General features: G+C 35.4%; 5 protein-coding genes across 6 annotated transcripts; 1 reads left to right on the top strand and 4 right to left on the bottom strand.

Moving 5' to 3' along the window:
• Window positions 1-88: 88 nt before the first annotated feature.
• LOC132283954 (uncharacterized acetyltransferase At3g50280-like) lies at window positions 89-1,574 on the bottom strand. The gene has a single exon (XM_059786006.1). The coding sequence runs from the start codon at window positions 1,519-1,521 to the stop codon at window positions 166-168; it is 1,356 nt and encodes a 451-aa protein (XP_059641989.1). The 5' UTR covers window positions 1,522-1,574; the 3' UTR covers window positions 89-165.
• A 19,465-nt stretch (window positions 1,575-21,039) lies between these two features.
• On the bottom strand, window positions 21,040-22,759 carry LOC132283368 (uncharacterized acetyltransferase At3g50280-like). Its single transcript, XM_059785308.1, has one exon. The coding sequence runs from the start codon at window positions 22,724-22,726 to the stop codon at window positions 21,383-21,385; it is 1,344 nt and encodes a 447-aa protein (XP_059641291.1). The 5' UTR covers window positions 22,727-22,759; the 3' UTR covers window positions 21,040-21,382.
• Window positions 22,760-25,453: 2,694 nt separating this feature from the next.
• On the bottom strand, window positions 25,454-26,941 carry LOC132287187 (uncharacterized acetyltransferase At3g50280-like). Its single transcript, XM_059789720.1, has one exon. It carries the CDS (start codon window positions 26,939-26,941, stop codon window positions 25,535-25,537), a length of 1,407 nt encoding a protein of 468 aa, XP_059645703.1. The 3' UTR covers window positions 25,454-25,534.
• Window positions 26,942-32,683: 5,742 nt separating this feature from the next.
• LOC132283219 (protein IN CHLOROPLAST ATPASE BIOGENESIS, chloroplastic-like) lies at window positions 32,684-37,930 on the top strand. The gene is made up of 11 exons (XM_059785145.1): window positions 32,684-32,841; window positions 33,278-33,361; window positions 36,173-36,247; window positions 36,346-36,388; window positions 36,464-36,521; window positions 36,646-36,813; window positions 36,891-36,953; window positions 37,042-37,136; window positions 37,231-37,312; window positions 37,427-37,537; window positions 37,644-37,930. Exons 1-11 carry the CDS (start codon window positions 32,718-32,720, stop codon window positions 37,782-37,784), a joined length of 1,044 nt encoding a protein of 347 aa, XP_059641128.1. The 5' UTR covers window positions 32,684-32,717; the 3' UTR covers window positions 37,785-37,930.
• Window positions 37,931-41,754: 3,824 nt separating this feature from the next.
• On the bottom strand, window positions 41,755-45,115 carry LOC132283910 (floral homeotic protein APETALA 2-like). Of its 2 annotated transcripts, none has more exons than XM_059785947.1 (10): window positions 44,121-45,115; window positions 43,925-43,950; window positions 43,756-43,786; window positions 43,554-43,641; window positions 43,183-43,328; window positions 43,045-43,089; window positions 42,788-42,879; window positions 42,462-42,634; window positions 42,177-42,365; window positions 41,755-42,053 (listed from the first exon to the last, which is right to left on the bottom strand). In XM_059785947.1, exons 1-10 carry the CDS (start codon window positions 44,624-44,626, stop codon window positions 41,874-41,876), a joined length of 1,476 nt encoding a protein of 491 aa, XP_059641930.1. In that variant the 5' UTR covers window positions 44,627-45,115; the 3' UTR covers window positions 41,755-41,873. The 2 variants fall into 2 exon arrangements, with proteins under 2 accessions (XP_059641930.1, XP_059641931.1); XM_059785948.1 differs by having other exon boundaries at window positions 41,755-42,047.
• Between the last annotated feature and the right edge of the window lie 26,974 nt (window positions 45,116-72,089).

Raw genomic sequence — 72,089 nt, 5'->3', positions numbered from 1 at the left:
CCAATTAAGTAGACCTTATATAAGAAGAAAGTAATTGGTGCGCTCCAATCCCCTTTTCCTTACATACAAGAACTAAACTCATTCGATATCACAAAAAAATTCCATATTAATAATTAACAAAGCTAAGCAATTCATAATATATATGTTTATATATATAAAAATATATCACACGGTGATAACCTCCATAAACTCTGCATCATCCTCCATGGCATGCAATGTCTCGGGCAACAAGCAAATTTCAACATCAATGCTCCCTTCTTCTGGCCCCTGAAAAAATGTTAGCTTACCATCACACTTGTTAGCCTCACCACTTCGTACCGCCACCGGTTTTCCCCAACCAAAGTCATTACCGTACATGTTGAACCGAGGGGAACTGCTCGTGATCAAAGCGTTGGTTGTCACGGAACCCCATGTCGGCAGCCTAGGGTTTTTTACCCAACACTTCAAGAAGTTCCTTATTTCATCACCTGTTTGCGAGGCAATTAACTTGTTCATTTGCCAAGCAGCCCAACCTTGTCCTTGCTCGAGTAGCTCACTGGCTTTGGTGGTCACGGTCTCAAAGTACACCCCGTTTCCAAAATACTCTTGTGGCAGTGGTGGGTGCAACCTCGGCCTAACACCAATCGCCACCCTAAAATTTGTCTCTTCATCAGCATGGACAACGGTACTTGTACAACGTATTATTGATCGCCATAGAAAAGCCATAAGTGCCTGAAGAGAGGAGATCCGGGTTGTGTACTTCATTTCGGCATTAGCTTTTTCCTTGAGTCCTGTAATTTTTTCTTTGGTAAAATGAAATACCCTTTCTTGAAGTTTTGGAAGAATACTATAGAACCCTTCATTGAGTTGTTTGTCAAACAAAGGAACACGAATGGGACAATCAATATCATTGGGAAACCAACGTTCAAGAAAAGGAGGCCGTGTTATTTTGTCAAAACCACCGGAAATTTCCGACCATGAATTGAAGAAATGCCAAAAAGATGAGCCATCCGCGACTGCGTGATTCACGGTGGAACCGATAAAGAATCCATCGGCGAGTTCAGTCACTTGCACTGCAAGTAAGGGTTTGGAGACGCCTTCGTGGTTTTGAACTCCATTTAAGGGGAAAAAGGAGTGCACAAAGCGAGGCACGTACACAGGCTCAAGGATGTTGGCCACTGCAATACTTGGAGCCACGGCATAAATGAACTGTGCTCCGACATCATTACAGTTTATGAAGAAGGAGGTGGTGTTATCGGCTTTTTCGATGATGCCGAGGCGGCCAGCAAGGGGAGGGAAGAAGTCTAGAGTGCGAGAGAGGGAGGTTTTGAGGTGATCGATGAGAGTAGTAGTACTAGTGTTTGCTACTAATTCTTTTTCTTGTGGAAGTGATGGTTTGAGGAAGAGAAGTCCCTTCTGAATAGGGCCAACTAAAAGTAGCCGGACATCCCATGGAGTTAACTCAATACGTAAACTATCGGTTGAAGATTTACAGTGACGTCCCGCCGGTTGGACCATAGTGGTGAAGCAAATTTCTGCCATATCACTACCTCGATCTCTCTCACTATTATTGTTGATGTATAAGAGAAATACTATACACTTGCATGACTTATAGTGATCTGCTGTTGGTAACGTTCATTCTCCTCCATTCAACTAGCCGGGCCCACTTTATTCCTCACACATAAGTCTGACATACCAAACCCGCAAAACCTCTTTAAGAATCCATCGTCCAGCTATAACTTGGCCCCGCGTATATCACAATCCCATTGTGGCTATGACAATAGTCACAAGGAAAATGATAGGGATGGACCGGATGGTAATTTTCTAATAGATGTGATTTTGTCACTTAAATCTCTTTAACTATCTTATTTGTATTAATATCTTAAGTGTATAAAACATATTCTCTTTTTTAATCCGCATGATAAAATTTAAGGGTAAAAAATGTTGGTTGAATGTCGTGGAAAAAGAATGTTGGGTTTTCTGTTCTTGCCATCAACATCAACATCAACATCAACGTAGGTAGTTTTTTTTATTTTTTTTATTTTTTTTTATTTTTTTATTTTGGGTACTCACACACACATGTTTTCACTAAAGCTTGAACCCCTGACATTCCTTTGAAAAATAAAGACCTGATACCACTAAGCCATTGGCCCGTTGGTCACCATCATTGTAAGTTTACACATGTATATACATATTTTTATATATGGACATTCTCCGTCTCCATGATTTTACTGGGGCTAATTTCGAAACCCTAATTTGATCCACTTTTACTCAGTTTAAGTTCAAGATTTATTACTTCGATTTGAATATTATACAGAGTTTAATTTTGAATTAGTATGGTCCAATTTGACTCTAAAACTTTATTGTGAATAATCTTATCACAGAGCGAGAGAAAGAGAGGTCGAGTAAATTTTCAAGGAGAGAAAATGAATAAAATTTAAGTAAATTTTTATAGAGAGAGAGTGATTTTCAAACCCAATTTTAGATAGAGAAAATAAAGAAATTTTAGGGAAGAGAAGGGAGAGAGAAAATGAAGGGTTTTGGATTGAAGATAAGGTTGAATGTTGAGGGTATATATGTCTTTATATTTATTGAATGAATTTTCTTTTTTTGAAAATTGTTTAAGTAGATCGTGTGTCAAAGACACATCAAATTCGTTGCCAGTTCGGTGATTTTTGTTCGGTTTCCCTATTACTACTCTAGTCACAATTAGGGGTTGATAAACCGGCGTGTTGGGTTGGGTTTATACAGGGTCGGGTTTGAGCAGGGTTGAATATGGTTGAATGTGGGTCAACCCGCTTGTAACGGGTTAAATATAGGTTGGGTGAAAATGGGTTGGGTCAACCCGTCATGGCCCGCTAACCCGTTTTAGGGAAGAAAAAAATGTTATTATTTTGGATAATCTCATTATTATAGTTTTTTATTTTAGATGGATAAAAGCTTGTAACAATATGTATGGATAATTGTAAATCCTCTTTTATTTTGAAAATTCTTTAAATTTATATTATTTTCTTTTGTGACTAGACATCCATGAAGGTAAGATATTATATATATATATAACCTAGACCAGATTGTTCCTACTCAGGTGCCAACTCTGTGACTTTATTTTCTTTTGCAACATTGGTCGGGGACTGAAGCCGTTCCCCTGATGAGGCCAAGGCAGGCTGAAACCAGTCATTTCTCTAACGAGTACAAAGTGATTTGATCCTGTTCCGGGTCAAGTGCCACTTCAGAGCATATCATGGCGCACATCAACACTTTGTAGACGATGCCCTTCATTATTTATATTTTGGTATCAGAGCCAAACAACGATTAGTCAACGCCCATTTCAGCTGTGAAAATAGTGAGTTTTATGGTTGCTGACAAATGTGGAGTCATGCTATCCTCGAATCGGAGAATTCCTTGTCCAATTCCATGTTTGTTCGTAAGACGTCTGTGCGTGGTTGTGTCTTCCCCTTCCCGTGAGTCCGGATCAAAACAGTAAGTCCTAGATCAAAACAGTAAGTCCCGAGGGAGGGCCTGAGCGGTGCGGCATGAGCGGATGATCGCAGGGTCAGGGGTTTGTGTTCGATCATTGCGCATAAGGGTGCAGCAATTACGGAGTGCTACAAAGATTTGGCAGTATCCGAGGAGAGAACCAGATAGCACCATGAGGCAACCGAATAGATGAGTGTTTCATAAATGCTGATGTCAGGCGTGACGGTTGTTCGTGTCACATTCATCTTTATGATGACAGAGCAATAATGAAGGTGTCGACAAAAGTGAAAAAACATCTTTTGTTTTTGCTTTTGCTTTTTGCTGTCGGTGGAGAAAAGGACAAACAGTTTCTCACGCCGTGTCCTGTCGCCCCCTATAAAGTGGATGCTCTATTCCTTCAGCGTTTTGCAGAGAGAGTGAGTTTGGGTCCAGGGAAAAATTTTGAGGCGGAAGAGTATGGGATAGGGGAACCTAGACCAGACTGTTCCTACTCAGGTGCCAGCCTTATGACTTTCTTTTCTTCTGCAACACTGGACGGGGATTGGAGCCGTTCCCCTGATGAGGCCAAGGCAGGCCGAAACCAGTCATTTCTCCAACGAGTACAAAGTTATTTGACCCTGTTCCGGGTCAGGCGCCACTTTAGAGCATATCATGGCGCACATCAACACTTTGTAGACAATGTCCTTCATTATTTGTAATATAAAATCATCTGTTAAGCTTTTTATAGAATAAATAATTAAATGAATAAATCTGGTTGTCGTATTTTGAAATACAGATGTAAACATAGGTTTCTTTTGAACCGTAGTATTACATACACGAGGAAACCATGATGTAGAGAGAATCTTAGAGAGAGAAATAGTGGGAGAGAGAGAGAGAATTTGGGATCGTATGAGAGAATTTTAGAAAGGAAGAGATAAATTTGAGTTAAATAGAGGTTGTGAAATAGGCGACTCACAATATCTAGCAATTGAAAAATCTAGATTATATATATATATATATATATATATATATATATATATATAGGGGTAAGTGCAAAAAACATCCCTCAATTAATATAATACCTATTTTACCCTTTTACTCTTCCAAAAATGCCCCTACCAAACCTTACTTCTTATTCTTTTTTTCTTCTTCGGCTCGAGTTGATTTGATTATCTCAGAGGTCACGATTGCGGGGGTGTTACTACCCAGAATCAATCACTAATCAAACTTGAGTTCCAGGCTGATCCAAAGCAAAGAAGGATCTGGGCCTAGCGTAATCAAAACAGGGCCCAGTATTCGTTCTGCCCGTGGGTTCACTGGAAAGAATGGAAGCTTATGTTCAAAGCTTTAGAAAGATGGATTCTTGTTTTGCAGAGGTGGGTCCAAGACGTCTAAACAAACTCTTGCCGTACGTGCCCAGTTAGCAGCTCCGGTGACAACGTGCCCACTCTGGTTAATAGATCGCTAAAGTTTTTGAGCTCACACCGAACTAAAGTACATTAGACCGAATTAAAGAAAAGAACGCCAGACTGAAACACACCGGTCTAAAACTGAGGGAAGCTCGTCTGACTGAGACACATTGATCTGAATAGAAGCTCACTGAAACTTAAACAAGGCTTGAAACTCTGTTATTGGTTTTGGGTCACTGGCACACAACAGTGTTCCGAGCACACAGCTGTCCACAATTCACCACCGAGCCCCCTCGAGCTCGTCGCCGCTTCCATTTGCAGTCGAGCTTCTTTTTCACGGCCGAGCCATCCCGCTGAGCTCACTGCTGCCTTTTTTTTTTTGTATTCACTCACACAACCTTCTTAAGGATTTGTTTGCACCTAAAAGAAGTCGAACTTTAGACCTAATGCTTTCTGAGACACAGTGTCATGTGACTTAACTTGATCCAAACAAAAATGGCTAGTTGTCAGAGAAGGTAAGAAATGCAGAGAGCGACGTCCGGTACTAACATGGAATGGGGTTATTATTATTTTTTTATATAAAAAATTAAGGGTAAAATGTACCGGCGCCCCCTCAGGTTTGTCTTTATTAAATGTTATTTGTTTTTCAATGATTCACGTACTTTTACTATTAAACCCTTTCCTTTATTTACACTAAAATGTGAAATGTCAATTTTGTCCTTATTTTGGCCATTTGTTTTTCTTGTATAAATTTCTCTCTCTACAATTCAAACACACTATTTCATCGTCAATCAACAACCCAATAAACCACCATCCGGCTTCATCAAGGCCACTCATCGGAACTACAACAACGACAAGAAGGGGGAAGAGGGTGAGATTAAGGATGGGTTCTTTAGGGTTTTATTGATTTGGATTCGTAGGAGATGGGTTTGCGGGTTATTCTAATTAGGATTCTTTAGCTTGCACAATTTATAAATTTTATAAATTTTGAATTAATTTGCAAAATTAGGATTCCTTAGCTCGCAGAATTTGTAAATTAATTTAAGAAACTATGCTAAATTAATTTACAATTTATAATTATGCATCAATTCCTCATCTTAAAACGGCCAGTCTTTGAAGCTCGCCCAAGTCATTCTGTGAAGACTTTGTTGAATATGTACTAGATGGTAAATAGAAGATGATTTCGAGATTAGATTGGGGGATGAGATTAAGGAACAGTTGATTAGATATTCAACGAGATATAGAATCTATACTTTTAAGAGTATATAATAAATGTTCAACGAATTAAGAATAAAATTGTACTTTCAACATGGAAGGTAGTTTGACATTTTATTCTTTTAAATTCTTTTAATATGTCCATAAGGATCGACTAAGGAAAAGAGGTGCCACCTCACACAATTTAGCGTAAACAAAGGAAAGCAAGGGCTTGGTGGTTTTTAACTCCATTTAATAAATCAGAATTATTTAATAATTTTTTATTGATGAGCGTACAAAGTGAGGTTCCTGCACAGGCTCAATGACGTTGGACACAGATATATTAGGAGCCACCGCATAAATGAACTGTGCCCCGACATGGTTGCAGTGAATGGAGAAGGAGGTGGTGTTATGGGGGTCTCACCGCCGGCTAGTGGGGGAAGAAGTCTAGGGTGCAGTTATTGTCACATTAATTTAGCTTCAGCAACAAACCTAGCAGTTATTGTCAACAATTAATATGAGCGACCCTGGTCTCCTGAAAAACTGTGGACGCAGTTAAGTTACTAGGTGTGGGTGGGGTCAAGAACCGACACATCATTAATTCTTCATTGACCATTTAAAAGTTTAGAAAGATAAAGATGTTAGAAAGTGCTTAAGCACTCTCCCTTGCGTATCACTTGTGGGAAGAAATCAAGAAACTCAAAGCCTATTTGCTCCCAAAACCTTCACCGACTGACAATATTATGGGGTAGAATGAGAAATTGTTTCGTAATTCTGGTACCATGTAATAATTTAAAGGGATACAATAGATATGTTTTGTTAGCAAAATAGATATATCACTCAATCGGATTCTGATTTAAATTTAATCTGGTTAGTCAAATTAAATAAAAAATTTGATAATATGATTACTATTCAAATCCAATAACTAATTAGCTTAACAAATCGAATTTGAATTATGCTGATTTGATTCGATTCGAATAAAATTATATATATATATATATATCAAAACTCCTATCAGATTTGTATTAAAGGTAACAAAATAATAATGATAATATTATATGTATAATAATGTGGTGTTCTTTCCCACGTACTAATAATTTTTTTAATATACATACAAATAATATCATAATATTTATTCATTAACAAAGAGCAAATAATTTTTTTTTATTTTATTTTATTTATATTTTGTTTTCTATCATTTTTTTTCCTAACTATTGTTTTTAATTCTCTTTTGACATTAATTTCTGTTCTTTTTTTTTTTATATTAAAAATTATATTTTTATCAAATCGGATCGAATATTCATTTATTAACAAATCGTATATAAAACTTTCAAAAAATTTGTAAATTATCAAATTAAATTGAGTAAAAAATTTATCGGATTCAAATGAAATCATGTCACATTCGGTTCAAATTCGATCCGATAACACATTTATATTAAAACATCTGTGAGTACTTACGCATAATTATAATAATAATAATTATTTTTTTTGACCTAACAAATAGTGAAAAGAATGAGGTGAGACATCAGCTGGAGTACTCACGTACGACATATCAACCCATCGAAGATCAATCATACAGCTATAACCCGGCCCCACATAGATCGCAATGTTAAGAAAATATCCACCAAATTAAATACTCCGTATAGCCATGTGAACAACGAGGTTGCTCATGCAGTTATTAATTGAAGGTACCTATAACCATTTTTAAAATTGAAGATTACTAGTGTTTTGGGAAGGAAAAAAGAAAAAAAAAAGAATAGAGGCATTGATAAGAAAAAAGAAAAGGAAAAAACTTTGGTCAATTTGAAGTAATGAGGATTAAGGAAAGTTTGGATCATACGATGAATTTCTTTATTTATGACTTGTGATTTAGAGGCTGAAGTCTGAACCTCCAAATGTGGGGTTTGTAAGAAGGCCAGAACAATTTTTCTATGTTTTTTTCTTTTTTTTTTTTTTTGGAAGTGATCAAAATCATAAAGAGTGATGGTGGAAAGCATTCTAAATTTTCATATTTGTGTGTATACGTCATATGTACATACCGGTGGGAGAAAGTGGTATTTGAAAGATGAAAAAGTATCACGGATACTTTACTAATGCTTAATTACAGCATATGTTTTGATAAAATATTGACCATTTGAAAGTTTGAAAGGATAAAAATATTAGAAAGAAGGTGTTTAAGCTCTCCTTTGCTACGCGAACTCCTTAGTAACCCAACGGTTGGATTGCTCCCCGTTGTCCTTGGGAACCAGGTTTCGAGCCTTCTTACCTTCAGCTTCTAATCTAAAAACATTCATATGGTCTGAAACCTCAAGACTATTTGCTCACAAGACCTGCATTGACTATATTCTGGGGCAGAACACATGACTTGTATGGTGCATGTTCTTCCTTTGGGACTCCTGATTTACATTTTGTTTGTTCCCTACAATCCACTCACCAGGAAAAAGGAAGAAGAAAAGTTTGGTTTATTATCATAAGAAAAATGATTTAGAGCTTGAAAATCAAACAATTTCGGCTGATTTATGTGAGTTTAAGTTGACGTTATTATATGCCATTAGACACAAAATTACCACATGTCCAATGAGGGCCGATGCCACTCACTGAATTTTTTTCATTATATTCTAATATTTTCATTAAAATTTTAAAATCACTCCCCTAATTTATTATAATATTTCATTGCACCCCCACTAAAGTTTTATTTATAGGTCACGAAAAAAAAGTTAATAGATATACTCTCTCTTACCATGTCAATGGTAGACTCACGTTCACTCAAATTCTGCATGTATATATTTTAATAATTTACACAAATACTCCTATAAAATTATAAAAATATCCTTGGTCTTAAAATCCAACACAGAGACAAAAAAAAAAAAAGAAGAGGGAAGAAATAAGTTTATGCAACTTAGTAACTAGGTTAGTCTAATAGTTTGTATTTCTTATTTCTAATATATTTTTTTAATCAAAGAAAACATAGAAGCACATTTAATTATATATAATTAAGAGAAAGTATATTTAATGGTATAAAAAATGTTGTATTTTAAAGATGAATATTCGAATACAATTATAAATGTATTGAATAATAATATTATCGATCAATATTTATATTTATTATCTTGGTTCAAAATATTTTTAATCTTATTATTATTCAATGACTCCCACTAAACAAAATTTATTTCTTGCATGACGATTTTTCAGTACTAATATGATCAGAAATCATCATTTTTTTTTTTCATGAGAAAGAGTATCAAATTGGCTTCATCTTGGTTTCCACTAATAAAACTGACTGAAAAAGGAGTCTCATCCCCCGAACCGCGGTGGCAAAGTTTGACACAATTCACCAAGATAACTGGAACGCGACACGAGTTAAACGAGTTTGTGTTAAACTTAAAAGGTTCAATTCAACATGATTAACCCGTTTAGTTAATAGTGTTTGGATTGAGAAGTTTAACCCGCAAAACCCGTTTAACTATACATGTCATAAACAAATTTCTACTTAAGTTCCAAAATAACTATCCAAACTTATATTTTATAATTTATTTTTTTGTAAATTAGAGATTATTTATAATTTAGCTTCAGCAACAAACCTAGCAGTTATTGTCAACAATTAATATGAGCGACCCTAGTCTCCTGAAAAACTGTGGACGCAGTTAAGTTACTAGGTGTGGGTGGGGTCAAGAACCGACACATCATTAATTCTTCATTGACCATTTAAAAGTTTAGAAAGATAAAGATGTTAGAAAGTGCTTAAGCACTCTCCCTTGCGTATCACTTGTGGGAAGAAATCAAGAAACTCAAAGCCTATTTGCTCCCAAAACCTTCACCGACTGACAATATTATGGGGTAGAATGAGAAATTGTTTCGTAATTCTGGTACCATGTAATAATTTAAAGGGATACAATAGATATGTTTTGTTAGCAAAATAGATATATCACTCAATCGGATTCTGATTTAAATTTAATCTGGTTAGTCAAATTAAATAAAAAATTTGATAATATGATTACTATTCAAATCCAATAACTAATTAGCTTAACAAATCGAATTTGAATTATGCTGATTTGATTCGATTCGAATAAAATTATATATATATATATATATATATCAAAACTCCTATCAGATTTGTATTAAAGGTAACAAAATAATAATGATAATATTATATGTATAATAATGTGGTGTTCTTTCCCACGTACTAATAATTTTTTTAATATACATACAAATAATATCATAATATTTATTCATTAACAAAGAGCAAATAATTTTTTTTTATTTTATTTTATTTATATTTTGTTTTCTATCATTTTTTTTCCTAACTATTGTTTTTAATTCTCTTTTGACATTAATTTCTGTTCTTTTTTTTTTATATTAAAAATTATATTTTTATCAAATCGGATCGAATATTCATTTATTAACAAATCGTATATAAAACTTTCAAAAAATTTGTGAATTATCAAATTAAATTGAGTAAAAAATTTATCGGATTCAAATGAAATCATGTCACATTCGGTTCAAATTCGATCCGATAACACATTTATATTAAAACATCTGTGAGTACTTACGCATAATTATAATAATAATAATTATTTTTTTTGACCTAACAAATAGTGAAAAGAATGAGGTGAGACATCAGCTGGAGTACTCACGTACGACATATCAACCCATCGAAGATCAATCATACAGCTATAACCCGGCCCCACATAGATCGCAATGTTAAGAAAATATCCACCAAATTAAATACTCCGTATAGCCATGTGAACAACGAGGTTGCTCATGCAGTTATTAATTGAAGGTACCTATAACCATTTTTAAAATTGAAGATTACTAGTGTTTTGGGAAGGAAAAAAGAAAAAAAAAAGAATAGAGGCATTGATAAGAAAAAAGAAAAGGAAAAAACTTTGGTCAATTTGAAGAATGAGGATTAAGGAAAGTTTGGATCATACGATGAATTTCTTTATTTATGACTTGTGATTTAGAGGCTGAAGTCTGAACCTCCAAATGTGGGGTTTGTAAGAAGGCCAGAACAATTTTTCTATGTTTTTTTCTTTTTTTTTTTTTTTGGAAGTGATCAAAATCATAAAGAGTGATGGTGGAAAGCATTCTAAATTTTCATATTTGTGTGTATACGTCATATGTACATACCGGTGGGAGAAAGTGGTATTTGAAAGATGAAAAAGTATCACGGATACTTTACTAATGCTTAATTACAGCATATGTTTTGATAAAATATTGACCATTTGAAAGTTTGAAAGGATAAAAATATTAGAAAGAAGGTGTTTAAGCTCTCATTTGCTACGCGAACTCCTTAGTAACCCAACGGTTGGATTGCTCCCCGTTGTCCTCGGGAACCAGGTTTCGAGCCTTCTTACCTTCAGCTTCTAATCTAAAAACATTCATATGGTCTGAAACCTCAAGACTATTTGCTCACAAGACCTGCATTGACTATATTCTGGGGCAGAACACATGACTTGTATGGTGCATGTTCTTCCTTTGGGACTCCTGATTTACATTTTGTTTGTTCCCTACAATCCACTCACCAGGAAAAAGGAAGAAGAAAAGTTTGGTTTATTATCATAAGAAAAATGATTTAGAGCTTGAAAATCAAACAATTTCGGCTGATTTATGTGAGTTTAAGTTGACGTTATTATATGCCATTAGACACAAAATTACCACATGTCCAATGAGGGCCGATGCCACTCACTGAATTTTTTTCATTATATTCTAATATTTTCATTAAAATTTTAAAATCACTCCCCTAATTTATTATAATATTTCATTGCACCCCCACTAAAGTTTTATTTATAGGTCACGAAAAAAAAGTTAATAGATATACTCTCTCTTACCATGTCAATGGTAGACTCACGTTCACTCAAATTCTGCATGTATATATTTTAATAATTTACACAAATACTCCTATAAAATTATAAAAATATCCTTGGTCTTAAAATCCAACACAGAGACAAAAAAAAAAAAGAAGAGGGAAGAAATAAGTTTATGCAACTTAGTAACTAGGTTAGTCTAATAGTTTGTATTTCTTATTTCTAATATATTTTTTTAATCAAAGAAAACATAGAAGCACATTTAATTATATATAATTAAGAGAAAGTATATTTAATGGTATAAAAAATGTTGTATTTTAAAGATGAATATTCGAATACAATTATAAATGTATTGAATAATAATATTATCGATCAATATTTATATTTATTATCTTGGTTCAAAATATTTTTAATCTTATTATTATTCAATGACTCCCACTAAACAAAATTTATTTCTTGCATGACGATTTTTCAGTACTAATATGATCAGAAATCATCATTTTTTTTTTTCATGAGAAAGAGTATCAAATTGGCTTCATCTTGGTTTCCACTAATAAAACTGACTGAAAAAGGAGTCTCATCCCCCGAACCGCGGTGGCAAAGTTTGACACAATTCACCAAGATAACTGGAACGCGACACGAGTTAAACGAGTTTGTGTTAAACTTAAAAGGTTCAATTCAACATGATTAACCCGTTTAGTTAATAGTGTTTGGATTGAGAAGTTTAACCCGCAAAACCCGTTTAACTATACATGTCATAAACAAATTTCTACTTAAGTTCCAAAATAACTATCCAAACTTATATTTTATAATTTATTTTTTTGTAAATTAGAGATTATTTATAATTTAGCTTCAGCAACAAACCTAGCAGTTATTGTCAACAATTAATATGAGCGACCCTAGTCTCCTGAAAAACTGTGGACGCAGTTAAGTTACTAGGTGTGGGTGGGGTCAAGAACCGACACATCATTAATTCTTCATTGACCATTTAAAAGTTTAGAAAGATAAAGATGTTAGAAAGTGCTTAAGCACTCTCCCTTGCGTATCACTTGTGGGAAGAAATCAAGAAACTCAAAGCCTATTTGCTCCCAAAACCTTCACCGACTGACAATATTATGGGGTAGAATGAGAAATTGTTTCGTAATTCTGGTACCATGTAATAATTTAAAGGGATACAATAGATATGTTTTGTTAGCAAAATAGATATATCACTCAATCGGATTCTGATTTAAATTTAATCTGGTTAGTCAAATTAAATAAAAAATTTGATAATATGATTACTATTCAAATCCAATAACTAATTAGCTTAACAAATCGAATTTGAATTATGCTGATTTGATTCGATTCGAATAAAATTATATATATATATATATATATATCAAAACTCCTATCAGATTTGTATTAAAGGTAACAAAATAATAATGATAATATTATATGTATAATAATGTGGTGTTCTTTCCCACGTACTAATAATTTTTTTAATATACATACAAATAATATCATAATATTTATTCATTAACAAAGAGCAAATAATTTTTTTTTATTTTATTTTATTTATATTTTGTTTTCTATCATTTTTTTTCCTAACTATTGTTTTTAATTCTCTTTTGACATTAATTTCTGTTCTTTTTTTTTTATATTAAAAATTATATTTTTATCAAATCGGATCGAATATTCATTTATTAACAAATCGTATATAAAACTTTCAAAAAATTTGTGAATTATCAAATTAAATTGAGTAAAAAATTTATCGGATTCAAATGAAATCATGTCACATTCGGTTCAAATTCGATCCGATAACACATTTATATTAAAACATCTGTGAGTACTTACGCATAATTATAATAATAATAATTATTTTTTTTGACCTAACAAATAGTGAAAAGAATGAGGTGAGACATCAGCTGGAGTACTCACGTACGACATATCAACCCATCGAAGATCAATCATACAGCTATAACCCGGCCCCACATAGATCGCAATGTTAAGAAAATATCCACCAAATTAAATACTCCGTATAGCCATGTGAACAACGAGGTTGCTCATGCAGTTATTAATTGAAGGTACCTATAACCATTTTTAAAATTGAAGATTACTAGTGTTTTGGGAAGGAAAAAAGAAAAAAAAAAGAATAGAGGCATTGATAAGAAAAAAGAAAAGGAAAAAACTTTGGTCAATTTGAAGAATGAGGATTAAGGAAAGTTTGGATCATACGATGAATTTCTTTATTTATGACTTGTGATTTAGAGGCTGAAGTCTGAACCTCCAAATGTGGGGTTTGTAAGAAGGCCAGAACAATTTTTCTATGTTTTTTTCTTTTTTTTTTTTTTTGGAAGTGATCAAAATCATAAAGAGTGATGGTGGAAAGCATTCTAAATTTTCATATTTGTGTGTATACGTCATATGTACATACCGGTGGGAGAAAGTGGTATTTGAAAGATGAAAAAGTATCACGGATACTTTACTAATGCTTAATTACAGCATATGTTTTGATAAAATATTGACCATTTGAAAGTTTGAAAGGATAAAAATATTAGAAAGAAGGTGTTTAAGCTCTCATTTGCTACGCGAACTCCTTAGTAACCCAACGGTTGGATTGCTCCCCGTTGTCCTCGGGAACCAGGTTTCGAGCCTTCTTACCTTCAGCTTCTAATCTAAAAACATTCATATGGTCTGAAACCTCAAGACTATTTGCTCACAAGACCTGCATTGACTATATTCTGGGGCAGAACACATGACTTGTATGGTGCATGTTCTTCCTTTGGGACTCCTGATTTACATTTTGTTTGTTCCCTACAATCCACTCACCAGGAAAAAGGAAGAAGAAAAGTTTGGTTTATTATCATAAGAAAAATGATTTAGAGCTTGAAAATCAAACAATTTCGGCTGATTTATGTGAGTTTAAGTTGACGTTATTATATGCCATTAGACACAAAATTACCACATGTCCAATGAGGGCCGATGCCACTCACTGAATTTTTTTCATTATATTCTAATATTTTCATTAAAATTTTAAAATCACTCCCCTAATTTATTATAATATTTCATTGCACCCCCACTAAAGTTTTATTTATAGGTCACGAAAAAAAAGTTAATAGATATACTCTCTCTTACCATGTCAATGGTAGACTCACGTTCACTCAAATTCTGCATGTATATATTTTAATAATTTACACAAATACTCCTATAAAATTATAAAAATATCCTTGGTCTTAAAATCCAACACAGAGACAAAAAAAAAAAAAGAAGAGGGAAGAAATAAGTTTATGCAACTTAGTAACTAGGTTAGTCTAATAGTTTGTATTTCTTATTTCTAATATATTTTTTTAATCAAAGAAAACATAGAAGCACATTTAATTATATATAATTAAGAGAAAGTATATTTAATGGTATAAAAAATGTTGTATTTTAAAGATGAATATTCGAATACAATTATAAATGTATTGAATAATAATATTATCGATCAATATTTATATTTATTATCTTGGTTCAAAATATTTTTAATCTTATTATTATTCAATGACTCCCACTAAACAAAATTTATTTCTTGCATGACGATTTTTCAGTATTAATATGATCAGAAATCATCATTTTTTTTTTTCATGAGAAAGAGTATCAAATTGGCTTCATCTTGGTTTCCACTAATAAAACTGACTGAAAAAGGAGTCTCATCCCCCGAACCGCGGTGGCAAAGTTTGACACAATTCACCAAGATAACTGGAACGCGACACGAGTTAAACGAGTTTGTGTTAAACTTAAAAGGTTCAATTCAACATGATTAACCCGTTTAGTTAATAGTGTTTGGATTGAGGAGTTTAACCCGCAAAACCCGTTTAACTATACATGTCATAAACAAATTTCTACTTAAGTTCCAAAATAACTATCCAAACTTATATTTTATAATTTATTTTTTTGTAAATTAGAGATTATTTAGTAATTTGGTTGGATTGAAACATATATTTTTTTAATATTTAATGTCTGGTCGAGTATTATTAATAATTTAAATAATAAAATATTTAATTTTATTAAACAGGTCATTAAACGGATTATAATTTAACCCGTTTAATAAACAGATCGGGTTAGTGTTGAGAGTTCCTGATACAATTATTAAATGGGTCGTGTTTGGGTTGAACTGTTTAGTAAAATACTCTTAAATCGACACGACACAATTACAACCCATAAACACAAATTGCCACCCCTACCTAAACCCTACATTGTTGGTCTTCCAAAATCTTCCTACCCCTACAATTTCAGTATAGTTGCCGCTGCCCTTACAAGTTCTACCTAGTCAAAGACGTCCTCCCACACCCCAAAAACTGTATGCCATCACCCTTTGTTGACATAAACTTAGTTGGGTCCGACCATCGTTACTTTTACTAAGCAACTTTATTAATTTCTTGATATTTCTTTGAAACGGATTGGTCCACATATAACATATCAAGCCCATCGAAAAGTCAAGGCCCAAGGGATAGGTATAAAAATATGGAGTTTTGGTGGCCCAAAATAGTGATTTGGCTAGTCCATTGTTGTCGCCAAAATTTGGGCGAGGAATTCTGAATCGCGGAGCCATCCACGAGCCCATATATATTTTTGCACACCTACTGACATATTGGCCAAAAAATTGTTTTTAAAATTATTTTTTCTAACAAAATGAAATTTATTTAAAAAAATTTGTCTATGTTTTCACTTCTATAAATAAATATATCAAATGACAGTGGATATTGTATTGTTTGGCGGTTACAAATATACGGGTTAGAAAAAGGTTAAAAAATTTATAGAACGAAAATGCATCTTTGAAGCACATGGATAATTAATATTTAGAGAGTCCAACACACTTTTAGAAAATGCTGACGTGAATTTGCTGGATTGCCAAAAATTTGACAATACCATTGGATATATTCTTACGAGCTTCTTGCGAGGCAGCCCCCTAGAGTTAAAAAATTTCAAAGTCATGTAATTCTGTAGAAAAAAAACAAAAAAATCTGTTAATTTTATCCAAACCATCCACGCTATTTTATATTTTTGTGTATTTAAATATTACTCTTATGCACAGAGTTATCACTCTTGTGTACACAAGTACTGTACAAATATCATTTTTGTGAGTGGAGGTACTATTTCATAAAAAAAAAAAAAAAAAGCCACCTGCTTACACAAAAATGGATCAGTGTAAATATTAAATTATGCTTTGTAAAGTAAGGAATTGCCATATCCCTTAGCACTCCACTGTAAATATTAAATCGTGTGTGTGTGTGTGTATATATATATATATTGCTTTATTTTTTGAAAAAAAAAATTAAAAAAAATAAATAAATTTCATCAGCACCAATTATTGTTTGTCCCATCTTTCTTCTCAACTTGAAACGGATAGGTCCGCTTATCAAGCCCATTGGAACACATGAATCATACAGCAATTATTACTCCGCCCCCACAAAGATCCTCACAATCCCATCGTGACTATGACAATATCCAGCAATTTAAATATATTTTTGAGTGTGATAACTTGATAACACATCTAAAATTGTTAGAGAGAAAGATCTATAGAGAGCTATTTATTTATTTAATCTATTTTTTTCCAAGGATATTACATAATAAAAAGTTAAAGAGATAATTTTAAAAATTAAAAAAAAAAAAAAATTAGACGGGCATTATATAGAATTTTTCCTAGCCTAGAGACTTTAGGGAGAAAATTTCGCATCATTTATATTTTGAAGTGACTAGGTATTGAAGGTAAAGCCCTCATCCCTGGAACCCAAGTCCTTTATGGTTCAGGGTTCTCGCGGTGCAAATCTAGTGACACAAAAAAATCATGTCAATCTGTTTTATTAATATTACATTAAGCTCATTGCTTTATTAGGGGGCAAAAATGGATGAAATTTCACCATTATTATAGTGAAATTCACCATTTAAAATAATGTGATGAGATTGTTTTGAAAAAAGTGTACTAAAGCCAATGTCGATTCCCATCAATACTGCTCCGGCCGCTTTTAAAAAAAGTGAGCTCCAGCAGTTCATTTCGGCATTAGCCTTTGCTTTGAGTACTGCAATTTTTTCTTTAGTAACATGAAATGCCCATTATTGAGTTGTTTGTCACACAAAGGAATAGGAATGGGACAATCAATATCATTAGAAAACTAATCTAATTAAAAAACACCATTCAATAGCATTGGTATCACTTAAATGTAAAACCTTCGTTCTACTAATTGAATGATATATCAATGATATAACCCATAATCGATTCATTCAAAATACACTCTCACGATGAATCTATCACGTATTAGTAGTCACAGTAATAATGACGGAACATATATTATTGCTCTTTTATATTAAGTAATATGATGTCGTACTTTTGACTAATACACGTGCGAATTAGTCAAGTGTATCACACCATGCATCATTGCTCTTTTTTTTTATTATTATTATTGAAAAATTATATCTACTGTTTCACTTTAAACCCACCACATGGGAGTAGTCGCATGGATATCTCATTGCTATATAAATATATATTTTTTTTGAGCAATTATATATCTATGTTTTACTTTTGCATGTGTCATTGCCTTCATATATAAAGCAATTAATTATGGGCAATGTCCTACCTTGAACTTATCACATGTGAATAGTCATGACATTAATGTCGCGACATATATTATTTTTCTTTATATATCAAGTAATTAAACGTGATGTTTCACGGTGGACTACTCACCACATGTGAGTAAACGCAGCTGTTGCCATCGGCATGTATGATTGCCCCTTGTATGTAGACTAATTGTGTCATGTCCCACCCTGATGCGTGCGTATGGCCCTCAATTATTTCGAAGGGTCCCTCTCAACCCCAAATTATTGCCCTAAATTATTATACGTGCTTTTAGCATTTGAAAGTTTGATTGGTTTATCTAAAGTCATTCCTAATTGTTTATAACATTAATTGTAACCAACAAGACAAACATTAATTTGCAAACATCGGGCTTTTTGTTTATATACATGGACAGGAGCTGGGATCTTCTGTGGTATTGCACTTGTGAAGCCTTTATACGTTTCGAATATGTATGCAAGAATACGTTAATACTTGTGTTGTACCACATTCAATGAATCCCGATCTTCGTACTCATGAAAGTTAGGATCTATAAGATGCAGGCACGGACCCAGTATTCCCTGATTTTTTATTTTTTTATTTTTTTTAAAATATTATCATCGCCCTCCTTAAAATTATTTAAAAATTTCATTATTGCCTCTTTACATGAGTTTCTAGTTCCGTATCGATCCCAGCTTGGCCAAGAGCTAGAAGAAAGTCATGAGACCAAGTTAGGCAGATTTTATTTATTTATATAATAAATAATACTGTTTCATAAATTTTAAAAGCAAAAAGGAAAAATTATTGGTCATCAACAGAAAATGAAATTGTTAGAGACCCCAGGGAAGCTTTCTGGCCAAATACATGCCCAACAGCAATAGTAGTGGGAACCTTTAGGTCCCTCTTGTCTATGCATACAACTACTCCTTTGTCTGTCATGTTTCCATTATATTTGCTTAGGACAATTTAATATTGGTTAGGATACTGTACTTTGTTTTGCCCTTAATGCTCAAACATTCTCTCCATCTATAATATGGATCGGACATTATATATATATATATATATATATATATATATATATATAGCATTAACTGAAGATAACAAACGGAAAGCCAAATAAAACCAAATAGGATAACCAATTCAACAGGTAACCAAAAGATCTAAGTACAAGAGGAGGAAATAAACACAAAGAAACACCAATAGGATAACCAATTCTTTTGGTTACGACTTTTCCTCGTGCAGGAGAAATAAACACAAAGAAACACGAGGAGGAAATAAGAGAGGAACTGATTGCTATGAAGTCTCAATCTCTCAACTACTTAATATTAAAACATAAAATTTTCATTCTACCATTCTGTTTTATATAAATAAGAGATTAACTGATTGCTCTGAAGTCTCAATCACATATCACTTTCTTAGTTTAAAAACACAATTTTCATTTAACTACTCCTTTTGTTGTATAGTTATGATTGATTGAGATTTGAGACAATGAAAAGATCTTTCTTTTTTTTTATTTTTTTTGTTTTTACTTTTTTAAGGATGAGAGTGGTGTATATTGAATGTAGTTGTCAAAGGTACATAAAGGCTTATTTTTCTCACCTCAATAATTATGTTTGCTTTTTTTTATTTATGAGAATGATGTATATTGAAAGTGATTGCAAAAGGTACTTAAAGGGCTTATTTTTCTCACCTCAATAATTATTTTTGCTTTTTTTCTGGATGAAAGTGATGCTGTTTTGTCGCATTTCTTGTAAAATGCCAGTAAAAGATTGCCACAATCAGTGGCATTTTCAAGAACAAATTAATTACATTGACTTCCCCGGATTAATAAACACTAAATAATTTAAATGGTCAGTGTAATTTTTTAATTTTTTAATAATATCATTAATTAAAAGGGTGGTGCACACCATGCTTTTTTTGTTTGGAGGGACGGATTGAGAAGGAAAGAAAGGGAGGAGAGACGGGGAAAAGCTTGCTTTGTTTGCTTATAAAAAAGGGAGGAAGGAAGCATATATCCCTCCTTAGAGCGCATGCTTTTCAATTTTTTGTTATTTTTCACCCAAAATCTAGAGCAACGAAAAAATGTGCATTTAGCCTATAAATTTGTAATATCTACTTTAAACTTCATTTAATTACAAAATGAATTATTTTAACCTTTATCAATTGGACTTCTCATTATTTGGTTCGTTGTTTTATATTATCTACTTGGAATTGCTGCAGATTATTTTTTTCTCTTACCTTTAGAATGTTTCTACAAAACATACAAAACATGATGTATCAAATCCAAGATCTGCATCCACCCTATTTGACCCATTCCTTGATCAGTAAACGCATTTTAGCTAGAACTTATAGATAATTAATCACCTTAATTCATGAAGGTCCATCGGTAAAAGTATATAAAACTATCTCTTTTCCTTCCTCCCAATCAAATAGAAAAAGATGGCCACTCCATCATCCTTTCTACTATTGCTTTCATTCAAACAAATAAAAAGTAAAAGAAGATATTTTTGGTTTCCTTCCTAGCATAAATCATTAATATTACTATTTTGGAGCAATAGCATAAAAATAGTGCAACTACAAACACATTTTTTACTGCAGGTTTCTGTAGGTTTGTGCTCCTAGTGAATTTTTTTTTTTCCGGAATGAATGATTTTATTCAATAAAGAATGCATAATAAGGTACGTACAAAAAGAAGCAGAGGCAGACAATGACTGACCAGCCTTGGGCATACCCAAGGCAAGAACAACAGAGAACACAGACTCTGGAAACCTCCAAAGATATTATTGAGGTGAGAAAAACACCCAAACAACTTAGATAATCTCACAGAAGAACCCTTGGAATGATAAAAAAAACCATTAATTCAACCCCTCTAAGAAATATCCCACCCGAAGTTTATAATCTTCAGATTGTTCCAAATGTAATTAATAAAATAATATCAATGATACAACCAATCGGGGTGTCTGCAATTTTCACATGGTGACAAACTCCATGAACTCAGCATCATTCTCCATGGCACGCAATGTCTCAGGCAACAAGCAAACTTCAGTATCAATGCTCCCTTCTTCCGCCCCCTGAAAAAATGTGACATACCTACAAGCCTTGTTCGCCTCGCCACTTCTCATGGCCACCGGTTTTCCCCACCCGAAGTCATTTCCATACACATCAAACCGAGGTGAGCTGCTTGGGAGCAGGGCGTTGCTTGTCATGGAAGCTATTGTCAGCAACTTAGGGTTTTTCACCCAACACTTCAAGTAGTTCCTTATTTCATCATCGTTTTGCGAGGCAATTAACTTGTTCATCTGCAAAGCAACCCAACCTTGTCCGTGCTCGAGCAGCTCGCTGACTTTGGTGGTCACGGGCTCAAAGTACACCGCGTTCCCGAAATACCCTTTCGGCAATGGTGGCTGCAACCTCGGCCTCACACCAATTGCCAAATTAAACTGTGTCTCTTGCTCAGCACTGGCAATATTTTTTCTACAACGTATTATTGATCGCCATATGTGAGCCATAAGCGCTTGAAGAGAGGAGATACGAGTAGTTTTCATTTCGGCATTCGCTTTTGCTTTGAGTCCCGCAATGTTTTCTTTGGTAAAATTAAATACCCTTTCTTGAAGTTGTGGCGGGAAACTAATGGACCCGCCATTGAGTTGGTTGTCACACAAAGGAATACGGGTGGGACAATCAATATCATTAGGGAAATTACCGAAAAAAACAGGAGGCTTCGATATCTTGTCGAAACCGCGGGAAATTTCCGACCATGAATTGAAGAAATGCCAAAAAGATGTGCCATCAACCACCGCGTGATTGATGGAGCACCCAATAAAGTATCCATTGGCGAGCTCAGTAACTTGCACCCCAAGTAAGGGCTTGGTGACGCCTTCGCGATTTTGAACTCCATTTAATGGAAAAAATGTGTGCACGAAGCGAGGCACGTACACGGGCTCAAGGATGTCGGCCACTGTAACAGTGGGAGCCACGGCATAAATGAACTCTGCCCCGGCATTGTTGCAGTGTAGGAAGAAGGAGGTGGTGTTATCGGAGTTTTTGACGGTGGCGAGACGGCCGGCAAGGGGAGTGAAGAAATCTAGGGTTTGAGAGAGGGAGGATTTGAGGTGATCAATGACGGTGGCACTGTCTGATAGGAATTGCTTCTCTTGTGAGTGTGTTGGTTTGAGGAAGAGAAGACCCTTTTGGATTGGGCCGAATAAAAGTAGCTGGAGATCCCATGGAGTTAATTCATTAGAAATGGTATCAGTTGATTCGGGATCATAACTCGCCGGTCGGACACTGGTCGAGAATCGAATCTCGGCCATTTTACTCTCTCTATCTTTCCAACTCTAGTGGAATATTCGTGCATATATAGAGAGAGAGCAATTATAAGACATGTCCCACTTTGATGGCATTGTATGGCTGTGAATTAATTAATGCGTGCCCTACTCACATGTGACTCATGTGTGCAAACGCAAAAGTCGCTGTCGAAGAACGTATTATTGCCTCTACATTATATAGAGAGTGATTATATATATCTTGTCGCACTTTGATGGCAGGGTATGGCTCCCAATTAACACTTCATTTAGATTGTTTGGCTTCCATGAAATCAAAACTCCATCAATTTTTTTTTTTTTTAATTAACACTAGCTGAATAGATTTAGTGATTAAGCCTTTTGCAATTTTATCACGGCAGTGAGCAAGATAAATTTTTTTCAACTAACATTGCAGAAACAAGGCAGAAATAAAATTTCACTAATCAAAATTCAAACACTGAATTTGTTATTATTTTAAAATATATATAACAAAAAGTTCAAAAATATAAAATATGAACATCAAGGTCATAAAATTACACTGAAAAAAAAGAAGAAGAAGAAGAAGAAGAAGAGAGAGAGAGAGAGACCGAGAAATATGTTATTGCACATGCATAATATTATGAGTGCAAGAATTTAAAATTTTAAAAAGAAAAAGAAAATAAGAGAGGGAAAAAAAAAAAAAAAATGAAAGACCTTTGGAGAGGTGGGGTTTTTATTGAAGAAAGTGAATGCAATATTTTTTTAAGGGATCAACGAAACTCGAATAAGCAAAAAAGTAAAAGGGAAAAGACATAAAGAGTTGGAGAGATTTTTAAAAAGTGAAAATTTTATAGGGATGTTTTAAATTTTTAAAGAATTACATACTAAATAAATAAATATAGTTTGTGTGTGTGTGTATTGCAGAGTTATATTGGGCTTAAGGAATAACTTTAGAAAAGTAGAGAATATTAAGAAGGGGACCCCGGGCCCAATGAAGCACCTTCCTTAGCGGGGAGTGGATATGTTTATCATGGTCCCAGATTCCCAGCACTTCCAATAGTAAAGGGTCAAGTAGTTTGATAGGCGTCAGTGGGGTCCATGTCATAACTCACCACAAAATTATTGTTCTTATCACCATTGGGCTAAGGTGTAATTCCCGCCATTCACTTTTCTTTCATTTATACTCGTAACGCTTTTATTGTCACTCCAACACGACTCATCCCTCTTCGATCGTCATACCCGATCATTGTCACTGAATCACGACCACAATCCCTCTAGCCTGTCAAGTGCTTATCATCTGACCCAGTGCCGGTCATATATGCTTCATTCATTTTCTATCCATATAAGATGATGCCCTTCTAACACTTGGGGCACTTGGGAAGTACGGGCACGTTTTTTATATGTTTGCCATTCTGATAAGGCCCAAGCCCACTCTCTATATAAGCTTTGTTTATCACTACTTAAAAAAAGATAGGCCGAAGCTCTCCCATAGTCTGTCCCACTCTCTTTATAAGCTTTGTTTTTCTTGTACAAATAATTCCTGGTACTGTGTTGGGTTCTAGAAAGCCTGGTGAGGCTAGGATTCCACTTAATTTGAGAATATGTTTGGTTGGTTTTGATTATGAGGTATGCTCTTGTGTCGGTCGAATATTAGTTTGCCACGTCATGATTCTTTTATTTTTGTATTGTGTTATTCGGTAAATGATTTTTTTATTTAGTGAATCTTTTGGATTGTTTATTTGTCTCCTTAAACTATTTGTTCTTTCTAAATATTCCCAAGGCCGGATTTATTATTCTTATTTTTTTATTTTGTCTTTGGGTTTTCAAATGAGTTTTTGTTTTTTTTTTTTCCTAGTTGTTACTCACACACCCTTCTAAGAAATTATTTGAATTCAATAGGATTATTATTATTATTATTATTTTTTTACCCTTTATAATCGGGTGAAGAACAGAATTATAGAAGTGTTGTGTTACTCAAGTGGTTATTCTCTACGTCTGGGAGCCATGTTCAAGCCTTGCACCGTCCTCCAAGGGCGAAGCATTCATTTTTTGAACACGTCCTTTGGGCCTGGGCTGCTATTGGACTCTGACTGATTTGCTTTTACTCATTTGGGCTTACATGTAAACTAATTGGATCCTCTCAATAAAGTTACCTGGGCTTTGCCCAATCGCTAGCCTTCCCCTTTAAATATTACATTGCATGATTTTTCAGAAAGAAAATTTATATGTGCGCGTGCGCGTGCGCGTGCGCGTGCGCTTATTTATGCAGATTTATAATGCGCGTTTGAATGACAGGTTCAACTGGAGAAGCATATCTAACAATCTTCAATGATTCTCAATTATTAATAAATTGTTTATTGGAAGAACTGTTAAAGTGAAAATCTGAGGTAAAACTTTTATAACACTCATAGAAGTTATAGATAATAAAAATAAAAAAAAAATAAAAAACTTATTTAAATATATTAATAATGTTAAACTTTTATATCACTCACAAAAGTAAAAGAATCCCTCTCGAGAATAATCTATCTAGCTATTTGAAAAACTCAGGGTTATAAAAAGGATAAAATATTGAGAATTTTCAAAAGAATATATAGGAATATTTCAAAAAAATGTACTTAACTAATATAAGGATTGTTAGAGTAGTAGTTTTATTTTCTTATGGTTATCTTTGATTTTGTGCAACATTAAGTATGATTATTTAGATGTACGTGAAGCGTAAGATCTAATATCTCTTTTTTCTATCTCATTCATTCCAGTATCTCTAAAATCTTGAACATATTTTATTTCTGATTATTGGAACATGAAGTTCACAACATTACAGAGGACAAAAAAAAAAGGCTAGTTCAAAATCTTCAAATTGTTCCAAATGTAAATAGTAAAAATAAATAGAGGTTTCAATTTCATCACGTGGGCTTCACATGGTGACAAACACTCTGCATCATCGTCCATGAAAATCAATGTCTCGGACAACAAGCAAACTTCAATATCAATGCTCCCTTCTTCCGCCCCCTGAAAAAATGTTACCTTCCCACCAGACTTGTTAGCCTCGCCACTTCGCACCGCCACCGGTCTTCCCCAGCCAAAGTCATTACCATACACATTGAACCGAGGTGAACTGCTCGGGAGCACAACATTGCTGGTCATCGAAGTCATTGTCAATATCCTAGGGTTTTTCACCCAACACTTGAAGTAGTTCCTTATTCCATCATCTTTTTGAGAGGCAATTACCTTGTTCATCTCCGAAGCAGCCCAACCTTGTCCGTGCTTGAGCAGCTCACCAGCTTTTGTGGTCACGGCTTCAAAGTATATGGCGTTTCCAAAATACTCTTGTGGCAATGGTGGCTGCAACCTCGGCCTCACACCAATCGCCAACCTAAACGTCGTCTCTTCGTCAGCATCCACAGTACGACTAGTACTTCTTCTGCAGCGTATTATGGATAGCCATAGATGAGCCATAAGCGCCTGAAGAGAGGATACACGACTAGTGTTCATTTCAGCATTTGCTTTTGCTTTGAGTCCCGCAACTTTTTCTTTGGTAAAATGAAATACCCTTTCTTGAAATTGTGGGGGGAAACTAATGAACCCACCATTGAGTTGTTTGTCACACAAGGGAATACCAATGGGACAATCAACATCATTAGGAAACCAACGCTCCAAAACAGGAGGCCGTGAAATCTTGTCAAAACCGCGGGAAATTTCCGACCATGAATTGAAGAAATTCCAAAAAGATGAGCCATCAGCGACTGCGTGATTGATGGAGCAACCAATAAAGAATCCATCGCCCAGCTCAGTGACTTGCACCCCAAGCAAGGGCTTGGAGACGCCTTCGCGGTTTTGAACTCCATTTAATGGGAAAAAGGAGTGCACAAAGCGAGGCACGTACACTGGCTCAAGGATGTCGGCCACGGTAGCATTTGGAGCCACAGCATAAATGAACTGTGCCCCGGCATTGTTGCAGTGAATGGAGAAGGAGGTGGTGTTATCGGGGTTTTTGAGGGTGGCGAGACGGCCGGCGAGAGGAGGGAAGAAGTCTAGGGTTCGAGAGAAGGAGGCTTTGAGGTGATCGATGATAGTACTACTGTGTCTGTGTGAAGGTGATGGTTTGAGGAAGAGAAGTCCCTTTTGGATGGGACCAACTAAAAGAAGCTGGAGATCCCATGGAGTTAAGTCAATACGCAAACCATCAGTTGATTCGCGATCATGACTTGCGGGTTGGACAGTAGTTGTCAAGCGAATCTCTGCCATCTCTTTAATTTGCTCTCTCTTACTAGCTAGTAGTGTGTATTAACTAGTATCGTTGACGGGACGAGAAATGTACACATATGCAAACATATATATTTATATATATGGAGAACGATAGATGAGCCAATAATGGAGAGACAGCATCTCCATTCTTTCGACGCAACATGCAGGTACAGTAACCAAAATTTATAATATTATAAGGAACAATATAGAATAATGAAAAACTGTCCTTAACGGTCATTCTTTGCGCGCAGTTTCAACAAATTATTTCTAAACGGGTAGGTGTCAACTAATAGGTTGGCATGTAGATTTCAAATACTGAAGCAATTTGAGCTCATTTAGGTGTGGTCAAATTTTAGCGAGTGCTAATTAACTTATCATTTACACACACACACACACACATATGATCATACATTCCGTATTAGTCAGATACACTAAAACTAACACAAATTAAGCAAAGTCTAGATTAGTATGAAAGGAATGAAAAAAAAACCATATATCAATCATTTTTCTTCACCTTCTTCTTTTGTATCTTTTTTCGCAAGGATGCCAAGAATTTCCTACTTCTTGGAAATACATATTTCAGAAATTGAGGTCTTGCTCGAAGCAATTATATATATATATATATATATCCCAACAGCATGAGCTCTTCAAAACACCCACAAATAATAAATATATAAATAATGTTACGACTAGCATTTCACCCCTAAACACAGGTCAACAACTCATGCATCCAAACTCAAGAGTTTGATATATTATTGGATGTTTCAAAAAAGCTACTATCCAAACTCAACTTAACACATGCTCTATATTTCCCAACGTACAATAACATTTTTTTTTTCTTTTGGCCTTGTTTTTGGTAATATACATTGTACGCGTCTGCAATTTCTTTCTCAATTTGTAGAATATAATAAAATAATATTATAAATGAATTGTTAATCTTTACATTCTTCTATTAGGATCAGAATGCTCATTTATAAAAGCCACCATTCATTTATAATATTATATACGTTATACCGTTTGAAAGATTTAATATTGCTGCTTATTTTGCTTTTGAATAAAAAAAACTCAAAACGTGACAGTTGTGTGTACAGCAAGACTATAGAGTATAGAAGGGATGGGATCCGAACGCCAAAATTTTTCCTAACCTGACCTCCATTTGACTAGGGCTTCCTTTACCCGCACTACTAGAGAGGCTTATGACATTTTGCTAGAATATTGACCATTAGAAATTTTGTTTATCACCTTAAACTAATAACCAAGGAAAGTTTGGTTTATATGTTGTGTTTATTCTAGGGATGCAATTTGGACCGATCAATCCGAACCCAACTCAAGCTTCACTTTATTGTTATACGTATTTGAGCAACTATTTTTATAATTAAAGTTGGAGCAGTACTGTTTCATGTCAAGAAAAAAATAATAATAATAAATAAATAAATAAATAAAAATTCATGACATTTAACACAAAATGGCATATTTATGGCAAATATGAATTTTAGTCCTTTTATTACCTTATTTTTCTCATATTCCTCCTAATCCCTCTCTCTCTCTCTCTCTATATATATATAATATATGAGTTCTATTTTCAGTGCTTTATCTACATTTTTTTAACTTTATTTTAGATTAAATAACAAATTAAGTAGTGGGTGAAAAACACTTCATCTACCTAACAAATTAAGCAGTGGGTGAAACACACTTCATCTACATCCGATCCACACACTTATCTTACGTGATATGAGGTCGAATTGACACTGTAAAATATTAACATAGTAACTAGTTTATAGATTGCATGTTATGAATTTGTTTTGATTTGAAAGTCATCCAACCCTCCAATTATATTTCATTCAAATTGCAACGTGACCATTCATCTTATATATATATATATGTGTGTGTGTATCATCCTAACTCATCAGTGCCAAAAAAAAAAAAAAAAAAAAAAGAAAAAAGAAAAACTAACTTAAATTGAGAAATGGACAAGACACACAACGAACCCTAGACTGAGAGATGGACAAAACAAAACAATTTACAAGATTAGTTTTTTGGAAGACTTTTTTTTTTCTCCGATTAATTCTTCCCCAAAATAAATAGTCAACTTTCTTATTATTTGACTTATTTGGCTTAATTATTTTCAAAAATAAAAATCCACATCAATTGTGATACAATTGACGAAAATCCATTGGTAATCTTTAGCATTTTCCTTAAAGTTGGGCTTGAATTAAAACCTTTTAACCCAAATATAAGTAGGATTGGACTTGAATTGAGGTATTAGCAATCGGAGTTCAAATAAAATTTTAAATTATTTTCATATATATATTTTATTTTTAATACATTATATATAATATTCAATTTATATGATCATCTTTAATTTTCTTTTCAACTTCTTTTGTTTATGTCTTAATTTATTTCATGCCTTTCGGAAAAACAAAAAACAAATACTCCTTAGTTTTTTAAAAATTCTTAACTAATATACAGATTATTATAATAATAATAATTTTATTTTCTTATAGTTATCTTCGATTTTTTGCAATAATAAGTATGATTGTATAGATGGAGTAAGATGTGATTTATATAGTGCAATATTTCTTTTCTTGAACAATATGTATTTGGTGTGACAATAGTGGTTTCAGTATTGTAAAGTGCAACATGAATTATACATCTATCAAACCCCTCTTAGCAAGCCTTCGGGGCATAACGGTAGGACTGCAATTCGGGCGGGTTGGGCGAGCTTGACACTCATCTTGGGTTAGGCCTGTAACGACCCAGCTCCTCATGGATCCGAATCATTAAACGGGACCTTTCCCGACCCAAAATCATCCGAGGGTACTACGGTAATTTCACGTTAAATTTAAATATCATGGTCCAAAAAGGACAAAATGGTAAATTGCCACAATTCAATAATTTGAGACTCAAAGGGTATAATAGTCATTAACTTGGATCACAAAATAAATAAAATAAAGTTTGGGGCAATATAGCCCTTTCGGTGGTTAAAATATAATTATTAAATTTTATTGAGCCATAAAATAAATACGCGTAACATCAATTGGGTGCCAAAGTGTAATTTGGGAAACTAAAATAGAGTTTAATTAAAAGGCAGAAACCGGTTGACGTATGTATACTATACGTCGACTGGTTTGGGTTATGAACAGTGGATATACCCACTGCCGAGATACCGGTCGACAAGCCATACGTCGAGTGGTTTGGGACGTGATACCGGTCGACGTTACGTCCACGGGTTGCCAAGATACCGGTCGACGTATGGGAGGCCACACATCGACCGGTAACTCAATTACACCAACATTTGGTAATTTACCACCCCGCCACTACATTCACGTACAAAATTAAATACATTTCAACACTAAATTGTAATAATAACAACCACGTTGTTAACGTAATTTGCCCCACGTTATTTAAAATACACAAACTGATTTTGAGTGAGTAAAACTTAATTACATTGCCTAATGGCCATGTACATAATAAATCCAAATATTTTACCTGTTGCAAAAAAAATGATGCATTTTGAGTCTACATTTTTACAAAATTAAGTCCAACTACAAAACCTAGCAAAAAGACATTTCCTACTCCAAGCTAAAGCTGAGAAGGATTATCCTCAGCTATTTCTTTTTCATGACCTGAAAAATGTAGAATATGATGGGGTGAGCAATATGTTCAGTAGGTGACACTTAAGACACGTCTCTTGTATCCTCGTGAATCCAAACATAGAATAGATCAATGGAAGTAGGAATCATACAATGTCGGGGTAATACAACATTCCAACTAAACACTATTACAAATAATGCAATGCCATGGAATGCAAATGTATGCCAATGTCGCTACCCATTTTCTTTTCTCAAAACCATCTCTTTCAAACTGTTAATGTAACCCCCTTTGGTGACTCCGCAGCGCCGAGGGAAGGATTGGCTACGGTCCCTAACCTTTGGTGACTCCGCAGCAGCATTATGGGGCCCAGATAGCTCAATCATGCTAGGGCAATCTCCCTCGTTCCTTCTAGGTTACATTAACCTACCGGCCCGTTGGTGACTCCGCAGCGACCGGGTTTTATCAAAACACTTTTATCAATACATTCTATCCCAAAACTCCCCTTTTTCATTTCAAAATCAATTCTTCCCATTTCTTACCCAATGTAAATGCATAAATGCATTATATCATGTCAATGTTCATCATTTCACAATTAACTCAAATTGAACTAGCAAAACACAATTCATGAGAATTTCCAAGAAAGCTACAACATGCTTTCATACAATATCATTTAGCATAATAGGCATGTAAAGAATCAACATATAGGCATGTTCTTTACATAGACCATTTTATCACACATAATTGCACAAAATTGATAAATATACATCACAACTAATCAGTTGGCTAGAAACTATACAAATTGAGCACACCAAACAATCATTTAAGAGAGATTAACTTACAAAAGCACAAGAACTCATGGATTAAGAGTCCTTACCTTGATTTTAAACAAATCCTTTAAAATAGGCCAATAATTTCGAAAATGCTAGGAAGCTCCAAATTTAAAATTGTTGGTATGGATACGTAGGCCTTGTCGTGGGCTTCGATTTGTCTCAAACGACACTTAAAACTTCCAAGAATTGAGTGAGTAATCAAGATCCAAAGCTTGCTTCTCAATTTGAAAGAAAAAGGAAGAGGAAATGAGAGAGAGAGAAGCCACGTGGAGAGAGAAAAATGGGTGAGAATTGTGGTCTCTAGACCACTTAGAGGTGTGAGTGGTGGGCCCCACAATTTTATTTGATTTTCCCTTTTTCTTTATTCTTTATTTTACACCTCATACACATAAATGCACCACATACAAATACCACTTAACCCACATAAATCAAAATGCACAAATGCAATTGGACTCTACTACAATCCCCATACGCAAGACGTGAAAAGACGAAAATGCCCTTGCGGCGACAAAATCTTGGGAAAAATGAAAAATGCCGAAAATCAAAAATGTTACAAGGCCGATATAGAAAATTTTCAACCCAAGCCTGCCTTAAGCCCGAGCCAAGCTACCTAAGCCCAGCCCATACATAATTTGTCCAGCCCGAACCCGCACTAAGCCCACCTCAGAAGAATTTTTGTATAAAAAATAAATCAATTAATGTTGCACCAATGACTTAAAAGTCTAAATCACAAACACACTACCAACTTAGCTACTACACTCTTGTGATTTAAGTATAATTATATATATATATATATATATATATATATATATATATATTATTTTTGGGCTCGGGTTGGGTTCGGGATGCATCTAGATCAACCCAAGCCTAGTCCAAATTGAATTCGGACTCAAAATATATAACCCAGGCCTAAACCGAAATTAGAAAAATATTGCCCAATCCCACAAAAATTCAGGCTGGGTTCGGGTTATTTCGGGTTGGGCTCGCCCGAGTTGCAGCCCTACATAGCAGCATTGGCAGAGATTTGATAGGTAATTAAGTATTTAAAATCTTACTTTTGAATCGCATTTCTGATTTGAATAGTGCATGTGTTGTGACTTAAAAAAAAAAAAAAAAAAAAAAAAAAAAAAAAAAAAAAAAAACTAGCAAAATAAGCCCAAACCCAAATTTGTGAAAATCGTTCAATCCCCAACGATACAAGACTCGGTACTGTGTTGGACTTTTCTCGCTTTGTTTGTGGATCGTGATTTAGGAAGCCCATCTAAAACTTGGCCCCACATAGATAAAATCCTAGTGGCTTATAACGATATATCCACCAACAGACCCAAAAAAAAGCTTGGTGGCTACAAGGTATGAAGGTGGGCGGCGGATTGGTGTCCGGAGGTGTACGCGCCGCCGCTTTCCCCACGCTACTACTTGGCCGCGGCGGAGCTTCCTTTCGATGCCATTCCTCTTTATCGTCTTCATCCTCTCCTGGTATAGTTTAATAGTACTATATGCATATAGATGCTTATGTTGGGTATATTCAACTCTCTCTCTTTCATTACAGCATTTGAGATGAATATCGTTTCTTGTAGAACTGAAATAAGTTTGTATCAATTCTTGAGGTTACTGTCGAATAAATGCATTTTAAGTTTAAAAATAAAAATCTCATTTCTCGCTGATGAGTACAACTACACGGAAAGTACACTTTCACTCCATTTTTATATGTGTTTGTTCAAATGTCTCTCCATTGAATTAGCAAATTAAGCAGATATTGGCTTCAACCTATAATATATTTGGGGTAGGAATAGGTTAATTGATAAATTCTATCTCTTAATTATTTCCAGTTATGAGAATTGGTAATAAGTTGGTACTAATTATAAATCCAATATTTGTTTTAAGTTTTAACAACTTCGATTTTCATATGCAGACCATGTCTCATTTATCAAAGATGTTGCTGTAACTCGACCTCCTGAGCATTTGCAGCATCTTTTGAGAATGCTTCAAGTAAGAGGTAAGGCATTGCTCAATCTCTATGTGGTCTAGATTGTTTAAACCATGATTCTCCTGAGCATAGTTTGGTTTGTTGATTAATTTTAAGAAGCTGACTTATTCATCCATCAAGTGTCTTTTAGAATCTTCTTCCTTGCTGATTACATCCATTGGTTTTTTAATGTGTAAAAATTGGTTGTTCTCACATTATTGTGCCATTTTTAAAAATTATTGAGGTGCTGGCCCTATAATGTATAATCAATTTTGGGGAGTGCATTAACCATGGAAAGAAGTTCCTTAGTGTGGCTTGTGGTTGGGCTCACATTATGATTTATTTATTGTTATAATCAAGACTCTTCGGTACTAATCAAAGTAATAATAACAATAATAAATAAATAATCAAGACACTTCGGTGGCCTATTTCATGATACGTCCAGGAATTAAGCCCGTATAGGACTTATGTCAATGTAAATAGTTTTTTTCTGAACAACCAAAAGGGTCATTAGTCCTGCCTGCACAGGATATTGGGAGGGAAAGCCTAGAGGCATGCATAACATTTAGCATTGTAGAGAATGTCTGTTCTGAGAATATAATGATATTAAAAGTTTCTTTTTGTAATAAGGCTTACCTTGTCCAAATATACTTTTCTAGTTGTATTTTAGCAGGCTTGTCAACAAGACTACATTAAGATTAAAATTATTGTATATTGACAATGTTGTATTGATTAATAAGCTCTCTAATATTCTTTGATGTTTTAGCTCTGTTATCTTATATCCCTTCCACCAGTTTTGGTTTCTGTAGAGTCAATTGGTTCTTATCTTCCCCATGTGGTTTTCTGGTTTGCAATTTTTGATTTGCTCCCACTGTGTTATTTCTATTATGAAAAATGTGCTAAGCTTCTTGAATTCCCACAAATTATGGTGCCTTCCTTTGTTCATGTAACCAAGCATTGTTAATTAACAGGTCTATTTTCGGTTCTTGTTGATGAGTAGGATGTGGAAGTATGATATGTAACTCTATAAAAATGTCTGGTGGATTGAATTTGGTGGAAGTCAATTTTGGCTTGTAACAAAGAGAGGGGAGTATCGAACTCACTGCAAACTCCTCCAGGTTAGGGTTTTAGTAAGGTCTCCAATATGGTGGGGTTCTGATCGGTCCTAAGGGTTTGTGTAGGGTTGTATAGAAGTTTATGTATAAATCAGGTGGAAGCAAAGCGGTGTTCCTGCTGACATGGTGATCTCGTGAGATTATCACATGTACGTACTGTGGTCTAATAGGATATCGCCATGTGCATTGGGATGCAGCAATGGCTTAATTCCAAATAAAGGTGGCAAATGCAGTGTCATGTGGTGTCGAGGCGGTTAGCATCTTGATTAAGATTTGGCCAGAGTTCAATTGTATGCATCCACATATGAATTTGGCAGTCCTGTGGTACCACATGTAGAATTAGGTGTCACCACATTATAAAGGGCTTAAGGGCATATGTCATCAGGGAGTCATGTGACGTCTTTCCTCTTAAGTCCGATCAAGAAATACACAACTCTGGATGGAAGGTCACCTTGACTTGTCTTGGACTTTAGCCACTAAGGCAAGTGCTTCTTAGGTTTCTATGGGGTTATGACATGCCTGCTTATGGTGAGTTAGCCATATCATTATCCATACAGGGGACTATGACATGATGATGCTGTGCTCCGAGCTATAGAAGTCCCTTAATTCCTCCCAACACAAACAGTGCATGGAATGTAATAGAGTGAAGTGGTCTTCAGTTTGTAAGTGCTTGTAGGAAAGGTAGCTAGACTTATTCGAGTCAAGATGTGTATGGTATTATTATACAAGGAGAGGAGATTCTCATTATATCATATATGCCTGTGCCAAATGCAGCAAGATCTGCCAGTCCTTCATAGATGTGCCTTCGGAGAAGGAAAATAATATGGGCTTGTCTGTAGAGAGATGCATTGTGTGGTTGAAGAAGTGCACAATTAAGTCCCATTGAAGACAATAAGTTTCCGGAGATAAAAACTTGGTAAGGCGAAGATAACGAAGATAATAATGCCTATTGTAGGCAAGAAAAGCTTGTTGAAGATGAGAGCTTAACTAGAAGGAATAAATAAACCTGCTGGAATGGCGAATGCGCTGTCAAAAAATGATGCAGTCAAACATTCTGGAGTTGTGATGTAGAATTACATGGTAGGTATGCCTTTACCTTCACCTTGACCGTTAGTCTTGAGGTTGTGGGACTTGGATTATGATTAATCATATATCTGCAAGATTGGGAATCCTTGGATATCGTTCATGAGGTGAACACCATGTATGAAGCTGCAGAAGTGACACATGGAATACTGTGGGGATACCACATGACTCGCTGAAGATGCACGTGGATTGTCACTTCTCCAAAAATGAAATTTTGGGTCAGATACTCACACTAGTCCTTTTTTGTGAGATTTCCTGTTCAAAACCGTGAATGAATGTTGTTAAAATGCTGTTCTTTAAATTCCCCAATCTACTAAATTTTGCGCCCCCCCCCCCCCCCGCTCTTCTCTCCAAGGAATTGTTTGCACTTAAAAGAGTCGATCCTTAGACCCGATGCTTCACGAGGCACCAGGGCCAAGTGACTTACCCACTTGAGCTAACCCCTTGGGTATCAGAGCATATCATTTGTAGACCCATCAGGTGTACTTTCTGTGAATGCATAATAATACCTTATCACAAAAATTGTTTGTATGTACCTGTAGGAGGAAAATAAAATGGATAAAATAAAGCAAAGATGAAGTTGTATCTTGTTGGTCATATTATAGACTCGTATTATTCATGTCATAATTTCACATGTCAACAGGTGAGCCCATAATTTCTCCTGGAGCCAAGCAAGGTTTGATCCCCCTGGCCATCCCTCTATCAAAAAACAGCTCAGGTTTGGATAAAGCAGTGACTTTATTTCAAAGCAGCTACTCTGAAGAAACTCTTTAATTGAAGATGTTCTATCTTCCTATCTGATTCTCTTGTTTATAGGTTCAGTAACTGCGCTGCTGCGATGGCCAACTGCTCCACCTGGGTAAAAAACTCAAACTGCTGATCATTTCTTACGATTTTTTTTTTTTTCTTTATTTATCTTCCCCGATACATGCAGGATGGAGATGCCCGTGGTGGAGGTTAGTAATTATGGAGTGTGGCTTTTGGCCAAAAATGTAAGACATTGCCAAGTTCATTTCTGGAGCAACTTCGTAACTTGATATTCTTCAATATGCACTGTGTACATGACACATACAAAACTAAACCTTACCATTTGCTTTCTGTCTGATCTGAATGCAGGTGGACCAATATATTCATAGAATCCTGGTAGAAGAAGATGCCACCAATTCTCAAGAAAGCAACAATGAGCTATTTCATGCTTCAGGTGTTGCTGGCGAGAAACTTTATAAGAAGGGGGACTTTGCTGAATCTCAGATTTCAAATTTAGATGCATATCTTTTAAGAAAGGTACCAGACGGGCATCTACTTTGTATCTCATATCAGCTGTCTTTAAGAACTGCCATAAAGAATGCTCTGTATTTCAGGTTGGTTTGTTTCCAGATATATTGGAACGCAAAGTGATGCACCATTTTGAAAAGGGGGACCATGTAAGACTAAATTAATCTGGGTTGATTTTTTGAGCAATGAAAGTTTTCTGTGTTCATATTCTTAATTATTTCTGCATGCCGGTGGAAGGTTTCAGCTATGGTGACTGGGGAGTTCTATACAAAGAAGGATCATTTTCCAGGATTTGGACGGCCTTTTGTATTTAATGCGGAGGTCTTGCTGAAGTTTGTAGAGATATTCCCTTTCTTCATCCAAGAAGTTGGTGTATAATGTTTAACCACCATTTTAAGTGTCTTGAGCTTGTTTTGCATTTTATAGGGTTGGGCGTATGCTAGAAGCTAAAGATGCCGCTAGGGGGGCCTTGAAATCACCATGGTGGACGTTGGGTTGCAAATACGAGGTCTGGACCCCTTTACCAATGTTTCAGGCCATCATCATATGCTGCATTTTCTTCGCTACCATGGCAATCTTTTTTCCATGCATTTGATTATTTGATTTGGTCAATTCCATTCAGGAAGTTGCTGGCATAGCTCAATGGGAGGATGAACAAATTGAGTACATTAAGGAGAAGGTGACAGAAGAGGGAAAGCAGGAAGATCTAAACAAGGGAAAGGCACCTGCTCAGGTTTTACAACAAAACAGTTTCCTATTACTAATTCATTCATATTATATAGACATCTAAACAAATTAAATTTATGATTAAAGACATGCTCTCTCTCTCTCTGTCACAGGTTGCATTGGATGAAGCTGCTTTTTTGTTGGATTTAGCTTCTGTGGAGGGGACATGGGATGACTTCGCAGAGCAAATTGCTGCATGTTACAAGGAGGCCGGACTCCATGACATTGCAAAGTTTGTATTATACAGAGATTGAGAATTCAACAGGAGTAAAGGGAGATTTAGGTTAGTTTGCAATGCAGACACAATTCCAATTTTGTATTTTTGTTTTTGTGTTCTTTGACCAAAAGCGGGTACTAAATCTGGGAAGCCATCTCAAAAATCAAATATTAAGTTGTCATCTGTCTGATCTTGTCTTTATTGATCATATGACCTGTAGCAGTCAACTTGAGCATGTGCTAGCATTTGTTTGAAAGCATTGTCCTCAGATGTGATGGGTGAATTACTTTGTTGTCATTCTAACAGGGGGCCTGAAAAAATCGACCATTTTTCTTCAATTCAAAGCTTCAATCATCCTTCATATCTTGTTTTCTATTTTATTTCTCTCTCATCCATCATTTGAGTAGGATGGGTACATTCTTGATGTGGTCTGTGTCTCAAATTTTATGAAATTGCCACAAAAGGGCATGCATTCTGAATTTTCACAATTTTCGTAGGAAAACATGAATAGTGTAGCCTATTGATCTTTCTCAGCTCTTTTATATGGTAAAAATAACTATCATTTCCAGACTAGGTTTCTAGCTGATCATAAATTCATAATCCAAAGATGAAAAACTGATCCTTGTAGGTTTTTGGGGTACCACCTTCACAATGGTCCAGAGAGCAACCTCAGCTTAACAATCATAAGAAATACAATGGGATAGAAGAGCTGGCGTTAACAGCCAAGGTTTCTCCAAGGAAAAGTTTTAACCCTAGAATGTGTGTGTGTGTGTGTTTTCCCCGGAAATTAAAGTTGTAACCCTAGAGTTGCATTAAAAACTAACCCCATCTGCATTTTTGGAAAGTTTGGTGGTTGCCTCCTCTACTTCTAATGGCTTGTCACGAATCACGATTATTGATATATACTTATTTTTTTTCAAACAATGCTTGATTCTCACTAATGAGGATGTACACTATTGTTCTTTTCTTTCTAAGGCAAGAAACACTCACACACCCACTTCCTACTATAGGGATTTGAAACTTTTTTACGATTATTGATGGATATTATTAGTGAGACTCAATAATACCCAGTGAAGTTATACAAAAAAGTTTATTATTGTTTTTTTAAAAGAATAAAACCAAATACTCTTTATCCCTCTTAACAATGACATTCCATGTGGTTTCAAATATTATATTTGTCCTTGATTATTTAATTTAAAAATATAAGCCCTGTTAATTGATGAAATTACCTTCATGATTAAGCCTCTTTTTCTACCCTAATTTTTATTTATTTATTTTTTATTATTATTTTTTTTTCATTTCAATACCTAACAGCCGACACTCCCTCTCTCTCTTCCCGATCTTGGACATGGCTGCTTCTTCTTCTTTTTTTCTTTTTTCTATTTTTTTTTTTTTTTCTTTCTTTTCTTTTCTGTTGTGGTGGGTTTGGACTAGCCATGATTGTTTTTAATTTTTTTTTTCTATTCTGGTGGTGGTTGTTGTGGTGTGGTTTGGGTGTGATGTGGTTATGGTAATGTTTAGGTTATCAAGGTATTTCAAAATATTTATTTTTATTTTTTCTATTGCAGTGGTGGTGGTGGTTCTAGTAGCGTCTGGGTGTGTTAGTGGTGTTGTTTTGGTGTGGTGATGGTGCTGGTGGTGTTGTCTTTGTGTGGTGATAGTTCTGGTGGCATTTGGGAAGTATAAGTATGGGTTAGCCATGACTATTTTTAATTTTTTTTTCTTTTCTACTGTGGTGGTGGTGGTTATGATGGTGTACAATTATCTGGTTATTTAAAAAAAAAAATTAATTTTCTTTTTTATGTTTATGTTGTGGTAGTGGTTGTGGTGGTATAAGTATTATTATATATAAACTATGTCTATATCTATAGAAAAGATGAATAGGTTAGTTTGGTCTATTAAATTTAATTCGGAGGTTAAATTTGTAATTTCATTATTTAAATGGAGTTGTTGACAAGTCAAATGGTTAAAAGATAATTTCATATAGTTTCAAAAATCTGGAGAGTATGTCAATGCACATTTTTATATTTTAAGGAGTGTTAATATAAAAACAATTATTGACCGTCAATCGAGTGACGTTGATCAAAACCTTACCCTTTAATTAATCAAGGATTTAAAAAAAAAAATCACATCGTCCTGAGTTGATCCTGTCAATAATGGATAGAGTGTTGGTCCTTTAGATGTGGACGCTGATATAAGGGAATAGTCTCTATCATTGGCAAAAGCCACCTCATGCCACTCATTTTACTTTTTTAATTAATGTTAGTTTTGTATACTTGTACTATGATTGATTTGTATGGTTGTAACAAAAATATCATTTAGCTCCCTCAAAATGGATTATTTTTTTTTTTTTTTGCGCCATTTTATTTTTAAAGTAAATGAGAAGACATAATTGTAAAATGTGAGTATTTTTTAAAGAGAATTGTTTCATTTTTTTTTCTTTTTCTTTTTTTTTTTTTTTTTTTTTTTTTGAAAATGCATTTTTAGTGCTTTTGTAAAGTAAGAATCACGTTTCGCTATCAAAAATTTCCCAATCTTTAGTTTAAAGAACTTTCTTTTAAGCTTTTATCATGTTATTGTTCAAAATCAGCCCCGACCAGAGCATGGGAGAGAATGCATACACACCTAAATAAATAAATAAAAACACATTAATATATATACACAACTTTTTTTTATATAAAATTAAATGGAAAAGAAAATTTTGAACACAATTGTTGTTGAAAGGATAGTGAAATGGAGTAAGTAAATTGGTGAAGAATCTGTTAAACATTATCTACTCAAACTGTTGTCTTCAGATTAGATTCATTATAACCAACGTTAAACAAATAATATTTTCACGACTTGTTTACTCTCATATATTAGAACATGGCATGCATCCATTTATCAGCTTGAGGCCTTTTAATATTTGAACATTGGATCATAGAATATATATATTTTTAAAAACATATATAATATCATTTCCAATATAAACAAACCAAAAAAAATAAACACCCCAAGTTTATTATAATTGGCTATGATGTCAGGGATGATGAAAACACACCTATTTTTTTAATAATTGTCACAAAACTATACCATCAAAACAGATTGATAGTGTACGGATTAATTAATTAACGTGATCCTATAAATTATTAAGTACTTTAAGGTTTCTTAATTTTTTACTATAGTTTTTAGGAATTTTTATAATTTAATCAAATCCATTGAACCTACCCCACACGCTCACACTCTCTCTCCCTATCTCAAGGTGTCCTTCGAAGCATTAGGTTAAACAAGTCCTTCTGGTCAGAATAGTAAAGCCTGACTCCTTTTGGGCAAAGAGAACTGATTCAAAGGACACAAAAGATAGTGACCATTCATTACCATCCACTGATATTTCCAAGAACAGTCCCATTTTGCTCACTTCATTTTCTCTTCTAAACCACGACAATTTCAAGTAACAAATTACTACAATCTAAGCAAAGCTTGTCAACCTTTTATGACACCTTACGGAACATATTACTCGATTAGGTAACTATAAAGTCAGTCATGGCTGTTGTTATACACAACCCATCAAAATAGACAACAAACATATATATATATATATATAAAAGAAGCTAAATATACGAAAACTATATATATATATATACCTAACAATTTTTTTGGGTAGTTCTCTAGATACCAAATGTACTAGCAAGAAGGACATGACGACTTTTTTAACCATTATAACCATGACTACTGGCGACAAAACCATATGAAGATATAAAGTTGAGCAGTTTCTGGTCAGATCAGAACCCAGAGTATCTAGTCGAAGATTTCATCTATTTGTATGTTTGACAGATGACAAACATTTTAAAATACTTGAAGTTTAAGTGGCCTAGATACCGTGATATTTGTGATAGGCTAATTGCACATATCCAAAGTTTACCATACGAAAGATATCCGTTTCAAAACCAAGTAGTTAATTTCATGTTTGAACAGGGGGAGAGGACAGTTACGTATGATTGTATTCGTGGCATGAGTTTGCGGTAGGATTTTGAGAATTGGAAAAAATGCTTGAAGCATTGGAATTAAAATGCTTACAAACATGAAGCCTTTGATGATAATAATATTAGGAGAAGATGAGAGTAAAAGAGCAGAAAAATAAGAATGGTCAAGAGGGTCTCGTGCTAGCATAGAACCCATTTTCCTGGAGCCAGTTTTGATGTCTAGTTATCTGCTGTGGGAATCCTGATGATGCTGCAGCAGTTGCAAACACTTGGGAAGGCATTGGATGCCATCGTCGATCGCTTGTGGCCATCTGGCCTCCATTGCTGCTGCTTGGAAACTGAATCTACAATGACATGATACTAATTAGTAATTGCCTTAGTGGAGTAATTATTTCAGTACCCAATTGATAAAATGTGTGTAATCAAGGTTAAGTATTAAAATTTATGCAATTATAGTTACTACCCACTTGATAATTTGATGAGGTGAGCTGCGGTTGAAGCATATGAAGCACATGTGGTTCACCGGGCTTAACGAATTGCCCATATCTGTGCATTTGTGCTGCGTTTGAAGAAGGCTGAAGATGGGTTTGGCTCGGAAGCTGCGTGGTTTGAGTCTCATTCCACACATTTCTTCGGTAGGCATCACTGTTAAGATGCTATAAACACACACAAGGGGATGCATAAGTGCGTGTGGGATTAACAACCTAAGAGGTCGAGGATAGAATTAAAACAAGTTCGTCGTATTCATGTACCTTGGACCTAAATCCCTGATTGTGCCAATCAGCTTCGAAAAGCATAGATGCAGGATGCTGATCAATTGCGGTGGCGGTTTGAATATCAACCACCAAATTTCCCCCGTTTTGCTTTGAGCCCGAACTTCCCAAGCACAAATCTAGATTGTGGTCTGTTACATTCCCAGCACGGTCTGGCAAATACATATATATATATATAAACACACACACACACACACGCATACATATATATACACAAACACACGTTATGTATAAGCAAATTGATGCCAACACTGAATTGAAGTTGAAACCCAGGATAGGAAATTAAAGAACATTTCATTAACTACCAGTGGAATTGAGCTCATTGTCATAGACGCTGGGATCAAAGTTTGTGACAGCCTCCTTGCCATTACACTTAATCACAGCTTTGTCATAAGCCCTGCAAAAATATACCAAAATTATCAAGCACCAAGCCACCAACAGACTTGGGTTTGATTTATTTGTTCCAAATGATTGAATCTAAGTAAATATCAGAAATTTACTCTAGGTCAAAGTTTCAAGACTAAAAAAAAAAAATCAGAAATAGGGTCGGTATCAAACATACCTTGCAGCTTCAATTTCAGTGTCAAAGAGACCCAAATACACATACCTGTTTAAATTAAATTCAACACAGATGCATTATTGATACAGCATAAACAAAGACATGCATCTTCCAGAAAAGAAAAAAAAATGGTATTTTTACTTTTTCCCCAACAATTGGCCCATTCTGGCCTCCCATCTTCCACATTTGTGTAAGGTTACACCTCTATATTTGGAGCTTCCTCTAGGAAAACCAGTACTTTGCCGCCGAAGGACATGCACAAATTCTTCCTTGGTTAAGTTGCTCATCTGTTGCATAAAATTCAAGAATAATGACATGCATATATAAGATAGGGCTGCACTGTAATTTACAAAAAAAAATCTTGAACATAAAAAAAAAAAAAAGAAAAGAAAAGAAAAGAAAAAAAGAAGAAGAAGCTGCACTGTACAAGATAAGGCAAGACCAAAGTTAAAGATTACAGAATCTCTCTACACAACACACACACACATATATATATATGTAAACGTATATACCTGCTTCAAGTCTTCCTCATAATCTTCAAGGCTGAAATTTATGTCTGCCTCCACACCACGAAACTTGATAGCTGCCCTATCATATGCACTGAAAATTTTCTACATATATATCAGTCTCACTCACATTTTCCATAGAAAATTTTGTACAGAAAATTAAAATATATAGTGATTGAATGTCTGTCTATATTTATTACAAGCTTACCGTGCAGCGGCATGAGCAGTGTCAAATCCACCTACATGTACACAAACAATTAATCAAACGGAAAGAAATTAACCACTTTTCCAAAAATATTGAAAGAGATTTTGATTATTATTATTATTATTTTTTCCGAACAGTTTGAAAGATATTATTAATAAACAACAAATCATACCCAGGTAAACTTGTTTCCCACAATCCCTGAAACGCAAACAATCAAACAACAAAGCTTTATTATGAGTAGTAGTGGAGTAAATGATCAAAATTCCTTAAGAAATGAATCCCAAAAGACAAAAGTAAAAAATAAAAATAAAAAGTGGATCTATATATATATCATACACACACAAACACTGTGATAAAAGAAGACTAACCATATATGTGATTCCCACCGGCCGGTTCGCCGGTAAAAGGTAACGCCTCTGTACTGCGAGCTACGAGACCTCGGCCCACGGCGGCTCTTCTTTAGAGGCTGCGAAATCTCCGACGTCTTCCCGGCAATTCCGGCAACAGGCTCCGAATGGCAGAATTTGACTCCGACCCAGTGAGCATTGGGCAAATTTGTTGCTCCGTTTACGCCAGCACCGTCCGATGTGGTCCCCATTTCCGGGAAAAACTGCCTCGTCACCGGCGACGGGAAGTTAAGGTCATGGCGGGGAGACACCGAGAACCCGAATATCTTGCTGCTCCGCTTTCTCCCTCCTCTTTCGCCATCCTCTTCCTCGGAATTTTCTTCAATCACCACCGCAGAGGAGCTCGAATTCGATTCGGATCCAACCCTTTTACCCTTGTCGTTGTCGTCTTCGCCGTCGACCGGCGAAGAACCACCTTCAGATTCATCATCCCTTCTCTGACTAGGCCAGTCGTTCAGATCCCACATTTCTCAAACACTTCGACCTCTCAATCACTTTAAACAATATACGTATATAAATACATATATATTCTCATAAGCTTGAGGTTTGAGAGATTTGAGTTGTTTATGAGTACTGCTATTGCATCAGAGCCACAACTTTAGGGGTTTCAGTGGCAACCCGTTCTCTCTCTAAAACTCATTTGTTTCTCACTCATCATCAGGAGACTGGAAACCTTGTTTACTTTTTTTTTTTTCTTCAATAGATAGATCACTCTCTGTTTGGATTCTCTTTCTTTGAAGTGTACTACTAATACTTTACTGATTTGAAAAATCTATCTCTCTCTCTTGTTGTGTATCTCTCTCATTTTATCTTCTTATTGGTTGTCCTAAGGAGAAATGGGAAAGAAAGAACCATCTCTTTCTTACACAACTTTCCGACGTTAACCAAATCGAAAAGCATCATCCCATCTCTCTCTCTCTCCTCTATCTCTCTCTACATTACCCACTAATGGTAATAGACAGGCCCAAGACATTAAAGATGACTAATTACTCAATTACCTCTATTAGCTATTACTGATTGTGTCATTTTCCACCCTTTTAGTCACATTCACTTCACAAGTCACCTCCACCTACTATCTATCTATCTATGTACATTTTCTCATTTCACTTGTTTCGTATTGTTTTTTTACCAGGGGCGAGTACCTTGTTTTTACCATTTGGGAGGGGAAGTAAAATTGGGATATAAGGAGGGGTATTTAGGGGAGAAAAAAAAGTGGGAATTATTGTTTGGAGTTTGGTTGGGTCGGGTTTGGTCTGAGAAAAGGAAGTGAGGGAATAATGGAAACAAAAGCAAAAAAAACTTACCAAAAATGTCCAATCCAAGAGTACGGGAGACCTCCGCCATTTTACCTTTTTTGTCCCTCTCTCTTCCTTCTACTGACCACTCTTCTTTTTCTCAACCTGTAGTCTGTACCATGTAGTATTTATCATCCTCACTTTTCTCACCACACTCCTTTCTACAACGCGTGAATTACACTTGTATAGCTTATGTAGGACTACTATTCCAAGATAAAAGACATACGTGGCCTTTTCATGTTTTATATTCTTATTATTAGTTTATTAATGGTGATTTGTGTCTAAATTCACCACATGTAGTATTCAAAGAGTCTGAATTTTAATATTAAAAAATTATTTTGTACTAAATGCAGAGTCGAGTTGCTCAATATTTAGAACTGCCAATCGAATTCAGTTGAAATTGTTCAAATTTCAGTTTAAGTAGTTTTGAATTTATTTAGGGGTTGTTTGGTTTTGCCACTCAAAAAATAAAATTTTATTTGTACATAACTATAAAAAGATAATTTTTTTAAAAGATTTCTTTTTTTAACTAAATTTTCAGAAAAAAGTTCTCATCATATTTTTAGTTAATAAAAGACTTGTTTTGCAACAATTGTCTTTTATAAAAAAATTAAGACTTAAATTTCTAACTTTGCTCTGATAAGTAAGGATCTAATATCATTAGGCTATTGATCCATTGATTATTTTCTTTTATAATTTTTTAGAAATATTTTTATATTTTTAAAATTCTTGATAAATGTATTCTTAAGTGTCTAAGTGACAAATCAAACATTCTTTTTTCATGTTTGGTTTGTTGAGGTAAGAATAAGTCATTTTCCTAACGAATCCTAGTAAGCAATCTCTACTAATGAGAATTGATCCATTCTTGTTTGTGAAAGGTTGTTCACATTGTTTTTATTTTATATACAAACACGAAATCGTTCTTTGGCTATTCTGGAGAGCCAAGTTTGAGATTTATTTATGGGTCCAATTAACAGTGACACTATGGCTATTATTGTTTTCATGGGACCCTTGCATTTAGTTCTTGAATCCGAATGACAATTTTAAGGTCAATCGTCGGTCATTTTGGATAACTATGGATTACTTCTGAAAATAAATCTAGATATTATAAAGATTGTATTTGGCCGAATAAAATTAGAGTCTTAGAATTAATAAAATTGAAAAAAAAATTGGTTCTATTTTCTTAAAAACATAGTTGTAGGTACAAATAATTCGTTTAACTAAAAAGCTAAAAAAATTAATACAACTCACTCAAATAACTAATAACAAAAATAATTCAGAGAGAAGCTTGTAATGCTCATAATCTTTATTGGAGGTCTATGCCTCTATTTATATACAAAAAGATAGTGAATTTATGGTTGGACTCACCTTGCTTGTCCTCCAATACATTTCATATACAATTTTTGCCTACAAAACTCTTTCCTTGTATAATTCTTTCCATGCAAGATTCTTCATACCCAGAACTTCCTTATGAAGAATCCTTTGTTAAGGAGGACTTGAATTATAATCTAAATGGGCTGGATAAACTTCAAGTGGGCCGAGGGGTTAACACTAGCAACTTTGGATTGACATTGACTTTGTTTGGGCTTGACCGAAATATGGGTTTGATGGACTACTAGAGAACCAATGATATTGTACCTTACTTAAATGACGTGGATGATTTTTATTGGAGGGGGAATTTTCCCTCCACATTTTGCTCCCATTTCCCTCCTAAATTGAATGTGACTCCTAATTAGAAGGGAATTGATTTCGCACGACTGCTAAAAGTGGAATAGGTAGTTTCATATTGGCCATTGGTATTCTGACGAGCAAACCCCTTCAAAGTTCATTTCTGTCTGCACTATGTTTTGCAGCTTCGTCTTCGTATCAAGTTAATCTTTTACTTCATTTCCAGTGATATCGCAATATGAACACTTCACCTATTCATGATCAAGCACAGAATATGGATTCTAAGGCTACTTCCTCTGCATCTCCCGTTCTTCTTAGAACTCCTCCTGCTTAAACTTCCATCCCTGTAAATACTTTAGACGATATAAGGGGGAATGACTCTTTGCATCAAGCTGAGGAATCCATTTCTGAATCTGATGAGATTTTTACTAAAGAAGAAAAGGATATGATCTTATCTGTCCATCGTATTAAATTCTCCGTTGATTCCATAATGGAAGAATTTGAGATTCCTGAAGGTGTAGAGATCTCTAGGTATCCTTCTGGTGCTGACTTTAGTTCCGGTGAGGGTGTCAAAGAGAATGAACTACTATTGTCCATTGGGCATCTCCATGCTATTCGTTTTCCCTTTCATCCTTTTTATCATTTAGTGTTTAATAAATTAGGGATTGCTCCTCTCCAAGTAAACCCTAATTTTTTTATAATAGCGTCGATTTGCCTTATCCGCCGTAGATTAGAAGGAATCGACCTGACCCTCGCTAATCTGTTATCTAGCTACATTATCTCCAAGCATGAAACAGAACTAGGTCGTTATTTCTTTACTTCGTCTCTTCAACAAAGACTATGTACCCACCTTCCCAACTCTGAGAAGAAATCAAAAGAGAGGAAGATCATTGTCTGAGGGAATTGGTTTGTGCCTCAGTATGCAACACTCCCTATTCCTCGAAAATTTGGGATTTGAGGTATAGAAGGTCTTTCTTCTTTTCACACGGAGTGTTCCGGTTGTTTTTCATGTCATGTATTACTTTTTCGTCGTATTTAAGAGTTTCTTGGTGTTTTTTTTAGCATCATTTCCCTCTTCGGTGGTTAAAGATAGACTTTCCTTCTTGAGGAAGAAGGTGTGGCATAATCTTTTATCTGCGGAGGATCTTCTATCTTCGGCCAATCTCAAAGAAATTGTTTCTGGCGGTTCAGAATTTAACCTTATAGATCTATTTCTTCCTTCTTTTGATTTCTTCCCTCTGATTGATGAGGAGAAGAAGAAAGTCGAGGCCCTCAAACAAAAGGCTAATGAAGAACCTTTTAACGCTATTCGCTCCACGGAGCATGAAAAGGAGGCTGAAGATTCTCTTTTGAAGAAAAAGGCCAAGAAAAACTCTTCTTCAGTCAGTAAATTCAAGGTCATTGACCTGGACAAAGGAAAAAAGAAGAAGGGCGAAGTTGAAGCTGAAGAAGAAGTAAGGGCTTTCATTTTTGCTAACAAATGAGATGTCTGGAGGCCAATCTTTTCCAGGGCTGATAAGTCAGTTCTGCACTCAGGTGACTCTGTGGTGACAGACCTCTCAGCTGCACTAGCTGTTGCTGGGGGAATGTGGCTCCCAAAGGATGAGGAGCTAATAAGAAATATGGGTCTGGAGCAGCTACTCCTATCTGCTCATGTTCGTGCTATGGAGGTTTATCTTGTCACTTTGCTTTACTACTGCTTGTTTTTTGTCTTGTCATCATATTTTATTAGCCTTCTGATTGATTTGTGGAGTTTATACCATACCATGGCTTTGTGTACTACTGCTGAGGCTCAATCCCTCTGTATCCGAAAATTAGAGAAGGATCTTTCTACTGAAGAGAAAAAACTTTCTAATGTACTTCTGGATGTCAAGATGTCTTATGACACCAGAGATGTATATAAAAACAAACTTGTGGCCTCTGAGGTCAAGATAAAAGAATTGGAAGCCGAGATTCAACGCTGGAAGGACTCGGTCAATACATACACAACTGCTGGGAAGCAGATGCAGGATTGTTATTCTTTTCTGGTGCACTTATCAAGTGCTAATGCATTCAGATTTGGCTTTGCATAGGGCTCGGGTGACAAGCTGAAGGACCCAGAAGCATTTGATAAAGACATGGAGGAAGTTTTTCCCTATACCGAAGGTCCAGTAACTCAAGAAGCTGAGATTCTGTTTGCAGAAATGGTGAAAAGCCATCAGGGAAATCCTCTAGTATCAAGTTCTTCTGTTGTTCAAGCTAAAGCTTCAAGCCCAAATGTAGTAAATGCCTTTGATTCTATTCCTTTTGATCCCAAAAGGAATTGAATTTATGTAGTATTTGTCTGAACCAGTGTACTTTTGTTTTTGAACAATGGTTGTCTTAACTTTCTTATTTAATATATCTATTTCAAAGAATTTCTATATCCTTGAGTATTTCAAAGTTGCATTTTTTCCTGAGCAGGTTTTCATGCCTTTGAGAAAAATTTGTTCTCTTTAGGGACCCTCAGACTTAATATGGTCCGAGGGCATAAAAACTGATAAGTAACAAGAAAAGAGTTCCCGTGATAACTAGGTCACTAACCGGAGATTATTGTATTACTCGGTGATTTACCTATCAAGGGAACCATTCTTGTTATGTACTAGCTTAGGATATGAGTATATCAACGCTTTCTTCTTCTTGTATTTTTTCGATGTGGGACAACTTGTCTAACATATTTAGCCAAGTTGGACAAACTTCATGGCCTGAGAGGAAGATATCTATGAAGAGTACTTGCCCCCATTCAGGACTAGACTCAATCTAATATTGTCCTTGGCGATAACACGTGCCTTGATACTTTCGGACTCTTAGGGTCCGAAGTATGTAGTTCTTCGGTTATGTACCTTAGAGGAATTTATTGATACATTCAAACTCTTGGGGTCCAAAGCATGTAGTTCTTTAGCTATGTGCCTGAGAGGAATTTATTGATACCTTCAGACTCTTGGGGTCCGAAGCATGTAGTTCTTTAGCTATGTGCCTGAGAGAAATTTATTGATACCTTCGGACTCTTGGGGTCCGAAGCATGTAGTTCCTCGGTTATGTGCCTGAGAGGAATTTATTGATACCTTCAGACTCTTGGGGTCTGAGGCATGTAATTCCTCGGCTATGTGCCTGAGGAATTTATTTAATACTTTCGGACTCTTGGAGTCTGAAGTTTGCAGTTCATCGGTAATGGTATATGCCTTGGAGAAAATTATTGATAATTTCGGACTCTTGGGATGCAAAGTCGAAGGTGGAGAAGAGGCAACACCTATAGAATAATTCTCTGGACCCTAGAGGCCAAAAATTTAAAAATGATAGGAAGCCACGAAAAAGAGTGACCATGGCTGGGAAGTCTCCTATTTGTTTGTTTGGGAGACTCTATTCCACGGAGACTCTCTTTGTGGCATCTAGATGTGGTGAGCCATGATTATATTAACTATACACTCTTTTTGTTTTTAGTTGATGTGGGACAAAAATAGAGTTAAGTTTTGGGCCAAATATTTTGGGCTTAAAAAAGAGAGGATTATTGTAAAGAGTGCCCACTGGTGCTAGGGCTTAAACACAATCTGTGTTGGGCCGCTTCTGTTACCAGTAGGCCCACTTTGCAATATACTTGCATACTTTAATATTTCCTTATATAATTTAATGTTAAAAGTTATTTTTTATTGATTTGGGACAACTTTATATACATATATTTTTGTTTAAAAAGAGACAAAATTTTCTCTCGTAATATCTATTTAGAGTACTAGTGTTGCCCCCTATTACGAAAGAAAAATTTGTGAAGTAAGAAATAAATATCCCACATCGAAAAGAAAATTCCAAAAATACCCATATATTTGTGTGGGTGAGAATGACCTCATATCGTAATGAAGATCGTTGGATACACGGGACTATTGATTGCTCGTGTATCCAACGCTCTTCATCTTTCAGAGCATCACTACATCATAAATTCACAAAAGAGGATGTAAAAAAATGTAACAAATAAGAAATTTTTTTATGTGGGCCATAAACAGCCTTATTCGTATAAAGGAGCATAGAAAATTTGATGAAATTTTCTCATGGTAGTACCTTTTTGAGGTGTATTGCATTCCACGGGCGTGCAATCACTCGTCTATCAGCTTCAACTAGCCTGTAAGCGTCTTTCCTTACTACTTTGGTAACTCGATGAGGTCCAGTCCAATTGGGTTGCAATTTCTTTACATGTGTTGTCTTCTGCTTCAGCACCTAATCTCCCACTACAAAGCTCCTGAACCTCACCCGCTTATTGTAATTATTACGCAACTGCTGTTGGTACAAAGCGAGCCTAATTGTTACAGCATCTCTCTTTTCCTCCAAAAGATCAAGGTTATGCTCGAGCTGCTGATCGTTGTTTCCTTCGAGCAATAAGTGTGTCTGAAGAGTTGGGACTGCTGACTTTGTGGGGATAACAGTTTCGGACTCATAAGCCATTGCAAAGGGACTTTCCCTTGTTAGCCTTCGTGGAGTGGTTCGATGTGCCCAGAGTCCTTTGGGGAGATTCTTGTACCACTTTGATTTGAGCTGTTCCAATTTTTTCTTCAGACAGTCGAAAATGGTTTGGTTGGTTATCTCAGCCTGCCCATTCCCTTGTGGATGACTTACCGCAGCTAACTTCTATCTGATTTCGTGTTCGGCAAAGACCTTTCTTGTGCTTCTGTTGTCCAGATTTTTGCCGTTGTCTATCATGATGACCTTCGGTACTCCAAATCGGCAAACACAGAAAACTTTTCACTTATTCATGAGTCACGCTCGAATAAGCCTCTGCTTCCACCCATTTTGTGAAGTAATCCATGGCCAGTAGCACGTATTCTGTGATACCCCTCGGATCCAAGACACAGGTTGATCAGGCCCAGGCCCAAACCCGAGAGATATCAAATAATTAATATGTAACCGAACACAGAATACAAGATAAAATAAGAAATAAAAATAATAAGCTGAAAGAATGCTAATTGAAAATCCTTAAAATAATATAATTATTAAAATTTGTTAAATTCAAACTCCATAGGTTTACAACTTGGGAATCCATCCATTGGACCCCTTATTAAAGATTCTCAAACCGAAACTGAAAAAAAAATAAAAATAAAGTTTAAAGCTAACATAAAGAAGATTCCTACATAGTCGGAGGAATGAATATCTGTATCTGCTCTGCACGTCCAAGCTCTAACCCTGGAACTGGCGAACACCTAAAAAATAAAGAAGTGGGTCAGGCCCACATGCAAGTCCTGATCTACTACAATTCAAACAGTAATCCGATACGCAGATACATCATAGGAAAACTCAACAATATCTAGAGTAGTCCATATAAGTATATAGTACACACTATAGGACGCTCGCTACTTCAATAGGTCTGTCTCAGCCTAAATAGAAGGCAACATGCGAATACGCACCCTAAGGTGGGCATGAGTACCTAGACCTACCAGGGAACAACACATATGTCCAGTTATCCATCCTAGGCGATATACGCGTCCTAACCATGGTCATGAGACTCAAGCTCATACCACGGCACCATATAATATATATATAAAGTCCGAACTCCTCCTAATACAGTATACCATCCATCTGTGTAGCGGTCTGATATATGTATAACAAATCCATCCTGAAACCATAGTGGGTCATTCAATTCACAATTGATATGACACATGTAGCTGATGGACTTAACCTTTATGATTAATCCATACCTTAATCCCAATTTCGGTAAGCCTAGTGTCTGAACTAGTCCATACCTAGTATGTCACCGTCCCATACCGGTACATACCATCCTCCAATTAACAGAGTTGATAAAACAGTACTAGATAGTCATCAACCCAACTCCCAAAATATGCACAAACCAAATTAATCCATAAATATAAAACTTAGGCATTCAGTCCAGGCCTAGAAATTATATTCCAACCATTAAATTTGCTAATTATGAAACATAGCATTTATATCATGCATCAAATCCACTAATTGATAAAATTAACTGAACTGTTATATCAATTTACTTCCAACCAAACATAGATAATTCCAAGAATTTACTATGCTTATAAAACTGTCTAAATATAATTAAAACAGTAATAAATAAAAATCCCAATTCCAGTCCGTTAAATGACAAAACAAAGGTATGCAATTTATTTCTCCAAACAGTGTCATAACTGATGCAATTTATATCCAGTTTAAATCATCAGTTAATTTCATCCATATTTACATCTAGTTATACTACTATATGCTTAAACCATAATAAAAATATAACTAGCAGTTTAAGATTATACAGAGAAATCAAAATTTCAAAAATAATAGACAAAAGAAAATTAATTCTTTAATCATCCTCCTACGGTTCTCTGTTTAAACTAAAGATAATTCCATCCACAACACCTACTTGTAACCATGCTTCCCAACATTTTTATAAGTCTTTGGCAATGATTTACACCCTCCAATAGCTTTTAAATAATTTTAGAAAACCAATTTTCAGCCTAAACGGACCTTAAAATCAACATTCTGGGCAATTAAAGAGAGAGCAGGCTCTAGAAAAAAGTTGAGCCTGCTCTAGTGCACCAAGAGCCGGGTCCTCCTCTTTGGGAGCCGGCTCTAAGGGTTTTGGAAGCCTCTTCTTCCTCCCTTAGCAGCCTTCTGTCCGTTTAAACTTTGTCTTCTCCGATTCTTGTAAGTACCAGTTCTCTGTAGTACTTTTATTATATGTTTTTAAGGTCTATTCCAATTCCAGATTGATTATAAAACAAGGATATACAATGATATTTAATCAAAACTTGAATTGAAAAATAAACTGTTACTCAATAGAGCAAGGTTGCAAAGTTACAGTTTTTATTACTATCTTGTTAAAACAACCAAGAGCAGGTTTATTCCATGAATTGAAACATAAATTAAACATGCATAAAGGTTATAATTAAGCCTTAGTTTAATTCCTGGAGTCTTCCTAAACACGCACAGAATATAGATTAAAGAGATAGAACAAAACAGAACTTGCCTCAAGTTTCAGATTTGAAACTCTAAACTGTCGTCTCCTGAATTTTCCGATGAAGTTTCCGACTGTTGTTCCACCTCTGTCACTCTTGGTTTAGTCTTAGTTGAAACCCACAACCCTAGCTTCCCTCCTTAATCCCTCTCTGTAAGCTCTCAAATTTCCATTCTCTGTTTTCTCAAAACCACAACCGTTGCTCTCTGTATTTTTACTACGTATATGGGTTTTGTTTTTAAAACCCTAGGTAGAACTCATACATGTATATTAATAGGCTTAGTAATCCAACCCTAATCCATCTATAATTTGAGCCCTAATGCTAACACTTAATCGGCCCAAGAATAACCTAAGTTATAACCTATGTTGGCTACTACGTGAAAATATAGAAAAACACAATTCTAATTTAAACCAATTTAATTAAATAAAACCAATTATAAAAAAAAAAACATCATAATAAAATTTAATTTAAAACAATTTACAATAAAAGAAAACAAAACACTTTAATTAAAACAAAATCAAATGTAAATAATCATAAAAGAAACACACAATTAAAATAACCAATAAAATAACACGCAATTAAACAATTAAATAAATGCCAGGACTATCCTTTTAAAATTAGGGATATTACATATTCCTTCTGCTCTACCGCTTTGGGTAAAGGTCCAACCATATCAATTCCCCATTGTGCGAATGGCCATAGGTTTACCATCACATGTAGATCTTCAGCTGGCTGATGCTTCATTGGGCCATATCGTTAGCATTTGTCACATCTTCTGGCATATTCCTCAGAATTTCGAGCCAAGTATGGCCAGAAGTAGCCTTGAGTTAAAATCTTATGGGCGAGGGATCTCCCGCCTAAATGGTTGCCGCAATCCCCATCATATACCTGCTTTAATACCCCGAGGGACTCCGTAGGAGTTAAACATTTCAAATACGGGCCTGAGAATGACTTTCGGTACAATCTGTTATTAATGATGGAATACTAGGGTGCTGCAAACCTTACTCTCCTGGCCTCATCCTTTTGATTCAGAAGGATTCAGTTTTTGAGATAGTTTTCCAGTGGATCCATCCAGCTCGGCTCCCTTGGATTCTCTAGGATTACCATTACCGGCAACTGAGGACTTAATCTAGGTTCTTCCAAGGTATCAATAGGTATGATCCGGATCAAATGGTCATCTGAGGATGAGGCTGTTGTAACTAGTTTGTCTGCTTCAGAATTCTCTTCTCTTGGTACTTGGTGAAATTTGATTTGATCGAATCCAAGTGTTACACTCTCGACAGCCTCCTTGTAAGCCCTCATTCTTTCTTCTTTTAGTTGATACTTTCTTATTACTTGATTCACAATGAGTTGTGAGTCACTAAAAACTTTATGCACTTTACCTGGAGCTGGCTTGCCAGTCAAAGCCCAGCTATCAAGGCTTCATATTCAACCTCATTGTTAGTGGCAGGAAAATCCAAACAGATTGATTGTTACAACTTTGTTCCTTTGGGAGTTGTGATGATGATCCCTGCCCCTGTACTAGTTAAGTTTAATGAACCATCAACATGGAGTTCCCGTTGTAGTTCTGGGAGTTCTAGCTCTTCGGGCTTGTCTTCATAAGCTATGGCTTGTCCTTTGTGTGACACCTTTTGTAATACCCCTAGTTTTCAAAAGGACAAAATGGGAATTTAATTTTGCATTTTGGTTTTTATTTTTTTTTTTTATTTGATTATATGACTTAGGTGTTTAAATTGATTGTTTTATGTGGGAACTTTACTTTATGTGTATTTGCTCAGTTGCTTGATTATTAGTTGTGTGTATTTAATTTAAATTGCTTAATGATTATTTATGTGTTTAATTTAATTATTGAATTAAAATTGTTTTAATTTAAATTATCTGATTAGTTTGTGGCTTTAACTGTAATTGTTTTATTTGTGAGTTAATTTAATTATTTGATTAATTTATGGTTTAAATGGATTATTTTGTTTTTGGTTTTATAAAGAGTGTAAATTTAGGGTTTTCTTTTGTGAGTTTTAGCCATCATATGTTAGGATTGGAAATAGGGTTAGGGTGTTATAGACGGCTATATATATGTGTGTTCTTTTACGTCTGTTAGAAAAAAAAAAAAAAAAAAAAACCCTATTCACGAAATAGTATTTTTAGAGGAAAACAGATAGAGTTTCGGAATATAATCTGGGAGGCTAAAGGAGGAAGACTGGAAGAAGACCAGAGGGGTTGCTTCTGGATGGAACTGTGAGCAGAGCAGAGGGGAAACAGACTTGGAGAATCCTGAAACCTAAAACTTAGAGACGACGCTTAAGGTTTCACACCGAAATCTCAAGGCAAGTTTCAGTCTATCTCTTTCCTGTAAACTTGCGTTCTATGCATTCTAAATAGACTCCAGGATGTTAATTAAACATTAAAAATGGATGTGTTATGCATAATTAAATCAAACTGTATTCCGTTGTTTGCCTTTGTTTAAACTGTAACTGGTTTGGTCTTAAAACTGTTCCGAGTGTGTTAAGTTTTTTATAATCAATTCATAAGGGTTTTAAAGAGTTTCTAGGACTGATTGGATTTAAAGTAGACCCTAAGAAGTTTAAAAACAATTCAGACAGAGACTTGAAATTTTGCCGGTTTTAAATAACTGAAATCGGTTCACGCATAAACTGTTTTGGTTATGTATTGAACTTCTGTAATTTAATTCCTAATGGAATGTGAGGGGTTTCTAGGAATGTTTAGATTTAAATTAGACCCTAAGGATGTTAAAAGTGTTGGGACAGGGACTGGAAGCTTCGCCGGAAGTGCAGAAGGCAACCAGACAAAGTAAAGAAGACGCATGGAGCAGAGACGGCTCTCAGGGGGAGAGAGCCGGCTCCCTAAGTGAGGGAGCTGACTCCCATTAAAGTAGAGCCGGCTCTCCATGAGGGAGAGCAGGCTCTGGAAGATAAAGAGCCGGTTCCCATGGGGGGGAGCCGGCTCCCTTGAACAGATACCCCTTCGGGGGTATTTTCAGTATTTATTTTGACCTTGGGGCCTTAAACGGAGCTTCTGGAAAATAAATAGGGTTCTAAATACTTAAAAATTTACCTATTGGAACCTTTAAATAGTTGGTTTATGCTAGGGTTTAATTCTAAGGGGCATCATGAACATAAACATTATTAATGTGTATGCTGTCCGGAAGAAAGGAAGGGAGACGGAAATGCTAGTTGTTTCCGCAAATTCAATGAACTGATATAACGGATATTGTTGGGATTTTATAGCAATAATATCTAGGATATATATGAGTCTCAAGAGGGTTGGTTGGGTTGTGGTTGTGGTTGACATGTAATTTTAAATATATATAGTTGCATGCTGTAAGGAGTGGAGGAAGTTCTAACTACTGAGTTATTTTCACCAGTTAAATGGGCTAGTAAATTGTACCATTGGGGACTTATATGAGGTACAATTTGACTTTTCTGTGTTATACTATATCAAGCACATGTTTTAAGTTGGAGGATTAAAAGGACGTCATATGATGCAAACATAAATTTTTATGCTGTCAGGGGGTTAAGAAGGTTTGCATTACTAGTCTTTGCTTTAATGATTTAAATGAACTAGTATGAGGGTATGGTTTGGGTTGAATGGTATATTGTGTTCAGTTCATAAGTCTGATAATCATTATACCCTGCTATGGTTGTAAATTGATGAACTGATTTAGTTTCTGTTTTGTCAATTGGATGGATGTGGATAATTTAAATTGTTTAACAGTACTATAACAATTTAACAGGAGTTTTATGATTATAATCATATACTGGATGCATAATAGGATCTTAATAATACCTGTTTTTTATTATGCTGGTTCTTGGATATACTTGATATTCTAATGAATGTGCATCACTGGTGGATCATTTGCATTATACGTACCGGTATGGGACGGTGACATATCAGGAATGGATTAGATCAAAAAGCTAAGTCCTACCCCTTCATACATACGAAATGGATTAACTAAAACAGCTAAATCCTACATGGATGCATGTCCTGTCAACTAAAACAGTTGAACGACATAACGGATGTTTGTTTTATCTTTCTGCATTAGGAAGGAATTTATATATATATTTATGGTACCGTGATACGAGCTTGAGTTTCCTGATCACGGTTAGGGTGCGTATATTGCAAAGGTTGAGTAACTAGATATAGCTAATGTTCCCTGGTAGGTCTTATGTCACCTTCTACCCAGGCTGAACTATGGACTATTGTAGATATTACCGAGCTATTAAGGTTGTATCTGCGTATTGGGTTTATGTACGGATTGTAGTAGATTGGAACTTGCATGTGGGCCTGACCCACTTCTATTTTTCAGGTATTCGCTAGTACCAGGCTTAGAGTTTGATCGTGTTGATACAGATACAGACACTCACTCTTCCGGTTACATAGGATTTCCTTTCTATTTTGGTTTTGGATTTTAATTCTGTAAATTTATTTAAAGTTTTGGAATTAGGGGTCCACTAGGTGGATTCCTGAGTTGTACGGATTTAAATTATATTAATTTATTATTTAAGGTTCGAGGATTTTCATCTTAGTTTTCTTTCAGCGCATTATTATCTTATTCTTAATTCAGTTTTATTCTTGCTTGTTTACATATTAATTGTTTGATATCTCTCGGATCTGTGCTCGGATTTGATCACCCGTGGTTCTAGAATCGAGGGGTATCACACCTTTGGCTCATAGGCTATGTCGAAAGAACTAAGCTCGATTGCCCATTTTGTAATTCTTCCTGACAGATCCGACTTGGAAATGATAGCTTGCATAGGATAATTTGTGAGGACCACTATGCGATGAGATTTGAAGTAATGCCGAAACTTTCTCTTTACATATACTAAAGCTAATATGATCTTCTCTACCTTGTTATATCTTGTTTCGGCATCAGTCATTGTCTTGCTTGTGTAGAAAACTAAATATTGATTCCCATTTCCTCTCGGATCAAAACTGCACTTGTGGCTGTGTCGGAAATTGCTAAATATATGGTGAAGACTTCTTCAGGCTTTGGGGCACACAAAATAGGGGGTTTAGTCATGTAGTACTTTAGTTTAGCAAGAGCTTCATGCTGCTGAGGTCCCCACATGTCCTTGTTCTTTGAGTATATAACATCAAATAAAGGTTTGCACTTATCAGACAATTGGGATATGAAGCGACTGAGAGCTGCAATTCTGCTAGTTAGGATCTGTATTTCTCTGCGAGTTTTCAGCTCCTGAATTTGTACTAGGGCATGGGCCTGAGCCGGGCTCACCTCTATCCCTCTTTTGTTGACAATATGGCCGAGGAATTATCCTGAAGAAACTGCAAAGGAACATTTAGAGGGATTCAACCTCATATTATATTTTCTCAGAGTGTCGAAGACTTCTTGAAGGTGCTTGGGGTGATCTTCCTTTTTCTCACTTTTGACCACCATGCCATCGATATAAGCCTCAACTGTCTTGCCCAGCATCTCATCGAAGATCTATTCTCTGTGATGAAGGAAGTTTTTTCTTCATCCTCTGGATTTATGGGAATCTGATTGTATCCAGAATACGCATCGAGGAATGTTAGTCTCTCATAACCTGTGGTAGCATCCACTATCTGATCTATCTTCGGTAGCGAAAAACTATATTTGGGACAAGCCTTATTGAGATTGGTGAAATCTATGCATACCCTCCATTTTCTGTTCTTCTTTTGGACCACCACTACATTTGAAAGCCACTGTGGATAATGTACTTCCCTAATGAAACCTGCTTGAAGCAGTTCGTCTACTTCTTCAGCAATGATTCAATTTCTTTAAGGAGCGAACCTTCTATGTTTTTGCTTGATTGGTCTGTATAAAGGATCCACCTTCAGGTTATAGCATGATACTGAAGGGTTAATTCCAGGCATGTTTGAATGGGTGCAGGCAAATGTATCTGCATTTCTTCGGATGAATTCTACCAATACTTCCCTCTCTTCAACTGTGGGGAAAAAACCTATATAAGTGACTTTCTATGGATTGCCATGGATAACTTCGACAATTTCAAGAGATTCCTCAGTGGGCTTTGTAGCTTTAGCTTCTGCTTCTGCTTCCAAGTATTTGGGCAGAAGGCCCTGTAATTACTATTTAGCAATACCTTCAGGGGTCGTATCAGATTTAGACATTTTAACTTTTTTCTTTGCTTTATTCAATGTCAACATGTAACATTTTTTTGTAGCAACTTGATCTCCCCAAAGGTTAATGACTTTTTTTCCATCTGGAGTTAAACATCGCATCACCTGATGGAGAGTAGACGGTACTCCATTTATTCGGTGAATCAAACTTCTTCCCATACTAAGATTGTAGGAAGGATGAATTTATGTTAGAACAAAGTTTTCTTTCAATTTCCTCTTCACAACAGTGACTGACAAATCGATTATCCCAATAGGGTCCACTTTCTTACAGTCGAACCCCATGAAGGGGCTTGATGTAGTTTGAATTGACGATGATGGGATCTCTAACTGCTCAAAGACTGCCTTAGTTATAATATTGGCACTACTGCCAGGATCTACCAGGACTCTTTTAATCATGTAGTTTACTACCAAAAGACTGATAATGAGCGGATCTTCGTGGGGAAGTTGTACTCTGGATAAATCTCCATCTCTGAAGCCGATACTGATATTGCCCGCAGTGATGGTATTTACGGAGGATAACTTCCTTAGTTTATGGACAGCCCTCAAACGGGAGCGGTACACCTCTTTTGACTCTTAGTCTTCCTTCGATTTTTCATGTATTGCATGAATGATCTTTACTTGATTACCTTCTACTTTCTGAGGATTAATTTCCCTCAGCTTAATATGCTCCTTCGGCCTGAGATAATCTGCTAGGTCTCTTCTGGCTATCATGTTTTCCACCTATCGCCGAAGGGATCTACAGCCATTGGTTATATGCCCATAATCCCTGTGGTAGGCGGAGTGTTTGCTTTTGTCCCTCTACTTCAAGGGTTGTCGCATTGGTTGAGGGACGGTGAATCTTGCTTTGTTCTCCTGGAATAACCGAGCCAATGTGGTACGGAGAGGTATTACTCTCTCCTCGGTCTTCTGTCTTTTCTCAGGTATTTGGGCAATTGGTGCTGAGGCATACTGATTTCTTTGACTTTTTAAACTCGAAGCTTTTTCCCGAGGCTTATTTTTTACTGTGATGAAGGTAGCATGCTGTGCTCGGTAGGCTGTATTCTCCTCAAACCGAATGTAAATTTGTGCCTTGGCATTTACGGTTTGCATATCTGGAGAAGAGTATTTGACTAAAGAGGTATGGAACTTAGTACCTTGGATCATGCCGATCTTGAATGCTTCTACAGCAATCTCATGGTGATAATCTGCTATCTCCGAAGCCTTCATGTTGTATCGGGACAGGAAATCCTGTAATGTTTCTCCTCTTTTCTGCCTGATGGTGAAAAGATTAGCGATAGTCTTTTTTTGCTTCTTATTACCGCAGTATTGTGATTAGAACATGGTGTACAGAGTTTCATAGTTCGGAATGGACTTATGTAGCCTATTCTTAAACAATTCTAGTACAGCTTCTGTCAAACTAGTTAGGAACACCTTGCACATGAATGCATCATTGTGGTTGTCCAAAGCCATCTTCTGAGAGTAATGATCTAGGTGGCGGGAAGGATCTTCCGTGCCATCAAATTGAGTAACGACCGGCATAATGAATTTCTTGGGTCTGTCGACATAGTATATCTGATCAGTGAATGTAGTCTTCACCAAGGAGGCTTTATGTTCCCTGGCCATCTCGGCGGGTTTCTGAATCCTCAGGAGTTTATTTTCAGCAAAAGCTTCCTGGACACCATCTTGAATGCCATTTGTCCATATTGTGAGTTTGCGGCTGGATTCAGCCTGTTCATCTTGTGCGCGATGAGGGTGGTTGTCCAAAGCTACTGCTTCGGTTCTCGTCCTCTGCTCTTGTCGACTCTCGTTTGCTGGAGCTTCGTCAATAGGAGGAATATTATGGTTGAGGGGAGTTTCATCTACAGGAGGAATATTACGGCTGGGAGGAGCTCCAGCTATATTGTCTAGTGGTGGCTGTGGTGCTATCTATGCCATGGTTGTCTGAAGAGCATCATTCCTCTGCTGAAGCAACACAATCTGAGTTATCCTGGTTTCGTTTACTTGACGGAGGGTCTCGAACTGCTGCAAAAACTCTTCTCACATTTTTTTGCATCAATTCCATCTGTTGATCGGCTGCGGCTGCGACTCCTCTGATTGACATTCTGGATCGTAGTAGCATAAAAGATGTCAAAACACTCGTGGGAATATATTTCTATATGATTCCCACAAACGGTGCCAATGTGTAAGTGCAACTAATTCGTTTAACTAAAAAGCTAAAAGAATTAATACAACTCAGTCAAATAACTAATAACAAGAATAATTCAGAAAGAAGCTTGTAATGCTCATAATCTTTATTGGAGGTCTATGCCTCTATTTATATACAAAAAGAAGGTAGATTTATGGTAGGAGTCGCCTTACTTGTCCTCCAATACATTCCATATACAATTTTTTGCCTACAAAACTCTTTCCTTCTATAATTTTTTCCATACAAGATTCTTCATACGCAGAACTTCCTTATATAAAGAATCATTTGTTAAGGAAGACTTGGATTATAATGTAAATGGGCCGGATAAACTTCAAGTGGGCTGAGGGGTTAACACTAGCAACTTTGGATTGACATTGACATTGACTTTGTTTGGGCTTAACCGAAATGTGGGTCCGATGGGCTATTAGTGAACCAATGATATTATACTTAGGGATGCACACGGTTCGGTTCGGTTCGGTTCGGTTCGGTTCTTGCTGGAACAGGAACTGGAACCGATCTCAACGGTTCCAAAAAAATGGAACTGGAATCGGAACCATGGACAGTGGAACCGAACCGGAACCGAATCGTAAAAACGGTTCGGTTTCGGTTCGGTTCCATGGAACCGTTGACCAAGCTGACTTTTTCAATATTATTTTAATTTCTCTTTAAAAAAATACAAATACAATAACAAAAATAAAAACATAAATAAACACAAAATATATAAATATTACATCCCACAAATTCAGTTAATCCATTAGAATTACAAAACAGAAAACTAAATCAACATTCAACATTCAACAATCCAAGAGTTACAGATAACAGTCTTAACAGAATGTGGAGAATTTGAAATAGTCCATTATGCAACAATAGCATCATCAGCAATTCAGCAACAGTAATGATAGCAGTTACTCCATTGTAGTTGCTCACAGCCTCACATAGAAAGCAATCAAAGCATCTTCCCCACCTTTTAAAAAAAACCAAGAGTTACAGAATGACATTTGGCAGACCACTAAAAAATATATGGCATTGGCAATTCTTAGGAGAGGATGTCTGAAAGGTATTCTTAGGAGGATATGTCCACTGAAAAATATATGGTTCAATTCTTTCAAAAACAACAAAAACATAAAAAATAAAAAATAGTAACCATCACACACTACTTATTTAACTCTATTAAAGAGAAACTGAGTTGTTATAATATTTCAATGTGCATATATGACCTGTGAGTAGTCCACCATTAGGGAAAAAGCCAACTTAAACACATGCACTACTGAGTCAGTGTAGCAAAGAAACTTGTTCATAGACAGACTCCCAATTCGGAGGTGAGGTTCAATACTCAAAAAAATTGTGATACCCTGAAGTGATGACCACATATTGAAATAAATACAAGTCTCATGTACCAAAACTTGGCCCAAAAGAAATTGTAAATTTGTTAAAAGACCTTGCAAAGTACATGTAATTTTTAACTATCGAATAGAACATGCCTGATGTGAGCACATACAAAAATATTAAGAATTAGATTACAAGAAAATATAAATAATGAGTACTATATATCAGAAATTAATCCACTCCAAAAATTTCATGGTATTATTTGTCTATTCATAAACTCTATATTGAATTAAATTTACACATTTATAAAAACTTTGCGGATTCACATTTTGCCGCCCCTCTTGAAAGAGAGGAGAAACAATGGTTCAGATTTTTTCATAGATTCTTTCAATCCCTTTCACCATCAGTCTTTACTGGTTTCCTTCAAAAAAAATATTTACATGCATCAAACAAATCACTACAGGTCAATAATCAGTAAAAGAACTCACCAGTGACTCAGTGAGACATTCTACTACATCATGCATGGCTGCGTGCTGCTGCTAAGTGCTAATCAGCTGCTACATTCTCATCTACAAAAGGCAAAGACAACTTTTATAAATATTTCAATAAAAACAAAATACTTTAAAACTAAATTTTGTATAAAATTAATAGTACCAGATTCAATTGCTTCAATTTCAGCCATAGTTTCTTCCATTTGAATTAGGACCGATGAAGAACGCAACCAATCTTGTCCGCAAATTAAGCATTCCACAAATTTGGGACTAAGAGAACTACGAAATCGATCAAGAACACGACCTCCCGTACTAAATGCGGACTCGGAAGCAACAGTAGAGACGGGAATGGCTAAAACAACCCTTGCAACTTCAGAAAGAACTTTATACCTCACACTATTCACCTTCCACCAATTCAAAATATTAAAGTTTGAACTATTCTTTTCACGAGATTCCTTCAAATATTTGTTCACTTCAGTTTTGTCTCTCTCATCACCTTCTTGTTCCATATGTTTTTCAAACTCTGATAGTGAGACCACATCATTTGTACCTCCCAATCGGTCAACCGCCATAGTATTAGTCTCAACATTTACAATTTGAAATGAGGATGAATTAGCTAACTCAGCCTTTTCAAACTCATCAAAAAGATGTTTCAGCATATCTACTATTCTTTTCATCAACACATTTACCTTGGCTGGATCATGAATTTTGGAGAAACAAAACCTTAAATACATTAATTTACAACGAGGATCAACACATTTGCAATGAATAGCATTACATTCAACTTTTCAATGTTTCCCCAATACTTATCAAACTTGATCTTCATTTTTTTAGCCATGGCACATATACAAGGATCCAAACTTTAAGACCATTCAACCAAGCTAGCTTCAATGCCACATATTTCACTGAAGAACAAATTAGAAGTGACATGCAATGAACCAGACAAACGCACTGTGGCATCATAGAATTTTTGCAATATTTGAGTAAAAAAACGAGCATCATCCCAATCCTTAGCCGTAGGAATTCCATCATTACTACTAAGTTCAAATTTGAATTGCTCTTCATATGCTAGCCTTTCAAATGCTTTTTGAAATTTGATTGCGGCCTCTAGCATTAGATATGTGGAGTTCCACCTAGTTGGAACATCTAGGCACAAAAAGCTTTTACTTGTTATCTTCTCCTTATCTACACATGTTTTGAAGCATTATTCTCTTTGTGGAGAACTCCTAACATACTTTACTGCCCCACGAATTCGAATTATTGAATCTTTCAGTTCATTTAACCCATCTTTCACAACTAAATTAAGAATATGACACAACACCTAACATGAAAAAAAATCACCACCCAACATGAAAGTTTCATTACCCTTAGAAATCGTGTTCTTCAAATATCCAACAGCAACATCATTTGAACTCGCATTATCAACGGTAATAGTACCTAGTTTCTCAATACCCCACCCCATCAAACATTCCTCCACAGCCTGACCAATCGCCTCACCTTTGTGACTAGAAAGTGTACAAAAGTTTATTATTCTTTTATGCAATTTCCAATCACTATCAATAAAGTGAGCTGTAAGGCACATGTAAGACAGGTTTTGTAGTGAGATCCATGTATCCGTAGTGATGCAAATCCTTTGGTTTGGCTTCAACAACAAATTTCTCAATCTTTTTTTCTCATCAAGATACAATGTAAAACAATCCCTTGCCAAGATAGTGCGTGACACAATTTTAAAATTAGGTTGCAATTCGCTACAAAACAAACGAAAACCTTCATGGTCTACAAATTTGAAAGGCAACTCATCTATAATAATCATTTTAGTAAGAGCTAGCCTACATTTTTCTTGGTTAAAACTCCAAACACCAAGGCTACTACTATCTTTTCGTGTCCCTGATTGAAATGACAAAAGCTTTTGTTTCTTGTCTTTGTTGGAGAATTTGGGACAAACTTTAATAAGATGTTTTTTTAAAGCACTAGTCCCATTCTCACTTGACCACTTAAATGCTGCTCCACAATGGTTACATTTGGCACCATTTGGCTTCCCATCTTTTAATTCTTTACTAAAATGTTCCCACACAGGAGACCGACCTTTTTTTTTACCTTTTTTTTTTGTTGTTGTTTTAAGTACCTTTTTAGAAGGTTGAGAATCTTGAGATGCAGGACCATCACCATCAGAATGCTCCCCGGAGTCACTTGACAGAGACACTAACAATGTTGACATCTGAAATTATATAAATGAAATTATATAAATATATTAGAAAAAGGAAAAGGAAAATGAAAAAGATAATAGAAAAAAGAAAAAGAAGAAGAAAAAGAAAAATTGCATGGACTGAGGATGTGGACGACGATGAGGAAGCCAGTTGACAGTTGACACTTGAAAGTCACTGAAACAGAAAACATCAAAACACCAAAATCCATCATTGATCATTTAACTCAATAAAAACTATTTGCATAGTGCATATGAAAAAAAAAAAAAAAAAGGAAGGGCAATAATTTCCTTTTAATAAGTCAAATATCACTGTCTACTTATTTTGGGAATTTGGATAAGAGTATTATTGTAAAGCAGTAATATTAGTTTTATATCAAAGATTATACATAACTATAACAGAATCTGGTATTAATTAAATTAAATTCAGGTCGATAAATGTAACAATGATTTGGGCTCATCAGATATTAGAAAACTTATTTTAAGCACATTATTGTGGAAAATTTTAATATCTTAGTGCCCATCAGGTATTCGAGTCATTCTGTGAAACCCCTCGATTCTAGAGCCACGAGTGATCAAGTCCGAGCACAGATCCGAGAGATACCAAACAATTAATATGTAACCAAGTAGGAAAAAAAAAAACTGAATTAAGATTAAAATAATAATAAACAGAAAGAAATATGAAAATCCTCAAACATTAAATAATAAATTAATATAATTTAAATCCGTACAACTCGGGAATCCACCTAGTGGACCCCTAACTCCAAATCTTTAAATAAATTTACAGAATTAAAATCCAAAATCAAAATAGAAAAGAACCCTATGTAACCGGAAGAGTGAGTGTTTGTATCTGCATCAACACGAACAACTCTAAGCCTGGTACTGGCAAATACCTGAAAAATAGGAGTGGGTCAGGCCCACATGCAAGTTCCAATCTACTACAATCCGTACATAAACCTGATACGTAGATACATCCTAGATAGCTCGGCAATATCTACAATAGTCCATATATATATATATATATATATATATATATACACACACACACGCACACACTATAGGATGCTCACTAGCCTATAACATAGTTCAGCCTGGGTGGAAGATGACATATAAAACACGCTTTTCAGCGGCCAAGTACCTAGACCTACCAGGGAACATTAGCTATATCTAGCTACTTAACATTTACAATATACGCACCCTAACCGTGATTAGGAGACTCAAGCTCGTATCACGGTACCATAAATATATATATAAATTCCTTCCTAATGCAGAAAGATAAAACAAACATCCGTTATGTCGTTCAACTGTTTTAGTTGACAGGACATGTATCCATGTAGGAGTTAACTATTTTAGTTAATCCATTCCGTATGTATGAAGGGGTAGGACTTAGCTTTTTGATCTAATCCATCCCTGATATATCACCGTCCCATACCAGTACATATAATGCAAATGATCCACAAATGATGCACATTCATTAGAACATCAAACATATCCAGAAACTAGCATAATAGAAATCAGATATTATTAAGATCCTATCATGCATCCAGTATATGATTAAACCATAAATCCTTCCTTTAAATTGTTAAAGTAATGATGAACAACTTAAATTATCCAATTCCATACAATTGATCGAACATAAATTTTAATAGTTCATCAATTAACATCCATAGCACAATATAATGACAAATGAGTTATTACTGTGCATATTATACTAGACTGCCAAAAATACCTCCATACTAGTCCAGTTCGTTTGCTAAAACAAAACTAGTAATCACAACCTACATCACCCCTGACAGCATGCCAAGTAATGCTTAAATTACATGATGTCTCTTTAATCCTCACTATAGATCATGTGTCTGATATAACGACACTCAGAAAACTACCCGAAGTACATCTTATGAAACCCCAAAAGTATTCCCATACAAGTCCATTTAGTTCGCTAAAATAAAGCTAGCAACTAAAACTCCTACAACTCTTGTCGGCATGCAACCTATCAATTAAAATTACATGACGACCCTAACCATAGCATAAACAACCCTTTTGGAACTGAAACATGTCATTTATATCATTGGTATAAATTCCTAACACTTACCTTTATAGCAGTTCATTTAATTTGTTAGCCAACCAACGATTCCAGTTCTCCTTCCTTCTTGACAGTATTAAACATTCTTATTTTAAAATTTATGTTGTCCATTCCCATGACCTGAATCAATGCATCTTAGGTCTTAAACATGCTCTGTACACCATTTAAGAACCCCCATGAAACTCCAAAATTACCTTTTTGCCCCTGAAGTATCAAAAATTACCAGAAATACCCCCGGAGGGGTTTCTGTTCAAAGGAGCCGGCTCCCCCCCATGAGAGTCGGCTCTTCATCTTCCAGAGTGGGCTCTCCCTCATAGAGAGCTAGCTCTACCTTCTTGGGAGCCGGCTTCCTCATTTAGGGAGCTGGCTCTCTTCCCCTGAGAGCCGTCTCTGCTCCATTGCTTCGTCTCTGCTTCGTCCGGTTGCCGTCTATGCTTCCGGCGAAGTCCAGTGTTCTATTCCAGACCTTTTTAAGATTTTTAAGGTTCCATTAATGCTCTTAAATCCCTAGAGACTCCTCTTATCCCAATGTGAACCAATTGACAAACAAAACTTAAACTACACACACAGTTTATGCAAGAATAAGTTTAAACATAAAACGCAGAACAAATTTCAGAAAACACCAAGCATGAATAAAGTCTATTTTTAAAAGGTTATTTAAGTTCCTGGAGTCTATATAAGATGCACAGAACACAAGTTTACAGGAGAGGAATAGACTGAAACTTGCCTTAAGATTCCGGTTTGAAACCTTCACTGCCATCTCTAAGTTTCAGAATTTCCAAGACTGCATTGCACCTCTGACCACCATTCCAGTCCTCTGTTGTTTCTTAATTCCATCCAGAAACAACCCCTCTGTTCTTCCCCTATTCTTCCTCTTTTAGCCTCACAGCTTCTCCCTCAAGTCTCTCTCTGTTCCTCTCTTCTCTAGTTACTTGGAAAAGGGTTTTTCAAACCCTTGCAGACATACAACATATATATATATATATCTGCCCTATCAACCCTAATCTTAATCCCAGCCTAACCATATGTCGGCTAATTAATCCCTATAGAAGAAAAACCCTAATCCTACGACCATACAAAAAGAATCCATACCAACTAAGTCATTTTAAAACACACGTCATTAATCCAAGTAAATCACAATTAGTTTAATTAATTAAAGTAAATCACAATTACACAGCTAAAAATACAACCAACATACAATTTCAGTTAAATAACTTAGTTAAAGAAAAACCAATACAATAAAAAAAATAATAATAATAATTTATATAACCACTTTCAAACAAATAATAAATAAAACAACACCTAAGTCACATAATTAAATCAATTAAACAAATAAAACAATTAAGCTAAACAAATAGCAAATAAGTCCAATTATTAAATTAAAAAAAATGAAATACAAATCAAAATTGAAAATTAAATTCCCATTCCTATTTTATCCTTTTGAAAACTAGGGGTATTACAAATTCGGTCTGTCTTTGAAGTTCGTACAGGAATTGGTTGTATACATTAATATTATTATTATTATTATTATTATTATTATTATTATTATTATTATTTTGACAAGTGAATTGGTTGTGTACATGTTTGATTTTAAAAACAATTTTTTATTGATTGGTAATGTACTTCCGAATAATGCAATCAAGAGGACACTTTTACTATCCCTACGAGCTCCATAACATGTAAACTTAAACCCTCAACCCTCCATTTTAAGAGGTAGAGAAAATTATTTACCCAAAAAGAAAAGAAAAAATAAGTGAACCCTAGCTTAAAAGCGAAGATCTGTCAGATCTGAGATCTGAGAAGAGAAGATCTGTTAGATCTGAGAAGACAAATTATAGAAATATAAAAATTATTTACTGGAAGCCGAAGATCTATCAGATATGAGAAGACAGAGACCACGAATCCACGAATCACCGAATTAGTAGGCGCGAGAGTCGCGTGATCTGAGAAGTGACTTCTGAGTTCTGAGTTGAGTTATGAGACTTGAGATAGTGTATAGTGAGAGGGCTGAGAGGTTGAGACTGAAAGGAGAGGAGAGGAGAGGAGCGACGGAGTGAGTCGAGTGACGACATTGACTTGGTGTCTGAGTGAGTTTGAGAAATTGAGAGGTTTATGTAAACCGTAAATTTAGGTTTTGAATCTTTAATAGACAAAAAAAAAAATGTGAGGCTTTGAGCACATCTTACTTACTGTCTTACAAGTTACAACGGCCCACACTCAAGACACTCCACAGCCCACAGCTAGCCCACACCCCACAAGGCCCACAAGTAAATTAGTAATACTAAAATACTAATCAATACATATAATATATAATTATATATATATATATATATATATATATATATATATATATATATATCGGTTCGGTTCTGGAACCGAACCGTGAGTTAAGAACCGGAACCGGAACCGAAATTAACGGTTCTTTATTTTAGGAACCGGAACCGGAACCGTAAGAACTGGAAAATCGGTTCCGGTTCTTCGGTTCTTTTGTGCACCCCTAATTATACCTTACTTAAATAATGTGGATGATTCTTGTTGGAGGGGTAATTTTCCCTCCACAATAGTGCTTCTCTTTCCCCCACAAACACGAAATTAAAAACTCTCCAAAATTAGGTGGATAGAGCAAAAGAAAATAATCACAAACGGAAAATTACTAGTTCATTAGTTCTATAAAATGTATTTGTCTTTTAGAGAAAAAAAAGGGGTGGAGAATAATTTTACAAAATATGACGTTTGAGGGGAAGTGTTGTATATATCCAATTTTGGAGACTTTTTAGTTTTCTGTTTATGAGTAGAAAGAGAGAGCACCATATTTTTTTGTTCTTTTTTTTTTTTTTTTTTTCATTTATACCATGTAAGAGGAGACTTTTTCTTTTTTAATTCTAGCGTGGCTTAGCCTTATCAAATTCGAAGAGCTTTTAATGTTGCATATCATTACTCTAAGGACTAGTTTGGTAGGTAGGAATGGAATGAAATAAAATGAGAATGGAATGCTTTTAATTCTATTATTTTGATGGTCATTCCATCAAAATCATTCCACTCTCTAACAAAAGGAATGGGCATTCCATTCTCCCACTTAAAAAAATATGGAGTAAAAATAATATTAAAAATCGCTTTACTTGAACAATGTGATTGCTAACACACTTTTCTCAAACAATGAGATCCAATAAAAGTCAACTTTTTCTTAATATTCCCTCCTCAATTTCCAAATATACATGAAAAATATATATTTACGCACGCACACGCACACACACACACACACACACACATATATATTTATTTATTTATTTGGTTTACATAACAAAAACTACTAAGAGAAAAGCGTATATTGCTCGATGATCTTTATTGGAGGTCTAGGTCTCTATTTATATATAAAAAGATGATAGAATTATAGTAAGACTCACATTGCTTGCCCTCTAATACATTCCATATACAATGTTCTTTCCTATAATGTTGTTTCCTTCTATACTTCTTTCCATGCCAGATTTCTCCTTTTGTAGAACTTCCTTATATGAAAGATCCTTTATTTGGTAGGACTGGTTCTGTCTTTAAATGAATCTGGACCTAGTGCAACTTGGTCCAACTGACTTTATTAAT

This window comes from Cornus florida, unplaced genomic scaffold (genome assembly GCF_030987335.1).
Source record: "Cornus florida cultivar Cherokee Brave unplaced genomic scaffold, ASM3098733v1 CherokeeBrave_3.0.0_Hap2_Chr11, whole genome shotgun sequence".
In the NCBI taxonomy this organism is placed as follows: Eukaryota; Viridiplantae; Streptophyta; class Magnoliopsida; order Cornales; family Cornaceae; genus Cornus; species Cornus florida.
This window is presented reverse-complemented; position numbering and strand designations above follow the sequence as displayed.

What these genes read in the sequence shown, in the direction of transcription:
- LOC132283219 (XM_059785145.1), top strand. Translation starts at nt 32,718, where the DNA reads ATGAAGGTGGGCGGCGGATTGGTGTCCGGAGGTGTACGCGCCGCCGCT. An exon ending in TGTGGCTTTTGGCCAAAAAT is followed by an intron (nt 36,522 to 36,645) that starts GTAAGACATTGC and finishes ATCTGAATGCAG; the next exon opens with GTGGACCAATATATTCATAG. An exon ending in ATGCATATCTTTTAAGAAAG is followed by an intron (nt 36,814 to 36,890) that starts GTACCAGACGGG and finishes TCTGTATTTCAG; the next exon opens with GTTGGTTTGTTTCCAGATAT.
- LOC132283368 (XM_059785308.1), bottom strand. Translation starts at nt 22,726, where the DNA reads ATGGCCGAGATTCGATTCTCGACCAGTGTCCGACCGGCGAGTTATGAT.
- LOC132287187 (XM_059789720.1), bottom strand. Translation starts at nt 26,941, where the DNA reads ATGGCAGAGATTCGCTTGACAACTACTGTCCAACCCGCAAGTCATGAT.
- LOC132283954 (XM_059786006.1), bottom strand. Translation starts at nt 1,521, where the DNA reads ATGGCAGAAATTTGCTTCACCACTATGGTCCAACCGGCGGGACGTCAC.
- LOC132283910 (XM_059785947.1), bottom strand. Translation starts at nt 44,626, where the DNA reads ATGTGGGATCTGAACGACTGGCCTAGTCAGAGAAGGGATGATGAATCT. An exon ending in CGGTGGGAATCACATATATG is followed by an intron (nt 43,951 to 44,120) that starts GTTAGTCTTCTT and finishes TTTGCGTTTCAG; the next exon opens with GGATTGTGGGAAACAAGTTT. An exon ending in ATCAGGGATTTAGGTCCAAG is followed by an intron (nt 42,366 to 42,461) that starts GTACATGAATAC and finishes GTGTGTTTATAG; the next exon opens with CATCTTAACAGTGATGCCTA.